The sequence below is a fragment of the Lissotriton vulgaris genome, chromosome 11 (genome assembly GCF_964263255.1).
Source record: "Lissotriton vulgaris chromosome 11, aLisVul1.2, whole genome shotgun sequence".
Lineage (NCBI taxonomy): Eukaryota > Metazoa > Chordata > Amphibia > Caudata > Salamandridae > Lissotriton > Lissotriton vulgaris.
Window position 1 is genome coordinate 1,095,586,826 of NC_141699.1, and position 72,089 is coordinate 1,095,658,914.

Sequence of the window (72,089 nt, forward strand, 5' to 3'; positions counted from 1 at the left end):
GTTTTTTGATCTTTAACTTCTGTCGTGGCTTGGGGGGAAATCAAAAGACACAATTGATGGACGGAATGCAGAACATTCAACCCCAGTAAAGGGATCTGGGTTAAATCCATCATACTTTTGCTCACCATGCCACTGCAGTTTAGACCTGACCATATGCAAATCAGTCTTGACCCTGTGCCTCATGGGAACAGTCCAGCCCTAACTGCCAAGCCAGGTCCTCCCTGGACCGGAAACAAGCATCCTTGGTGGCCAGCAGCTGGAACACGGAATTATTATTTTGGATCTAGAGTTTCTGTCTAGTGTTCGACATGGACATTGGTCAGTCCGAATGGTCAACAGCAGTTGCCTCAGTTAAAGTTTGTTGGGTTTCATAGGTAAACTTACGTAGTCACCAAAACATAACTTACATCAGATTATATTGAATGAAAATCATTTTTTGCTAGACTAATACAAACGTATTCGTTGTAAAACGAGACTAGCACATTCGCCCTGAGGCTGATCCTGTGCCCTAAAGCAGATTTCCTTCTGGATATCTTTGCTCTAGACAGAGGTCATCTAAGTATCTAATGTGATTCAGCCCCATGGATGCTTATTTGATAGTAGTGCTCTTGTTTTACATCCAACATGGGATTGAGCTCAGGAGCACAATATGCCCGCCTTCAGATTTTTTGAACACCCCTAAAGATTTTTTTCCATGAAAAACAGACAATCGTTTTCCACATACGCAAATCTGATTAACAGATTGTCTGGATTTAGCAGTATGTGCTGTAAAGAGGTCATAATGCTGGTGGCTTACTCATTCCGGTCAATTACAGAATACTGAAGTGATGGAAAACTGAGGAGGTATTACATATGCTCATCTTCAAATCACACGCACAGGCACTCACGCGTCAGTCACTCGAACGGTCTATTCTGCCTAGCCACACACCAAATCTGAATGTTAAGAATTAGAAAGCAGGTTTGGTTTCCATAATTTTATTCTTGCACAGCTATAGTTTACAATGCATTAATGCAGTTCAGACACAGCCCAAACCCTGTCTCCCGAGAAATCATTACACAAGCAGGATGTAGCATGTTGAAGACCCTCCCAAAAAAATCCTTCTGAAAGAGCATTTACTTGGTGATGAGCGTGTTTGCCGTTGCTAGGCAGAGTGGGGCGTACATTTCTGAACTTCAACGAAGAAGGCACCGTGAGGACTCATTTTACATATGTACAAACTAGAACAAAAAGTACACGTTTGTTTCCGCAGTTGTTTTTGACATTTTAATACACACTGTAAATTGTAAACCTCCACTTGCAAAAAAATACAAATACATTGATGCGTTTAGACAAAATATTTTCTGACTTACAGATGCAATACTTTAAAATATTTCGTAAGTGCTCTATCACAAATCAAGACTGTATTCTGCCAGCAGATACAATCTAGCCTTTAATGTACTTTATATATTTATTTAATGTTCATAATATGCATATTTATATATCTATTTATATATCTATATATATACAGCTCTGCCATATATTCCTTTGCTGTACCTTTGGTTAAAAAAAATAAACCCTCTCATAACAGTTATCTGTGCCTTTCTTAAGAGTGCAGTTTGCATACCATTCGTACGTCCCCTTAAAGTGTATATTTTAAGAATTACCTTTTGTGGAGTGCATGGGTGCTTTCTGCTGAGCAAACAATTGCACAGCAAGTTCCCACCCCAAACGTCTCAGTACCATTTCCTACAATGTGTTAGGATTTGCTGGGGGACAAGGCGGTAAAGTGCTATTTGCTGGACTCGTACCTATGAGGTTCCATTGAAATTCACAAGGAACCTTAAGTGAATACGTTGGGAAATGCCCTGCATACTCCACAAATTGTATGTTTTCAAACACAAAGCAGATTTCATTGGCTCTTCTGGGCAATAATCTCTTTGGAAAGCTTATGATGGGCACCATGACTCCATAAATTCGACTACCATCCCTCCTAACCCTCTATTGAGGCTCAGGAGCTGGCACATTCACGGCGTTGGCCTAAACTGCAGTCAGCAAAGGTAGGCTGGTTCACTCTCCATTCTATCCAGAACGGAGAAGACATAACAAGGTGTCAGTCTTTTGCCCCATCGTCTCCATTGTGAAAGCAGATCAGTCCTCATAAAACAGTGCTCCGCAGGCAAGCTAGTGTTCATGTGTTCCAGTTTGGCAAAAGGACGCCGTTGAACCTTTAAACCTAGACGGTCAGAGTGGGCGGAGACCATTCTGGACACTTGACCAGGCCTCCTAGAATTCAGGTTTCCCTTCCAGAAATAAAATCCAAGACTTTGATGCAAATTGATGACATTTCAGGCTCCTCGGCAATATGAAGACTGTGCAGTTTAGTTCCAAAGCGTATGGACACTCCACCACGTTGACATTTAGAAGGAATTATATACAAGCCACTGACTCAGTTTCACATCCAGAAGAAAAAAATCCCATCTTTGCAACCAGGTCAGCACGAGGCACTCCATCGTCATCACCAAGTGACGTGATTTAAAATGTTAATTTGTCCTTCTTGGGATGCTGCCCTGCAGCAGCCCCATTCAGCACACCCTGGGCAAGTCTGGTGGCTGCTCGCTAGGAGACACTCGGTACTGGACCTTTGTGTTGGTGATGGCACCATGTTTCTGCCGCAGGTGAAGCCTCAGTTGACTTTTGTGGCGGAAATGCAAATTACACTTTTCACACTAAAAATAAGAAAAGAAAACATTCATTTTAGTGTCTACATATTGCCTTAACCCAGACTATCAAATCCATACATTCATGATCATGGCTTCTGGTTCTGCCTCATCACTGCCTTACTCCTCATTCCTAGACTGATGCAAAAGCACTTTGCAACAGTTCTATGCATTCTGCAACAAATGTACATACAGCTAAAATTCAGAAGTCTAAATCTGATCTTGCACTACTTTCTAATAGGATCCCAAAAGTAGCAGTGAATATAGAAATATAATTTGATGCTTCATTCCTAGATACCGCTTAACTTATCTGAGATTTTAATAATTTTTATGAGGAACTAAAGAGTCTAAAAGCAACTATTGTGTGTGAAGAAATGGGTAGCCCAGAGTTTTGGTAGGAAGAGGTATGTGAAATTGCATTTCAAATGGAATGGGCCTTAAGAAAAGTGCTATCCAGTGGTTTATTTGCAGTCGCCGAAATATACCTACATTCTGACCCAATTTTCTCACTTTAAAAAAAATGGTGTGATACTGGGCTTAAAGACTTCTGTCCAGTACTCAACTGGAAAACGTGTGAGCTCTTGGAACAAGCAGAACCCTGGCATTAAGTAACGCAAATTAAAGAAATAAAACATTAGAGAACCATCTGGGAATGCTACATCTGATACCTAGGTAATCAACTTGGTTCAACTGGTTTTAAGAGGCGTTTTTGCAGAGATGCCTTCTGATCTTCTACCTTAAACTTAAAACTGGACTCCAGCATGGATTGGCATTGGCTTACAGAAGATAGGATAGGTTGAGGACTTACATGATAAGGTTTCTCCCCTGTGTGGATCCGCAGGTGACTTTTAAGCGTTTGCAGGTGCCTGAAGCGGGTGCCACAGATTTCGCAGGGATACGGTTTTTCACCTGTGTGGATCAGTACATGTGCTCGTAGATGAGCAACCTGTGAGAAGGACAAGATGTTGCACATGAAATACAATTCAGAAAATTGCACATGCATTTTTATCGCTATTATTCTATTGTGCACTTTCAGTTAACCTGTCGGATTTAACTTAGCTTGCTTACATCGGAAAAAAACTAAAGACCGCTATAAGAGGTCTGGAAATTATACGGTGGGTTAAACCTAGATATGAGAGTTTGCATGATTTTGTGCAGGTCATTCAAGATAATCTACAACCCTGTATATTACAAAAACATTTTAAGTCATTTGTTGATAGCCTATGTAGTTGTATCTTAGAAGGGCATCTCAGAACAAGGTGGGGGCAGTTATACTTAAGTGAGGTGGAAAACCAGTCTATTTTCTGTACTCTGTATGCTTTGCGTCTTCACGTCGTTTTTGCACTGAGACCGTCATACTAGTCAGATTCAGGGTACAGTGTCCATTTTCAGAGTTCTTAAAATCTCCTACCTCATTAAAATTCGTGAAGCAGGAGTGTTTGTGACTCTGGGAATAGCAGCAGGTTTCAGAAGCAACTGTCCCCTCGCCCTGTACCTGCTCTCCTCAATGCTAACAGCCACAACTCACCATTACTTTTAACATGTTACAACCACCTTTCAGATCAATTGTCTGCAGTCGCAAATCTAACCACTTCACGTGAAGCAGAAAGAGTGCAATCTCCATTAGAACGCCATGTCTTTGGCGAGTCTGTATGAGTTGCAAAATCTACTTCACTAGTTGGAAACAGATTACACTTTTGCATTGCGACACACTGTTTTATGGTAACAAAGTCTGTGATTTTGTGAACAGACGGCTTTGCAATCCTAAGATAGTGGACTTTTGGATTTCAGTAAATTTGTGGGTGGCTGGAACAAGTTGGCAAGACAACATTCCAAGCAGAGGTACGGTATAAGGCAGCCTAACTACACAGGCTCTTCAGATACCATGGCCTCCTGAGAAAACTACCAATATCCGTACAAGAAAGTCTACCACTAGCCACGCTTTGGACGGATGATGGGCTACAATTGAAGCAGCTGCCATTTTAAAGGGAAAAGTAAACGAACGTGTTCAAGATCCAACGAAGACTGGGGAAAAAGGACCCCCCCTGCATGTTGTACATGTATACAAACTAATTAGTATTACTGTAAAGTGAGTTAATTTCATGGAATCTTTGTAAACAAACCTGCACAAATCGTGCTCCACAGGTTTCGCACTTGTACGGCTTCTCGCCAGAATGAATCCTCGTGTGGGTTTTCAGGTTTGCCGGTCGGTTGAACTGGGCCCCGCAGATGTTGCAACGATAGGGTTTCTCCCCTTTTGTAGAAAAAAAGGAAAGGAAATCTTAAAATGCGGTTTGCCTAGTACTGTTCATTTTCAAAATCAGTGATAAATAGGAACTACTACACAAGACTTATGCACTGAAGCCCTGAACATATCACGACTGTTAGCTCATAGGTAGTTCTGTCACAACTGAAGATGAAAAATCTCCCACTTGATCATTTCCTGGGGCAAGCAACCAATCAAAGGAAAAAAAAACTTGTCAAATGATGTAAACAAAGATTTAGATTCGGTCCTTAATGTAATGAGATTTGTTTGTTTTTAGCAAAAGGGGCTATTTATCTTTGCTATTTCAATCAGACACCTCAGTAATTATAGGAACATGGTGACTTCCATCACATCTTAATTTCAGTGTTACATGAAGGTACTTGCATTGCTAGTCTAGTTCATTATTGATACCAAGATTAAGAATGCAGCTCACGCTACCAACAAAAAGACAATGATGCGTTTCACAAAACCAGTGCTGGGAATAAGAATGGCAGAGTAAACCCAGATGTACAAAATGTGGTTATTCGCACTGCTGACAGAGGGGATGGATTTACCTACTCCTTCAACGTTATTGTGGACTGCAAGGGACTGATTGTCTAGGAGTATTTTTGCCTATTTGAACATTTTCTTTTACAAAATCGCCTCAAGGGAGTAGCTTTTCTTTTTTCTGGGTGTATGGCCTTCCCGTAGGAAGTTGCATTAGTCAACCTCCAATTCCCTGGATGTAAACTGTCCAAAGAAATGGAAATCTTTACACGTCGGATTTGGGGTACTGGGCCTCTGTAAAGCTGCAATTTCCAAAGACCTCAATGTTCCTCCTTCCTGAAAGACACCGCTTCCCCTCCATCATCACCATTACCCAAGCAGAATGAGCGGACACTAGCCCAAACTGGAGCCAGGATCCGTTCAGGCACGGAGTATGCCACAGGGATACTACAACGTGCCACCAGCAGGGCCTTCCACACATCCATTCAGATGCAGGGGTCTAGGAAAGGAACCCCGGTAACATACCTGTATGAACCGTTTTGTGGCTGGCTAGGTTTCCCTTGTAGCGGAAGGAGGCCTGGCAACGGTCACACTTGTAGGGTTTGTCACTGTGCATCTGCAGGTTATGTCGCTTCAGAGAGCCTTCCTCCGAGAACCTGGAGTCGCATTCATTGCAGAAGAAGGTACCATTCTCTGCAGGGAACAAGTGCGAGAAATAACTCAGCATGCCATTCTTACTAATAAAGATGTTCAGAAAAAAAAGCTATTTATAGCATGTATATCTATCTGCACTACATGCGTATGTCCCCAAGAGTGAAATTCAAGGGCCGTAACATCAGGGCCCGGTTGGATTCTGAAATCAGAAATCTGAAAATCTAGACAAAGATGTAATGCTAGACTATCAAGGTAATGAGACTACATCAAGCGGGTGCAAATAAGAGAAATAGAGATGGAATTGAAGGTGTTTTTCTGTGGAGTGTGAGCTACACAGTCTTGCTCATTGAGAAAGACTCCACCTGTGCTATTGCATGGAGCCTATATTCCTGGAGCTCAAACTCGCATTGCTATCTAAGAACGAAGAAATAGAATTGACCAGGGCTACTAATTTTAAACCTACTTTACAGTGACTGTCCACTTGTAGCTTCAAGTCATGCTGAGACTAAGAGGAACTGACAGCCACCAAGCCACACTCACTCACCCATTAATTCTGAATGTTTTTCTGGAATCGTATTCTGACTACTTGGACTAGAAAGGAGACTATCCTACAGCAGCCTTGGTATTCTCAAGTGCAACAAATTACACTTTGGTACAAGAATCGGCTAAGGCCTTCTGACAGATCAGGCTTTGGTAAGAGCCGTACGTGCACATTGTTCATCATCTCCCTGTAGATCCATGCTTGAGTCTTCTGCAACAAGGCCGCAAGCCTTCCAGAGTTCTAGTTCTGATTTGGTGAGCCTGAGCGGACCATTTAATAATCCTTAACACCTTCAGCGCAGCGCGAATTCTCACGCTGTGCTGAAGGTTCTAATGAGCCAACGGGCTCATGACGGAACCGTTCCATCATGAGCATCGAAGGGGTTAAGGATGTAATAAGGCTTTTGATAACATGTATAATACCAGAAAGGCATCTAAAGAATTGATGTTTGCATGCACAAACCAAAGTACCAGTCGTCCCTCAGCCTGGATGCAGGGTACTAAATGTCCGTATGATTTTGGAGTAATGGTTATATTCAATTCTAGTATTTCTTAACATAACAGTGACTGAGATAGATGCACACCACAACCCTAGTCCCCACAGTACAAACCAACAACATTTGAGAAGTACCAAAATCCATCCAGTCCTGTTGTAAACAGATCGGTCCTAGATACGATCCTGGTGGTCCTTTAAATCTGTGCATTATTTAGCATGGTAGAACACCTTTAAATACTACATTAATTCTTGAATGTTACCAAGCATTCATACGGATGCAAACAAGATTGCTTCATAAAATTCTCATTTTGCATATTGTAATTCACACAAGCCAGCAGAGCCTTTATAAGATTAGTTCTCATTTTAAGGCTAATGGATTGTAAAAGTGAAAATTTAGAGGCAACACATCCTGGTCACTGATGTTTATGGACCAATCGATGCAATTTATACTAAGCCACTGGAATTATGCGTATACGTAACCATGGTGTTTTCCCCATATTTATGGATTTGCTGTGCCTGCCGCATAATCCATCAACTGCAGATTTTTACAAAAAAGTTTTAATTTCTAAAGGATCAAAAGTTACTAAATACACTATGTGTTGGCAGTCCCGTTACAAATGTCATCTGGCCATCTTTCAGGTTGGCGATTGTTGTGGTACACAGATCAGGATGTGAACCATTTGCCAGGACAGTGTTCATGCATATAAAAAAAATTCAATAATGAAGTAATACCGCCACAGAATCAGACTTGGTACGCTGCATAGTTTGCCTTTTCTTGCTGCATAATTTAGTCAGACATACTGCATAATTTGGTCCTCTCATACGATATAATTCCAATGGCCGTCATGTAATAATTCAGCAAGTTTACAAATATTTGTCATGCAGGGTAATGCGTTAAAAGTTGTAACAGAGAGGTGCACTGGGTGTGGTCTTCAGTAACTTTAAAGAGACTGACAGGATGCGGTGTTCACAGTATGCTCTACCTGTTTGCTGTTATTGTGATGCTTTCTTTCCTGAGAAAAAGCCTTGTGGTATAATAAACAAGCATTGGCAACGTAATTAGTGCTTCCCTAAATGAGAGCTATTGGCTTGGTCAATGTGTTTTAGCCATGTTGTACAGCAGCGCCAGTGGTGTACAAATACAGGTCAACATTTTAGAAGAGGAAAGTGGGAGATTTTAGAAAAATAACTGGGAGATTGTTTTGCTCCTATTGACTTCTGTTGAGGCCTGAATCGGGTCTATTATCTTGCAAGAGACTTGCAAGCGTACTGCTGCAGAATTGGATATCAGAATTGCAGATACACATTTTTTTCCCCCCTTACCTGGCAGGGGCACTGAGAAATCGCTGTGACCGGGAGAGTGCATGAAATTTTTTTTATCCCCCAGCCTGCAGGCGCAGGTTACTGGCAGCAAATACTAAGAGTCTCACTAGACCAGTCACAGATGAAACCCATTGAGGAATCAGTTTTTGGATGCTGGAATCAGGAGACAAGACTTGAGATCTATAGTTTCCGGTCTAAATCGGAAGGGTTGGCATGTATGGCTGTGCATCATGGCTAAAATGAAAGTTAAAAAAGCACTAGTGTATCGTCCTTACTCATATGTGGGCCTAAGGCCCTGGACACTACAGAGTGGACGACACAGCGTTTAACCAATTTGTACTCTGTCCGTGCTCCACACAAAGAACAGACCGTAATAAGTCACGCGCAATGCCAAATGAGAATGCCTCCACAAAGAGTAATGATGCCAACAAAAGGTAAGTAATGGGCGAGCTTAAAGCCCCATTAGATTTTTTTCTTTTAACACGAGATGTGTCGCAGTAGTGACCGCGCATGCGTGCTGCCTGCAGGCGAGACCAAAAAGGGGTTACAGTTCAGAGTTAACAGACTCAGAAACATGAGCCTGAAGAGTCTGTTTAGTTCAGTCACCATAGAAGAGCGCCACCTCTGCTGTTTCTAAGAACTGCGTGCAATTTTCTAGAAATTTCAGAGACATGGGTTTTGGGACTCCGTAAAACATTGCAGATTATTTTTGGAGAACGAAATGTGTTGGCTGTGTTACATTTACTCTATAAATTCACTGCAACCGGAGGAATATAAAAGAAAAAAAAAAAGACAAAATTGTTGGCATCATTACGGATGAACACTAGCAAAGGTGTGCATTACTAATAGTGTGTGACCTGAAAAATGATACTGTTTCTATCATGACAGACCTACAACACTGACATACTCCCGGAATCTGGACAGGAGAACCTAGCAGTCCGATGAACAGAGAAGGGTGGCTTTCAGCGCTCCACCTTGGCAGGATCCGCTTACAGCACCGCTAATCCCACCTGCACAAGGTCTGGGGAACTTGCACAAGGCAGCTTGTAATACAACCTGTAGTGCCGTCAATACGGCACCTAGAAGCTGACACAAATAAATAAAAAACGACACGACTTGCACATTGTATACACCTGTAAATTAAGCTGCTTAGTCTTCACCAATGCCTTCATCTTCCCTCTTTCACTTAAATTATTGGATACTCCAGATTCGATAACTAAAAAACCTAAACTACATGGATCCCCATGCATGGCTACTCAGTGTAATAATATTCTACCTACCACAACTAGAGTCGGAGTATTCAGACTGTGTCTCCGTCATCTCCTCGCCGAAGGTGGATCCTGGAGTATGTGGGCAGATCTCAGAGTGTGGCGGAGACCGAGATTCACAGGAGCTGTATTTTGGGGTGTGCACATACAGAGGTGAGCTGACTTCAGAGCTTTGAGGGGACACCGCTGGGGACCTTGAGGGAGACAATACATTGAAGTGCATAAGAGAAACGTTTGGCAGAAAGACATTTTTTAATTCAAAAACCATTTGAAATTGAAAACGCGCGTATTGTGGCATTCTGTTTTTAGGTAAAACTTATAGCATCATGCAAACCATGGATTTTACGGCACTTTTGAATATTTCTCAGAAAAAGAAGATGCCAAGTATGCTTAACAGATAATAGCCTAGCTTTCCATGCAGTCCTTACAAGGTTTCTGCCCCAAAAGACCAAAGAACCCTCCTGCGATATTTGACAGATGCCATTCTTAAATGGAATGTCTGTAAGTGCACAACATATGCTTTTAATAAAGAGATGTCACAACTTTGGTAGACAAGCATTTCAAGCAAGCAAGGCTGGAAGCCCCAATCAATCTCAGGAGCATTGGCGGATATTAGAATTTGGGGAGGACGGCCATGGGGTCTTCTGTACAACAATATCAAGCCCTTTGGAATGAAGGGCTTGTGCTATCAACAGCCACCAGTATATTTCAGCAGGATGTTCAGAACCTGCTGTAGTGATCCAACCATCCTCAATCACCTCATTATCTTCTCATATTTTAGATCTAACAGAAGAATAAGTGTCCTTCAAACTACAGTTCGATTTTCTAGATTTGGTTAGGTGAGCTATGTGATTACTAGCCATTACACCGGGAAACATTACATAAAAGACTGAAGAAAATGTAGCGTCATCCTTTAACAGATTCTGTACAGACCACCTTTAATAGCTCCTTTAGTGAACTGCCATATCCCCTACCTATCTAATGCACATGTGCTCCAGCCAAACACAAAAAACAGCCACCTTTTCACTTAGTACAAATGTAATACCTGTATATATATGGACAACCTTTTTTAAATCTCGTAACTAGTAATCTTCAGCACTTGTGCGGTCATAAAGGACTTATGTTTATACTTTATATGTTGATTCTAGTTTGCTTTAATTACTACAAATGCCGAGTGGGAGCTTTAAGGAGTTTTATTCACTTATGTGAAGCACTCTAAATTGGAAGCATCTTTTTGCACTTCCTATATTTGCCATCCATCTGCATTTGTTACAATGCTATGGGTCGATTATGTCCTTATTGCTCACTGTACACGGATTTAGGCCCAGAGCTTAAGAGTGCCTGGTGGCGACCTCGGATTCGATTTGATTTGATGCTGGGTGGTGTTTTTACAAGGCGTTGGACCGATGATTAGATAGTTGCATTACTAGTGTTTGCATACAGAAACGAAATCCACGGATGTTCTTTCATTCAAACCTTTGTCTATAACGTTTTAGTGCAAGGTTATCATATAGCAAAGCTGGTTGATACGGTGGATATGCAGCAGCTGTGAAAGGCTGCCACTTAATTATTGTCTTTACCTGTTACTGGTGTTCAACCGGCTTTGTTGAGGTACTGTGGAGTCTTCGCCAATATTCATCTTTTCTGATGTGGCATCCAGATGTTGAGGCTCACTGGGTGGTTGGCATGCAGGCGTGGAACTGTACGACTGAGGGGAAAGAGTGTCTGCCTCATTCTGGTTAGTGCCTTTGTCCGTTGTACTCTGGTTGAGAGAGTTGAGGACAATATACTTATATTTTTTCCAGTTGCAGGCTTTAGGATCAGTGGGACTTTTGGACACTGGCGAGTTGGTGCCTTGATTGATGCATGCATTTTTGCTACTGCTGGACTCGGTCGGTGAATTTGGTTGGCAATCTGATTTTTGAGGACTTTGAGGGCTCACCAGGCCCTTGCGATTTGCAGGCGAATTGGATGGCTTAAAGTGAAGACTTATTTCATCCTCTGAAGAAGTCCTGTCCTCCTCATTTGCAGCCTTGTTGCAAATGAAGTATGGATTGTTCCTCACTGAAGAAACTGCAGTCTTGGGACCTGAAGCCACACTGTAGTGAGAGTCCCTTCTGATGTCGTCCTTCGCAGCTTCCTTTGGGGAGTAGCTGGCGTTCTGGCACACATTGCCAGAGACATCCGAGACAGCCCTACTATAATCCGTTACAAGTGTCCTAGAGCTGTTACAAGGCAAAACGCTTTCCTTCGGAAAACTTCTGCCTCTGGGGGCTTCTGGTGCAGCCATTCTCCCATCTCGGACATCGTCTTCTGGGAAGAGGAAACCATGTACTGGGATGTGACTGTACAAGGGGTAAGAGGAGGGGGAACCGGGCATACCATTGTACAGGCCTGGGACAAAAGGTCTTCCATCACAGACACCATTGTTCCGAAGTGCTCCGTTGTTTTCACTCAGATCTCGATTCCTATAGGGTATTACATCTTGGGGCAACATCAATCTTCCACCCATGATGTCTTCTCGGAGAGGCTTCACTGAAGGTACAATCTCTTCACTGAAAGATACCAACAATAGACAATCAACATTAAGTACGATTTATTAGAATGTGGTGAGACAGTTTCTTTCAATAGAGGATACTAAAAATTATAGTTTTATAAATGTGCACTCAACCAAGACTACTTTACAAACCCATGCAGACAACGGTGTAAATGCTACTCTGTTTAACAGACTGCAAAGACATGAGCTGAATGCTAAACTCGAAGTTATGCAACACTAAACGAGGTCTGTGAAAGGGTCTGTGAAAAGGCTGCAAACAGCAAACTGCCTGGAGGCGCGTAGCATAGGAGTAGGAATGAGAACGTCAGGGCAAACAGTGTATGTAGTGGAGTAAACTGGTCAGTCTTGCAAAGTTTTATTTGTATTTACCGAGATGCACTCAAAGGCTGCTTGCACTGACTGGCATCTAACTAGCAATTCTAACCTATCAGCTGCCAAGAAAAGCTGAAAATAATCTGGTTCTCTTCAATGCTACCTGTAGAAAAGTTAGTCGAGTAGCAGATTGAACTGCTAAAGCTAGGCCTGACACACGAGCTCGGTTTTAATGAGGCCTGAAGTCAATGGCAGTGATGCAGGTGCGTTGAGAAAGAAAGCAGCAGTACCTTTGGCATGCCTCAGATAGACAACATAGATCTATATTTATCTTGGTCTTGCCTCAAACTTGGTAGGGAAACCGTTGGACTAGCTGGGCATCGACTCCATTATCAAGTAATTTATATCTTAGTAACATCCAGTTTGCCACACAATGCTTTTAAGATGGATGGCAGAGGATTAAAGTAAAGCTATCAGCCTTCAGGTGTGTTCTTACATACACTCAGCTTTCATATGACTTCCACAAACTGCATGCTTAATCTCACCTGGACTTAATGAACTTCCGGCAGGTGTCTGCGACATGTTCCATCTGCAGGTAGAGCGCAGTGCCCATGACCGCCAAGATGCTGCTGTCCCTCAGGTTGAGTCGTGAAGAGTACATGAATTCCAGCAGGACCCGGAACCCCTCTGGACTGATCTCTGGGTCCAAGTTGATTATGTTCAGGTTGGATTTAGTCTGGTCAGTAAAGATAGTGTAGAACAGACCACTGTTGGGAAGAGGATGTATGTCACATGTTTAGACTGATTTCTGTCAGACATCCAACAGCACAAGTTCAATCAACAGCACGCATTCATGTAGATCTAGCTATAAGGAGTTCAGCATAGTAGCCTATTTCGAAAAAGTGACTACCTAGTCTCCATTGTCAAAGCCCTGGATCGAATGTTACCCTCTAAAGAGTTGTATTTAATTCAAAGCGGGTTATGGCGGTTTGCAGTGTGTTTCTTTGTAGAGGGCATCGACATGGACATGTTAAAAAATACTCAGAAAAGAATGAACAGTTGAAACACTAGTGCTAGGCAAATAGCTACTATGCAAAGTCTTGTTGGGAAATGCAAAACACGCAAAGATTTAAATGGTGTGGTCTTAATCATGCAATTCTGCAAGAGGGTCAAAAGGTTTGGTATGTGAATTTAAGACCAAAACATAACGGTGGCACTAAGGTTACTGTGGAAAAAATTCTCAGTACAAGTGCCAGTCTAAACTTTGCTGATGTAGTCACCAGAAAACAGCAATCGTTGGCACTCTAGCTCCCACTTCAGTCAAACCCCTCACACAAGTGTGAGTGTGTATGTGTGTGCGCACGCTTAACAACGGTAAGCGTTCTAAGCACTGATGATCAGCAACACAAGAGAGGAAAAGTGGACTGTGATTTCGATGCCATCACAATGAAGAACGTCTAAAGCAATTCGATCAGACAAAGCTTCAGGTCTGCTCGGACAGGTAGAAGCAGAATGGTTTCACTATCATCCATACAAAGGAACCAAGGAGGAGAAGCGAACTGCCATAGTCAGTTAACAGTAGTCTAAGGGACACCAAATCTGTTATGTGGGTGTGTGCAAGGCACCTCACTGGATCGCTTACCTGCAGGCCATAAGGACAGTCTTGTGGGCTCGAAAATGCTCCCGGTTAACCACAATAATGACATCTGTGAGTATGTCCCTGCTTCGAAGTCGGTTGAGATTCAGAAGGACATCGTTGGCATGGCGAGTGAACTGAATACAGCTATCCGAAGGGGACGCCATCATTACTGGGAGGGAAAGAAAAAGAAACAATGTAATTTAAAAATCAATTGGTTGAGTTTTAGGTTGGCAGCATCCAGTGGCAACAGTGGGCAAACATGGTAACCTATGATTATAAGGCGCATTTAGTTTTTTTTTTTTTAACATAGTGGCAGTGGGAAAACGTTCAAAGTTGGGGGACCACTGATGCTAGCTCCACACAACCAGTTTAAGAATTCTATCAGGCGGGGATGCTAAAGGTATTTGGTCTTACTTCAAGTTGCAGAGCACTATGGGTAAAGTCAAAGTTTCAGAGAAATGATAGGCACACAATCACTTTCAATTTGGCAGTGTTAAGATTTTGAGTGACTTACCTGGTGGCGCGTTTCACAATCTCCAAATAAATTCAAAACCTGAAAAAACAAAACAAAACGTTAATTAGTAGGTACGCGCAGTAAATCTCCAGAAAATATTCATATTTTATCAAAATGTTGCAAGGTGTAGAATTGCGATGGCAGGACACCGAAGATGCATTGTTTTGGGTCAAGGACAACAAATGTTCATTTTTATTTTGTCCAATGGACAAGAGGTCCCCACTTCCTCAAACGGAAATACCTTGGCTGCTACTGTGCCACAGTATAGATCTGTGAAAGAACAGCCTGCCAATAAGGCAGGGTGTGCATCCTCATGTAGGATTTGGTCAAACACATATGATTCATTAACTTAAACATTTACTAATAGGGCGAGCATTCCAAGGAAATGCAAGAAGCTCCGCTTACATTACAGATTAAAATTCTCTACACATCTTCAAAATGTAACAATTTGAGACTACACCGCACCATGGGAGAATGCACCTACATGTAATGGGATCTTAAACTATCTGATACAAGGGTGCCTCTCGTGGACAAGGGCGCGTCTCGTGGACAGTGAGATGTAAATAAGCAGACCGTGCAGTTATTATGGGATCAAACATCCCTACTTGTACAAAGTCTGACCTTTTAGTCAAAAAGAACAGCATGTGGGCTAAAAAGGACTTGGGACAAAGGTCCCTCATATCAATATCGAGAAACCGAGATGAAGCATTGGGACAAAAAATGTAAATTTGCGGACTACTCTGCCATAGTGGAGCATATATGTTTCAAATACACATTAGGATGTACCTAGTTACGTTTCTGCAATTTGGAATGTTAGACGGATGTTCCTGTACTTGTTCGATTGTTTTCAGTTCTGTACATCTATAAACTGTCCGGGAAACCTGGTGTGTGCCTCGCAACATTGCTAGTCAGCCTGGTTGCTTGTTTAGAGAGCTCTATCAGTTTTCATTGAATGAGTTCAACGCATTAACTCCCGTCTCCTGCCTAGTTCTTACCTAGATCTTAGGAGGAGCCTTTTCTATTCATAGTGCTTTCCTCTGAAAAAGTGGAGTTTTCCAGAATGTGTGTTTCTGTAGTCAGTCTGGAGCCAGGAAATAATAAGGATGGTGGCAGCCTAGTCTTTTTATGCAGACACCACTTCAGGTGGAGGAGACCTGCTCCCCACGGGTTCCCTTGCAGTCTGACTTCCTCTTTCCACTTCACTGGGTAGGATAGAAAGGGGGGTGGGGGCGTGTATAACCTCCTTGGATGCCAACAAAGCCTTGATTATCAGAGGCAGAGTACATTCATAGAGCACCTTAAACCTATAGCTGTCAAGGTTCTAGAGACATTCCTACTTTTCTTTCTGTATCACAGAAACAAACGCAGGATCATCATAGTGGCTACCTTGCTTTCTGACCTTTGTCAAAGTCAAGAGGTCTGACTTTCATGTGCAACCACCATGCATGCATCATAAGATGAAAAATCAGACCCATTAGCTTTGCCCCTCACTCCTATTAGACAATGGCTCCATGTACATTATATATGTCCAGAGTTATTCGCTTCATTTCGACCCAAGATATGAATGTTTATTTTAGTACTTAAAGCCTAAAGGGTTCATATGATGAGGTTTTGTTCTAGTAATGTAACTCCACTCAGATAACGACTTTCCTGTGTGTACAGGCCAGGGGTGCTAGACTATGACCGGAAAGTGGCTCCCCTCAGGTCCGGACACAAATGGCTTGAGTAGAACAAGACCCACTTAAAAAATAAATAAAATGTGCTAATCTCCAATGTTGTGGTTTTTACATGGCGTGTAGCGCCCACTGACTTCTTTGAAAAGTTACTCGTTACTTTGACCAACCTATTTGAAATGAGCCGAGCAGGCAGCTTGTTATATGCCGTCACAGTGGAAACGGAATGCCACCTAGCCCAGACAGTGAAAAGTGCTGTGTGCAGTGCCCTCCCACGCGTGCATTCCTCGACTCTTACTAGAGGACAACCACCGGGGGCCGAAGAGTGCTGTGTGCAGAGCCCTCCTGCGCATGCGTTCCTCGACTCTCCGTAGAGGTCAACCTCAGGGGCCAAAGAGTGAAGTGCCCTCCCGCGTGTGCGTTCCTCGATTCATCCTAGAGGAAAACCACCGGGGGCCCCAAGTGCGAAGAGTGCTGTGTGCAGAGCCCTCCTGCGCATGCGTTCCTCGACTCTCCGTAGAGGTCAACCTCAGGGGCCAAAGAGTGAAGTGCCTTTCCTCCCGCGCGTTCCTCTATTCATCTTAGAAGACAACCACCGGGGGCCCAAGAGCGAAGAGTGCTGTGTGCAGAGCCCTCCCGCATGTGCGTTCCTCTATTCATCCTAGAGGACAACCACCAGGGCCCCAAGAGCGAAGAGTGCTGTGTGCAGAGCCCTCCCGCGTGTGTGTTCCTCAACTCCTCCAAGAGTAGAACCACCGGGGGGCCCCCCAAGAGCGAGAGTGGTGTGCAGAGCTCTCCTGCGTGTGCGTTCGATTCATCCTAGAGGACAACCACCGGGGGCCCCAAGAGCGAGAGTGGTGTGCAGAGCCCTCCCACGTGTGTGTTCCTCTATTCATCCTAGAGGACAATCACCGGGGGCCCAAGAGCGAAGAGTGCTGTGTGCAGAGCCCTTCCGCGTGTGCATTCCTCGACTCCAAAAGGACAACCCCCGGAGGCCCAAGAGCGAAGAGTGCCGTATGCAGAGCCCTTCCGCGTGTGCATTCCTCTATTCATCCTAGAGGACAACCACCGGGGGCCCAAGAGCGAAGAGTGCTGTGTGCAGAGCCCTTCCGCGTGTGCATTCCTCTATTCATCCTAGAGGACAACCACCGGGGGCCCAAGAGCGAAGAGTGCTGTGTGCAGAGCTCTCCTGCGTGTGCGTTCGATTCATCCTAGAGGACAACCACCGGGGGCCCCAAGAGCGAGAGTGGTGTGCAGAGCCCTCCCACGTGTGTGTTCCTCTATTCATCCTAGAGGACAATCACCGGGGGCCCAAGAGCGAAGAGTGCTGTGTGCAGAGCTCTCCTGCGTGTGCATTCCTCGACTCCAAAAGGACAACCCCCGGAGGCCCAAGAGCGAAGAGTGCCGTATGCAGAGCCCTTCCGCGTGTGCATTCCTCGACTCCAAAAGGACAACCCCCGGAGGCCCAAGAGCGAAGAGTGCCGTATGCAGAGCCCTTCCGCGTGTGCATTCCTCGACTCCAAAAGGACAACCACCAGGGCCCCAAGAGCGAAGAGTGCTGTGTGCAGAGCCCTCCCGCGTGTGTGTTCCTCGACTTCTCCAAGAGTAGAACCACCGGGGGGCCCCCCCAAGAGCGAGAGTGGTGTGCAGAGCTCTCCTGCGTGTGCGTTCGATTCATCCTAGAGGACAACCACCGGGGGCCCCGAGAGTGGTGTGCAGAGCTCTCCTGCGTGTCTCGATTCATCCTAGAGCTCTACCACCGGGGGCCCCAAGAGCGAAGAGTGCCGTATGCAGAGTCCTCCCATGTCTACCACCCACTACTCCTCTAGAGGTCATCTACCGGGGCCCCAGTTCCTTTGCTAGAAATCTGCTGCAAACACAAGTGGTTTCCTGCCTGGGTTCACTCTGCGCCTCTGTTTTACACACCAGCCTTTGACCACTTCTAATTTGTTGCTGCACATGCCTCTTGTGCTGGCAAACCAATGCCCTCCTAGTTGGATTAACAGAATAACACCGCTGCTACATCGACCGCTCCTTTCCGTGCAACAAAAGACATTATGGAAGAGTACACCTTAACCTCGCTTCTGCCTGTTAGAGCGGAGCAGCATTAAGAGTACCAGGTCAACAAATGGCCTGGAGATCATATGCTGGTGGGGCGGCTAAAATCTCCATTCCTTAGAGGAGCAACCTGAAAGCAGTGTTGTTGAATATCCCATCCTAATATCCACACCACCATTACTGACCTTGGAGAAGGTCCTTAACGGTAGTGGTGTGTCTTATTATCTGGGCTGAGCTTATATAACTATGGGGTATGGTTATTGAGCTGCGATATTTATCTATGGTCGCCTGGTATTTCCCTACAACAATAGGAGCAGTACGAGTGTTCTCAGAAATTCGTAGGAGAACTGGTCCATTTTACACTTAGACTTAGGTGTGACATTGCTGTAAAGAAATACATAAACCCTGATGAGTCCTTTCGGAAGGCTAAACTCCTTGGCCGGGCTGTTTTGTTGATGTATTGAAGAATAATAAAGAGAATTGTGTTGAGACTTTATACCACGGCTCCCATGTTATTTTGATATTGGAGAAGAGTACATTAATATTGAATTGTGTGCTTCATGAAAGGAGGAGACACAAGATGAAGAACAAACTCTGCAATACAATTATTGGATTCATGAGGCTCTTCCTTTTGTATCTCTGTTTCTGTTTTAATGTATTTATGGTTTTAGAGTAGTTTGACCATTAGGGTGTGAGTACGAACCACTGTTACTTTGTGGAACTAGCACCTGTCTTTTACCAAAACTACTCTTGCTTTGGGATGATCAATAATCTGTGATTTCGATATGATGGGAGAAAGATGTGCATGCTGTGCTCCAGCATTATCACAAATGATTACGGACACGAGTAATAAATATTTTAATATTCACTGAAAAAAAAAAGAAACGTATTTCTTCACTTTGTCTGAAAGTGGATACTTGCAACACCAAATAAATGCAGATTAAGGTTCACACCGTGGAAATTTCGTGCAGTCAGTGAAATTGAATTTGTGACATACACAGAAGCAGGAGTGATGTAGTTGCTCATGTAGAGGTGCTCCTATTGGAGAAAGAGTATGGAAGGGTTAGCAAAGTTGGCTTCAGAGGATGGCAGTAGCAGGTTTGGGCGTCCCAAGGACTAACGGCTCTAGCTAAAGTGCTGGACAGCACTTTAGCCAGCAAGTGCAGATATCAGTTTATAGGAGGTGTACAGACAGATGCAGATTATCAGAAGGCATGAGTGGATGATGCTAGACAAACCTGATAGTCTTCCAAACATAATGCCTTTGCAGTTAACTGGTTACAAGTTGGCACCGCTCATCTGATGGTGGATTTTACATGAATGAGAGGTCCTGGTGGGTGAAGAGGAGACTGTACAGGGCATTCTTGGTATCGGAGTTTGAAAGAGAATTTAACAGAAAATACTGTAGGATAAGCATTACGAATGGAGGTCAATGCTTCAAACGGGTCATTCCCATTGGAAGCCACCCCTGTAGTTTAAAACTGCTTTTTCAGGCACATAGCGGTACAAAAGGGGGTGGTGATGGACGAAGCATCTGAATCAATCAAACACTCACACCCAATCAAAAGATCTGGGTTCAATCCATCACTGTTCTTTAGCCCACTCTGCCACCCCAGTTCAGACATGGCCATATGCAAATCTGTCTGACCCTGTGCCTCATGGGAACAGTCCAGCCCGAACTGCCAAGTCATGTCTTCCCTGGACCGGAAACAAGCTTCCGAGGACCGGTTTCTGGCATTCCAGCCGTCTTCAGCCCGGCTTGCTTGAATCCAGTGGCAAAGTGAGCAAGGGACTCACGTCTGAGCATACCCTGCCACACTTATGGCGGCCAAAGCCGGGCTGAAGACGGTTGGAAGGCCAGAAACCGGTCCTCGTAACTTGTTTCCGGGCCAGGGAAGACATGGCTTGGCAGTTTGAGCTGGACTGTTCCCATGAGGCACAGGGTCAGACTGATTTGCATATAGCCATGTCTGCCATTCCTCACATATGTTCTGTACGCATGGGTCCCCGCCTGCCCACTTCCAGGCTTCCTCTCGTGCACATGCAGTGCTGTGTCACCCATGCTGAAGGAATGGCTCCAAACTGGGCCTATGTGGACCCTGGCCTGAGCAGAACTTTGCACATGACTCCTGGAACAATGAATTACTTCGAAATGTGTCATTCTCGTGCGGGAGAATGGGTATCCCATGGTGGCGTGAAAGCCATGTATACCTCCAAGAGGCATACTGGAGCAGCACTGTGTGTCCGAGCAGTAAGAGTGGCCTCAATTGCCGTCTGATTTCCAGGTTTTCGCAGACCGTACACAGGGTTCGATGCATCCTGTAAGCAGCACAGCCCGGGAGAGGCGGCGCGGGAGTTAAACGTGCCACCAAGGGCTTCCAAGGAGCCTCGAAAGGGCGTGCATTCTGCAGTATGGCAGCAGGGGCGTGGAGCTGACCTCACATGCACTCACTACCTCCCTCTGCCTCTCTTCCGGCTTTGCTGCAGGATGGAACTGAAGTCCTCCGCTGCGAGTATTCACTCCCACCCCATTTCCAATTGTTGCTTTAATGGTGAACGAAGCCCGTGACTCTGAGGTGTGTGCTCTGCTGTCAGAAGGTAACGAATTCGAGCGGCAATGCTGGTTAGAAGTTTGTTTCATATAAACGCGGGGGTGGGGCGGGGAGGGAAGCCAAGAGCGCGGTGGCCAGCAGAGGGCGCGCCAACACCGGCTGCGCCATGGCGCACTGCCCTGGCTGGGCTGCACACAGCGTACAGGTGCGCCAGACCTCAGATGAACCTGCCCGGACTGACTGCAGCCTGGCCAGCTCCCGGGGTGGTGCCGCCTGGGCTCTCAGTAGTTTTGCATCCAGGAGACGGGATACACAGTGGCAAACACGCGACCGCTGAGAAAATGTAAGCAAAAGCATTTCTGGTTTCACCAACTTCCAGGGATGACCGGTCTAGAGGAGAGCCTGCGAGAAATGGCTTCAGGGAAACACTCGATGTTTCGGATATTTTTATTTTGAAAGTTTTATATAGCGCGGACAAGATATTTGCAGATATCAGAGCGCTTTACAAAAACAGGGGGTAAAGAAACAAGGGGGTGATTAACAGACTTATGAGCAAAGAGTAGTTGTAGGTACAAGATGGGTAGCAATATAGGGAAGGTACAGGGGGGGGGGGGCATAATCACAAAACCGATGATACAAATCGACAATCGAACAAAACAGGCTTAAACACTGCCCATGGGCGCGCTTTTGCACCGTGCTTTTCAGGCCTTGTCTAGAACTCCAGGGAGGGAAGGGGCCTCAGAATAGGTTCATAAGGCGCCGCTTCCTGGGTTGGCCGCATGGGGCTGGCGGTGCTTGAAGTGCGCGTCTGCACTGAACTGGCTGCCGACTGGACAGGCCCTGGAATTGGTGTTTCTGGGAGACGCAGCCCAGTCTTCAAACACTCTCACGAGGGCAGACAAACCAGGCCATCACAAGTAGTGTGTGAAGTGCAGGGACGGGAATCCTTACCATGGGTGTCTGTCCTGTACACGTCCAGCTATAGATCAGATGTGTGACCAGCCCACATCGATGCGCACGTAGCAGAGTTATTTGATCAAGGCTAGATCTTAGAGCCCGGTTCTCTCATCTGCCGAATCTTAGTAACAGTCCTGCTCTCGCCAAACGTTATGTAAAGTACCAGGCAGCCTTAGTCAGTCCTAACATGCTTATGTGGAGAACACAGCCCGGAGCCTAAGAAGAGAACTATAGCCAGCGTCACGCAAACCCCCCTCTGCATAAAGCGGAGGTGAGGCTTAAGCACGAGCTACAAGTGTTTGCGCACAGCACTTAGTGTGGGAGCGCAAAGAATAGGTGGACTTCATACACACTTCAGTGCTTGCGGGGGTGGGCGGAACACAGTTTTACTCTGCAGAATTCCATATTTACAGAAAAACTTACATTCCACAGAGTTCCTCGAGCGGCGGAATTTCATCAAGCCACGCTGCTTGCACTGTTTAGCACCAGGAACTTGTCCCGTGCTGTCAAGTCAGCGTGAACGGCACCACGCGCCATGCCAGAGGGTGCCATTTCTTTCTGTACTCAAGTAGATTTTCTAGCCAAGTGGCAGCATTCTCAACGCAAACGATGGCAACAGGCTGCAACCGCCTACAATCACACCGAGATTCAACCCAGCGCTCAATTTGTCTTGCATCAGGCTTGCCAACATTAAGTTGGCGACCAGCATTCACAAAAAACTGCCACATGGAGTTTCCGGAACCCCGCACTGCAGACATAGCACGGAGTGGGCAAAACTGCCACCAGAGAGGAGTTTACTGCCCACCCTAGTTTGTAGTCTATCAGCTTGTGAAACCAGAAATGTTACGCGAGCTGCATGCATGTTCGTGCCCTCTGATTAACATTAGAATATATTGCCTGAAATAGCATATCTTGTGTTTGATTGTTCTTGCCCTCTTAAAGATAGCCAGCTGTCCTGACGTTGTATAGTTAGGAATATCTTCCTATCAAGGCGGAATTTAAATTGAGCAAACACCAGGAGATGGACGGAGTGCTGAAACTTTTCAGACAGACAATCACCCCCCCCCCCCCCCCCCTTCGTGTTCAGCCTTGCTTTTGCTACTTTAAGCTAATCTATTGATTCAGTTGAACTCGACATTTTTTAAAACGTAGTGTTGGCCTTCTGCCTCCCATGTAATCCAAGCCGTATGTCTCAGGACATTTTTAAACCATAGTCGCAGGATTGCTCTAGAGCGCACAGTTCGCCAACAGCCGCGTCCGAAGCCTGCCTTCGGAGTTTAGCCACTTTCAACTCCAGTTGCAGGCTTGAGCTGTTGTAAAGGGTGTGCTAGAGATGGCCCCTTTTAAATACGTTTAAACACAGACATTCAACCAGCAACCGCGAGGCCCTGTCCTCTTGGCACCCCAGAGGCAAACTCTAGTGCCAGTATGAACCCCAGCCGCAAGGCCACTTCCATTGGAAGCATTCTTGTATCGCCTGAATATATAAAGCCACATTAAGTAAGTGGTGAAACCCTTTCCATGCAGTCTGAAAGGGTGATGCGAGATCCTTCTGTGGCAGGGGAGAACATGTGCAGAGGCTGTAAATCACGGTGACGGGCGCCTGTCAGCCGAGGCCGCAGAGTTATTTAAATACCCAGTATGGGACAGCAGCGCAGCCTTCTACACTGCAAGGGCATGCCTGACACCCCAGGTTAGTGCGCTAAGGCCGGCATGTTGCAAAACGAAACCATTAGAATCTCAAAATTACGGTCTGGAAGTCCTTAGTTTATTTTTTTTATTTTAACTTTAGAAGCGTGTAATGCGGTATAATTGCGTAGTCGCCTGCAGGAATACATCGCTTTGTTTAAAAAACAAAACACAACGAGTGGGACTGTCTTCTCCACTTATGGCCTTCCCAAAAATCACCGAGGGTCGGGTGGTAGAGACAGCCGGGAGCTCGCAGCGCAGAGAGGATGGGGTCCTGGCACACGGACCGAGCGGAAAATTCTGAATGGGACCGAAGGAAAAAAATACAAGTGTGGCCGCTTGGTGGCGCCCTTGGGCCACGGGAAAAGCGCCGTCCTCATTACAGCACTTTGATGCTGCAGAAGGACTTGTTGCCAATGACAGCTGATTTTTTTCAACCTATTCACAAAAACAGGTTTGACCGACGTCACTTTCCAACAAGCTCGATGTTTTGCTGCATTTTCTTGTCTGTGGCGGAGTTGAAAGCTGCGCACGCACCTTGGTAGTTGTAAGAGGCGGACACCATTCGAAACCTTCCTTAATTTACATTTATTAGAATAATAAGTAAATCGGTTTCAGTCTGCCATTTCATTTGAGTCTTTGAAACGTACTTTAAACAACGTGACATGGCAATTTTGCCGACTTTTTTGGGCCGATTATAACCCTCGTTTCATCGCACGCAGAAGGTTGATTTTCTAAGCCAGCTAGGGTTGATTCTAAGGGGTGATCGCAGAAATATCCGAAGCCGCCCCCCCCCCCCCCCCAGTGGGCTATCCTGTGGACACATTAGGTGCCCTCACCAATGCGTGCCAGGGATACTGGGGGCGAGTTAGTCAGCAGCAGTGGTCTGCAGGACAGTAGGTGTTCACGCATCACTAGCACCTGGTGCTGCTCCCACCATCAGGAGCCTCTAGTAAGGGTGGTGTGAGCGCAGCCAGCAGGCTGCCACTCCTCGGAGTGGAAGCACCTGCCCACGAGCAAGCTTTGCGCTATGTTGTAATCTATACTGGACTACAAGTGTGATCCAGGGCAAGCCTCCCAAGGCTGGCCTGATCAGCAGACCCCGGAGGCTTCACAGCAGGATAGGAACCATTAAGGCCTGCAAAACTAAACATTCACACCTGGACACAACAAAACAAGTCTCCTATTCTCCTACAACTGTGAGGTCCTAGCCGTATATAAGGTGCGGCAGTAGATGCCATCTTGACAGTGGACGGGGGAGAAGTGTCCAGGAGCCTGCGTAGTGCCAGTCACTGTGGGAAAGCGCACTCCTGGCCCTATCCACCGTCCCGCCGTCGGCTGGCTCAGATTCCCGAACATTTCTCGCATTCTCGTCTCCCCCGCCCCCACCTGGCTCCTCTGCTACCAGGAGGGGGCGCTGTCGTCCGGCCAGAAACGTCTCAGCATATGTTGTTCCTCCTTGGGAAATACTTGCGTTATCTGCCGACTCTGCAGCTGGAAACGTTTTCCACTCAGGGGAGGGGACATAATAGAGGCGCATCTTTGCCACGGGGTGAGAGGGAAGGCGACCACCACTTCCATTGGCACAGCAATCTCGATTCGTAAGAGGCAGCCAGTCTGGCAACCCCGGTTCACGGGAAGGAACACGGACGTCAGTTACATCAAGTTGTAAAGTGTATATGTAAAGAGTTTCAAGTGCATTATTAGATCCACCGCCCTTCCTTCCAGAAGCAGGAAAAAGAATGAAAACGCAAATATAACATTTTAACACTTTCCCGAACTGCAGTAAAGGATGGACAGTCCCCCTTCTGTGTGACGATGTTATTTAAATGAAAAACACCCGCAAGTTTGTTCTGGTTTTCTTATGGGCGTCATTCGTCAGCCTCCTCTTTGGGGAGTCTGGCGCAGCCCCGACCCACTCCCTCTCTGCAGAGCCCCCACCAGGAATAGCGTGTGGCCGGGGTCCAGGGAAGCCGCAGATTTACGAGCGAGCCGCTGTAACAAGGCCAGGCCTCGCGCTCGTAAATACTGGAGGGAGGGGCGGCGGGGCAGTTGGAGACCCACGGGAACATCCTGCACCGACACTGGACGCGCCCCAGCTCCCTCCTTTCACCTGGCGGTCAGCTAGTTCTCATCACTCACTCCAGGGTTGTTAGGAAACTACTTGAGAACTCACTCCCACCCCGGCGCCCGGCTGAGGCTCCCGCACCCCGCCTTATTTATCCAACACCCCCGCCAAGGACGTCGAGCCCGGGTGAACAGACACGTTTAGAGCAGACATCGGGCAAGGATGACACGAACACGTGCTACCAGGCTCTTTAAAAAACACTTTACCGTGTTATTCCCAGAACACTTCGTACAGACTGCAAGAGCTGCGCGCGAGTGACGTGTGACCCTCAGTTACTGTCATTTCAGAGGTGATTCACTGACGCTTTCATGGGCGAGATGGCGCTTTCACAAGGAATGTATATATATATATATAAATAATCCAAATGCCAAGGGGTCGGAGGGAGGTACAGTTCACCATAATCTTGGGACAGGTTTCCGAATTGTAGAGTTCTGCCTAGCCCATCGCCAGCAGCCTATAAACACATCAAAGACCCCCCCCCCCCCTCCGATATATGTGTGCTTTTAAGAGAAGGCTTGCGTCTGCAGGTTTTAACCCCTCCCCTCCCCCCCCCCCCCCCCCCCCCCCCCCCCCCCCCCCGCGCGCTAACCAAAATGTCTATCATGCCTGCAAAAGGTTTGCGGGAAGGTCCCACAGCAAGTAATATCGGTCCCAAATTTATTACACGAATGCAAGTTGGAAATAAAAACAGACACGTAATGTGCATACAGGTAAATCACATGTCATCAACCATTGTTGTGCATCAGGAATCACCATACACTTTGCATTATATAAACTGTTTATGTAAATTGCCCCTGGAGGCGATATGCCCCTCTCCAAGGTTGCATGCCAGATGGAGCGGGGGCAAGACCGCCTAGGAGGGAACCCAGGGCACACGTTTGGGCAGCGGGTCGATCTCAGAGCTGAAAGCCAGCCTGCCCCTCGGTCAGAAGCTGTGCTTAGAAGTGGCCACTGCAACCTGGCATGTCCCAGACAACAACCACTGCTGAGCCCGGTTAACACAGACAACACCAAAACAAGTCAACTGGTCCCCCAGCTGCATTCAAGTGCCCAAGTCCCGAGAATACGCTGCTACGTAGAACCTGGTGCCCTGCTAAGGCGGCACACTCGGGCTGCTCTGGGACAGCGCTCTTAACGCAGGAGAGCGCTGCTGGGGCATAGCAACCGGGCCGGCTAGTCTGCTTACAAGTGCCCCAGCAGACGAGGCGCAGACTGGCACCGCATCCGGGCCGAGAGACATCACCGGGGTCAAGCACCCTACCCCCCTCGGTAACACCAGATTAAACCCCCTAGCCGTGTGGCACCGGCGGCATGAGCATCCTTCGCCCGGGGTTAGCCAACACAGAACCGCCATCAAGAGTCCAAATACTGCGGGACTGAGCTGGTCAGGAAGATTGGCAATACCCCCTACTGCCGGAGCGAGAAAAGAACTAGAAGCAAGCCCCAGACACCGGGGCAGGAGCGGTCTGCGCAGCACAGACACGAACCGCGGCAACAGCAGCCTCCCCCCTGGTGGAATCAAGAACCAGACCGCAGCACCGAGGGGCAAAGCAGCAGCAGAGACCCGCTGGGACAGAAGCAAGCCGCAGACACCGGCAGCAAAACCCCGAACTTTACACACCCGGCACAAGCAGCCACAGCTGCAGCCACCGGTAACAACCGAGAAAACCCCCGCGGGACAGAGGCCGTGACAAAACCCCCTCCTGTCAGATCACATGCAGCAGGCATAGGGGAAGAAAACCCCCAGCATAGACTGAGCCCTAGCACAGGCAGCAGGAAGACCCTTTGCCTGTCAGTTCACATGCACCGAGGAAGAAAACCCCCAGCATAGACAGAGCCCTGGCGGCAGCAACAAGCGCCTGAAGCACCAGGCATAGGAATAAAGAACCACAAGCAGCGAAACATCCCCTGTCTGTCAGATCATATGCACCAGCAACAAACCCCCTCCTGTCAGATCACATGCAGCAGGCATAGGGGAAGAGAACCCCCAGCATAGACTGAGCCCTGGCGGCAGCAACAAGCGCCCGTCAGATCGCATACACCAGGCATAGGAATAAAGAACCACAAGCAGCGAAACATCCCCTGCCTGTCAGATCACACTCGAGTAAGGGAGAGGGGACCCCCCAGCATGGACCGAGCCCTAGCACAAGCAGCAGCAACAAGCTCCTAAAAGATCACATGTAGTAAGCATGGGAAAAAGAACTCCCAGCATGGCCCGAGCCCTATCACAGGCAGCGACAAATCCCCTGCCTGTCAGATCACATGCTCGAAGTATGGGAGAGAGAACCCCCAGCATGGCCCGAGCCCTGTCAGATCGGACACAATCCAGGAACAAGATCATGTCAGATCGCATGGCCCGAGCCCTGGCGGACACAAGCCCACCACTGGCAGGAACAAGAGCCTGTCAGATCACAGGCACTAAGCATGGGAGCCCCAGCCCAGGCAGCAGCAACAAGCTCCTGTGAGATCGGACACAATCCCTGGCACTGGCAGGAACTAGCTCATGTCAGATCGCATGCCCTGAGCATGAACACAGTACCCCTAGCATGGCCCTAGCAGCGCAACAAGCCCCCTGCCTCTCAGATGACATGCACCAGGTATAGGAGAGAGAACCCCCAGCATGACCCGAGCCCTGGCGGATACAAGCCCCACCACTGGCAGGAACAAGAGCCTTTCTGATCACAGGCACCTAGAATGAGACACCGAGCCCCAGCACAGGCAGCGAGGAGCCTGTCGGATCGAACATAAGCCTGCTCTGCTCTCAGAGTCATGAAAACAGTCAGAGGCAGGGAGACGGGAGCAGGCAGGGAGCAGACAGACCGGGAGAAGGCAGGGCTCAGCACACACAGGCACCCCCTCCCGCCGCCGGGACCCGCACAGACACACAGGCACCGGGGCTTCCAGGGGCGGCTGCGCCCCGGGATCCCGGGCAGCCGCCCCTCTGCGTCACACCCGCCGCCCGGGCGGCCCGCCGGGGTGCCAGCCCCACGCAGCCCGGGCAGGCGCGCACACACACACAGCAGCCTTCGCGCCAAAACATCGCAATCAGGAGTTCTGATGAAAAAAACTCCAGAATGTATAAAAGGCTGAAGAATCACCTGCTCGGCTTTCCTAGAATTCCTGCATCACCACTTCTAAGAACCCCAGTTCTAAGAATCACCTCGCCAAATTCTCGGAATTTGAGCTCCGGGCCCTACCACCCTGAGCGGGTGGGGGAGGCCCGCCTGTCAGCGGCCGGGCCTCCGCCGCCTGCCCGGGCCCGGCTGACCCTCCCGCACCCATGGTCCCGGTGGGCCACGACCACCGCCGCACCGTGAGATCGGTGAATCTCTTAGAAATCTATTATATTTACTATAAAAACAGATATTATGGGGCCCTTCTCCAGCAGTCTCCCCTACACAGTTGGTACTGCCCGGCTCTGCTGGTCACGTGGGAGGGCGGATTGTGACGTGGACCTGCGCTTGGAATGCCAGCCCCGAAATTCTGAGAACTCATTAGTTATGCGGTGACGTTGGCAGCTGCAGGGGAGGCGGGGCTGGAGCCTGTTCTAGCTGATGATGCACAGGCCGCGCTGACCAATGGGGATGGAGGGAAGAGCCTGCGCAGGAAGAAAAGATCCTGCACATGGAGGGCAGAGTCTGCGCATGGAGGGTGGAACAGGGCCAGCTCCTGGGGAGGCCCTGGTGTGCGGGTGAGCGGCCAAAGGGGCGAGTTTGAAACAGAAAATCTGTGGAATGTATTTTACAAACCATGGGTTTATATTGAAGCAGAGGCAATGTTAGGCTAGAGACACATAAAGCCATTATTTGCATCAACAATCTGGAGTCTTCCACCTGAATCAGGTCTATTGACAATACATGTATCAAAACACACATCCTGCGGTGCTGAGCCTGTGCACTGGGACGCATGAGGAGCAGAGCCCTCAATAGAGCATCAGAGGTCACAGACACCTACAGGGTTGCGAGCCCTTCCACATAGGTGCTTGAATTAAGGGTGGAAGGTGCTGCAACACCCCCAGAATAACCATGCTGGAGTTCAGAACGTGAAAGAGCGCCAAAGATGTCTTTACAATTTCTTTCTAGCTTCCCATATTTGTAATGGCAAATTGCTGCTTATACTTTTAGAATGTTGGTTCCCTGGCTGCAAAGTGAGAGGATTCTGTAAAGTGAACTATGTGACAGTCATGCTGGGGTACTGGGGAGTATGTAGGTATGTATGGGATTTTATAATTACCCCTGTAGGGGTATCTCCACGCTGCCAGAAAGAGAGGGTACAGGACAAGCACAAATCAGTCCCAGAATAGTTCAGTCTTCAAAAGTTTCCTGAAACGAAGCCGAGTGGGGCATTTGCGCAGGGCCTCTGGCAGAGTGTTCCAATATTTCGGGGCAAGGTATGCATCAGTTCTGCCACCAGGCCCGGATTTGCCGGTGCGGGCACCGGGCAATCCCCCGGTGTGCCGCAAGGGTGTGGGCAGGTTTTGGGCCCAGGGGGCCGTTTTTGTTACAGGGCCATAGCTGCAAAAGCGGCCCTGTAACAAAATCGACCGAAAACTGGCCCGACAAAGAGCTCGGTCGCACCCACAGAAGGCTGGCCGAGCACTTTGCCAGGGCCAGTTTTGGTTCTCAGTTCGGCCCTGTCTGCCACCTGTACGTAATTTCCTGTAGCGGGGGACCACAAGCAGCCCTTTCCCTTCAGATCCAAGCAGTCCGCTTGGAGTGAAAAGAAAAGCAATAGGATGCCATTTTTCCTAGCATACCACAACATTTAAATGGCTATAAATAACCTGTATAGATATTTCCAAATATATCCGCAGCAAGGAAAGCCCGAATGTGGCATATTTCTAATTCTGAAATATAATGAAAATACATATTTTAAAACAGGATCAAAACAAATCAAGACACTTAGTGATGCGTAAATGATAAATATGTACACACATTTTCTACACTTTATCATTTGTGTGCTGGATAATTTTATCAGTAAAATCAAAGGTCTGTGAAAATCTAGTGGCCATTTCAATGAAAAATGTGCTGTCAATGACAATGGAAGGCTAATATTTGCCAGTCAATGGCAATGGCAACCACACCATGCTTTGCTAATATATTTGCGACAGATGGCTCCACGATGCACCACATAACACGTACTCCATCGTTATCATTCTACTGCTGAACGGGCGTGGCTCATTTCCTACACTTGTTCTTTGAGCGAGGCTTCCGTTTTTCATTATCCCTATGACTTCTCTGAGATCAATGACAGTCCTCCATTCTGAAAATTGTTCCAGCACCACTACTCTCTCATTTGAATTCAGAGGCAGGACATAGGATACATGCCACATGGGAGTAACATGCACACCCCATGGACCAGAATCTGGGCGTGATGGCGCAAGGGGAATAAAGCCCTCAAATGAAACGACACAACCTGCACACAAGACATCAGGACCTGTGCATGGGGTTCACAGGCTGAACATGGGGTACATCGCCATTCATAAAACGACAAAGCCTGCACGTGGGGGACATAATGCGTAGCAGAAAAACAGACAAGGTAGGGAACAGACACTGTGCATGCCACATGGGTGTCAGAGTCCTCAAATGGAACTACAGAGCTTGCACATGCGAGATCACGGTATATATGTGTGTGGAGTTCAGAACCTGCTCATGGAGAACATGACATATGGGAGCACTACACAGTAGAGGCCATGCATTGTGGCAAAAGGATGACCAGAGCCCTCAAATGGAACAACGAGTAGGGCCCCGAGATATCAGGACATGTGCATGGGGTTCAGAGCCTAAACATGCGGTTAATAACCGCTCATATGAAAACAGCGTCTGCACGTGAGCTGCACATGACATGGAAGCAGTATCTGTGTATGCTGGCATATGGGGCTTAGAGCATGTATGGCTCTGCTCCTCACATGTGCCTGCCCACGGGGGGCAGAGCCTACTTATTTGATGCAAGCCTCATATATGGAGCAATATAGAAACATAGGGAAGAGAATCCTGACGTATGGGACAGCAGGATCTGCTTACGAGGAGCATGAATCACATATGGAGCAAACCATGGAGGGAACAGTGTGCAAAGGCATCTGCCTTTAGGTCTACAGATAGGGACTAAAGGCCACAAGAAGGAGAGCAGAGCCCACACCCACGGCAGTAGGGCATACAGAGGGTGAGGAACAAAATGTCATGTGGGTGCCACAGACCACGATTGGGAGAGCAGGGCCCGCAAACAGGGAGTCACAAGCTTCATTTAGGAAGCAGAGCCTGCACTCAGGGAAGAGACCCTCCATATTAGGCAGCAGAGCCTGCACACAGGGAATGGACCATGCACACTGGGCAGCAGAGCCTCTACCCAGGGAATGTACCCTGCACATTGGGCAGCAGAGCCTGAAACCAGGGAAGAAACCCTCCATATTGGGCAGCAGAGCCTCTACCCAGGGAATGGACCCTGCACATTGGGCAGCAGAGCCTGAAACAGGGAAGAAACCCTCCATATTGGGCAGCAGAGCCTCTCCCCAGGGAATGTACCCTGCACATTGGGCAGCAGAGCCTGAAACCAGGGAAGAAACCCTCCATATTGGGCAGCAGAGCCTCTACCCAGGGAATGTACCCTGCACATTGGGCAGCAGAGCCTGAAACAGGGAAGAAACCCTCCATATTGGGCAGCAGAGCCTCTCCCCAGGGAATGTACCCTGCACATTGGGCAGCAGAGCCTGAAACCAGGGAAGAAACCCTCCATATTGGGCAGCAGAGCCTCTACCCAGGGAATGTACCCTGCACATTGGGCAGCAGAGCCTGAAACCAGGGAAGAAACCCTCCATATTGGGCAGCAGAGCCTCTACCCAGGGAATGTACCCTGCACATTGGGCAGCAGAGCCTGAAACAGGGAAGAAACCCTCCATATTGGGCAGCAGAGCCTCTCCCCAGGGAATGTACCCTGCACATTGGGCAGCAGAGCCTGAAACCAGGGAAGAAACCCTCCATATTGGGCAGCAGAGCCTCTCCCCAGGGAATGTACCCTGCACATTGGGCAGCAGAGCCTGAAACCAGGGAAGAAACCCTCCATATTGGGCAGTAGAGCCTCTACCCAGGGAATGTACCCTGCACATTGGGCAGCAGAGCCTGAAACCAGGGAAGAAACCCTCCATATTGGGCAGCAGAGCCTCTACCCAGGGAATGTACCCTGCACATTGGGCAGCAGAGCCTGCACACAGGGAAGAAACCCTCCATATTGGGCAGCAGAGCCTCTACCCAGGGAATGTACCCTGCACATTGGGCAGCAGAGCCTGAAACAGGGAAGAAACCCTCCATATTGGGCAGCAGAGCCTCTCCCCAGGGAATGTACCCTGCACATTGGGCAGCAGAGCCTGAAACCAGGGAAGAAACCCTCCATATTGGGCAGCAGAGCCTCTCCCCAGGGAATGTACCCTGCACATTGGGCAGCAGAGCCTGAAACCAGGGAAGAAACCCTCCATATTGGGCAGCAGAGCCTCTACCCAGGGAATGTACCCTGCACATTGGGCAGCAGAGCCTGAAACCAGGGAAGAAACCCTCCATATTGGGCAGTAGAGCATGCACCCAGGGAATGGACCCTACACATTGGGCAGCAGAGCCTGAAACCAGGGAAGAAACTCTCCATATTGGGCAGCAGAGCCTCTCCCCAGGGAATGTACCCTGCACATTGGGCAGCAGAGCCTGAAACCAGGGAAGAAACCCTCCATATTGGGCAGCAGAGCCTCTACCCAGGGAATGTACCCTGCACATTGGGCAGCAGAGCCTGAAACAGGGAAGAAACCCTCCATATTGGGCAGCAGAGCCTCTCCCCAGGGAATGTACCCTGCACATTGGGCAGCAGAGCCTGAAACCAGGGAAGAAACCCTCCATATTGGGCAGCAGAGCCTCTACCCAGGGAATGTACCCTGCACATTGGGAAGCAGAGCCTGAAACCAGGGAAGAAACCCTCCATATTGGGCATGAGCCTCTACCCAGGGAATGTACCCTGCACATTGGGCAGCAGAGCCTGAAACCAGGGAAGAAACCCTCCATATTGGGCAGTAGAGCCTCTACCCAGGGAATGTACCCTGCACATTGGGCAGCAGAGCCTGCACACAGGGAAGAAACCCTCCATATTGGGCAGCAGAGCCTCTACCCAGGGAATGTACCCTGCACATTGGGCAGCAGAGCCTGCACACAGGGAAGAAACCCTCCATATTGGGCAGCAGAGCCTCTACCCAGGGAATGTACCCTGCACATTGGGCAGCAGAGCCTGAAACCAGGGAAGAAACCCTCCATATTGGGCAGTAGAGCATGCACCCAGGGAATGGACCCTACACATTGGGCAGCAGAGCCTGAAACCAGGGAAGAAACCCTCCATATTGGGCAGCAGAGCCTCTCCCCAGGGAATGTACCCTGCACATTGGGCAGCAGAGCCTGAAACCAGGGAAGAAACCCTCCATATTGGGCAGCAGAGCCTCTACCCAGGGAATGTACCCTGCACATTGGGCAGCAGAGCCTGAAACCAGGGAAGAAACCCTCCATATTGGGCAGCAGAGCCTCTACCCAGGGAATGTACCCTGCACATTGGGAAGCAGAGCCTGAAACCAGGGAAGAAACCCTCCATATTGGGCATGAGCCTCTACCCAGGGAATGTACCCTGCACATTGGGCAGCAGAGCCTGAAACCAGGGAAGAAACCCTCCATATTGGGCAGTAGAGCCTCTACCCAGGGAATGTACCCTGCACATTGGGCAGCAGAGCCTGAAACCAGGGAAGAAACCCTCCATATTGGGCAGCAGAGCCTCTACCCAGGGAATGTACCCTGCACATTGGGCAGCAGAGCCTGCACACAGGGAAGAAACCCTCCATATCGGGCAGCAGAGCCTGCTCCCAGGGAATGTACCCTGCACATTGGGCAGCAGAGCCTGAAACCAGGGAAGAAACCCTCCATATCGGGCAGCAGAGCCTGCTCCCAGGGAATGGAACCTACACATTAAGCAGCAGAGCCTGCACACAGGGAATGGACCCTCCACATTGGGCAGCAGAGCCTGTACCCAGGGAATTGACTGCACATTGGGCAGCAGAGCCTGCTCCCATGGAATGGACCCTCCACATTGGGCAGTAGAGCCTGTACCCAGGGAATTGACTGCTCATTTGCTCCCAGGGAATGGGCCCTGCACATTGGGCAGTAGAGCCTGTACCCAGGGAATTGACTTACATTGGGCAGCAGAGCCTGCACACAGGAAATAGAAGCTGCACATTGGGAAGCAGAGCCTGCACCCAGGGAATGGACTCTGCACACTGGGCAGTAGAGCGAATACCCAGGGAATTGACTGCACATTGACAGCAGAGCCTGCACCCAGGGAAAAGACGCTGCACATTGGGCAGTAAAGCCTGCACACAGGGAATGGACCCTGCACATTGGATAGCAGAGAATCCAGGGAACAGTCTGCACATTGAAAGCAGAGTCTGCACCTAGGGATCAGAGTCTGCACATTGAGAGCAGAGCCTGCACATAGGGGTCAGAGCCTTCATGTTGGAAGCAGAGCCTGTATATAGGGGTCAGAGCCTGCACATTGAAAACAGAGCCTGCACATTGTGAGCAGAGCCTGCACATTGGGAGCATAGTGTGCACAAGGAGGCAGAGCCTGCACACTGAGACCAGCGCCTGCATATTAAGAACATGAGCAGAGTTTGCACAGAGGAGGCACTGCCTACACCCAGGAAACAGAGCCTGCACATTGACAGTAGAGCCTGCACCTGGGGAACAGAGCCTGCACATTGAGAGCAGAGTGTGCACATAGGAGTCAAAGCCTGCACAAGTGGATCAAGCCTTCACATAGGGGACATAGCCTGCACATTGAGAGCAAAGCCTGCACACAGGGGACGGAGCCTGCGCATTGAGAGCAGAGCCTGCACTTAGGTAGAAGAGCCTGTACATTGAGAGCAGAGCCTTCACATTGAGAACAGAGTGTGCACATAGGTAGAAGAGCCTGCACATTGAGAGCAGAGCCTGAACCTAGGTAGAAGAGCCTGCACAAGGGGACGGAGCCTGCACCTAGGTAGAAGAGCCTGCACATTGAGAGCAGAGCCTGCACATTGAGAGCAGAGCCTGAACCTAGGTAGAAGAGCCTGCACAAGGGGACGGAGCCTGCACCTAGGTAGAAGAGCCTGCACATTGAGAGCAGAGCCTGCACATTGAGAACAGAGCCTGTACCTAGGTAGAAGAGCCTGCACATTGAGAGCAGAGCCTTCACATTGAGAACAGTGTGTGCACATAGGTAGAAGAGCCTGCACATTGAGAGCAGAGCCTGCACCTAGGTAGAAGAGCCTGCACATTGAGAGCAGAGCCTTCACATTGAGAACAGAGTGTGCACATAGGAGTCAAAGCCTGCATAAGTGGATCAAGCCTTCACATAGGAGACATAGCCTGCACATTGAGAGCAAGGCCTGCACACAGGGGACGTAGAAGAGCCTGCACATTGAGAGCAGAGCCTTCACATTGAGAACAGAGTGTGCACATAGGAGTCAAAGCCTGCATAAGTGGATCAAGCCTTCACATAGGAGACATAGCCTGCACATTGAGAGCAAAGCCTGGAGCCTGCACCTAGGTAGAAGAGCCTTCACATTGAGAACAGAGTGTGCACATAGGGGTCGGAGACTACTTATTGAGAGAGCACTTGCGGAGCAGAGCCTGCTTATTGAGATCAGTGCTTGCACATTGAAAGCAGAGCCGGCACATAGGGGCCAGAGCATGCACTTCGGAAGCAGAGCCTGCACTCGGGAAGCAGAGCAGGCACATGGGAGAGCACCATTGGGGAGCAGAGGCAGGACACGGGGAGCAGACCCTATACACGTGGGGACCTGAGCCTGTGCAGTGAGTGTAAAGCCTGCGCACTAGTGGCAGAGCTGCACATTGGAAGCAGAACCTGCATCTAGGGAACAGAGCGTGCACATTAAAAGCAGAACCTCCACCTAGGGAACCAAGCCTGCACATTGAGAGCAGAGCCTTCACATTGGAAACAGAGGCTCACATTGAGAGTACAGCATGCACATAGGGACCAGAGTCTGCACATTGCGAGCAGAGCCTGCATCTAGGAAATAGAGTCTGCACATTGAGAGCAGAGCATGCACATTTGGGTCAGAGTCTGCACACTGAAAGGAGAGCCTGCACAAGGGGGCATAGCCTGCACATATGGGACGTGCCTGCACATTGAGAGCAAAGCCTGCACATAGGGGAGAGAGCCTGCCCATTGAGAGAAGAGCCTGCACATTGAGAGAAGAGCCTGCACATTGAGAGCAGAGCCTGCACATAGGGGCCAGGGCCTGCACACAGGGGCCAGAGCCTGCACATTGAGAGCAGAGCCTGCACATGAGGGCCAGATCCTGCACATAGGGGCCAGGGCCTGCATATTGAGAGCAGAGCCTGCACATAGGGGCCAGGACCTGCACATTGAGACCAGAGCCTGCACATAAGGGCCAGAGCCTGCACATAGGGGCCAGGGCCTGCACATAGGGACCAGGACCTGCACATTGAGAGCAGAGCCTGCACATAGGGGGCAGGGCCTGCACATAGGGGCCAGGACCTGCACATTGAGAGAAGAGCCTGCACATTGAGAGCAGAGCCTGCACATAGGGGCCAGGGCCTGCACATTGAGAGCAGAGCCTTCACATAGGGGCCAGAGCCTGCACATAGGGGCCAGAGCCTGCACATTAAGAGCAGAGCCTGCAATTGGGGAGCAGGGCTGTTACATGGCAGAGCACCGTTGGGGAGCAGAGGCAGCACGTGGGGAGCCAATACTCGTGGGGTAATGAGCCTGTACACGTGGGGAGCAGAGCAGGTACAGGGGTGGCGGAGACAACTGATAGAGAAGACCCTGCCCATCTATGCTTCATCTGGGAGCAGCTCAAGAGACAATAGAACCCGTAAACAGGGTAACAGGGACAACAAGCATGTGCAATGCAATAGGTCTCGCAGTTGTGAGCGTTTCAGCTATTGGCATTGAAAATCACAAGGCATTTTATGTATGTTTTTTTAAAGGAACACATATATAAATGACATTGTTGTTTTTCTCAAACTCTCGCAAATGCGAGACCACTATAATGATGGCCACACCCCTTTTTTGAGAAGCTGCTCACATATTCAGGTTACCGTGAGCAGCGTCTAAACAAAGGGGCATGGCTAGCATTAAACTGAAAGCCGCATGGCACTTTCACTCAAAGCTAAAAAAATGAATAATTTCAAAAGGTTCTGTATCCCGGCCGCTAAGGTGAAAGCGGCCCGCGCTGGTATGTAAATAAGCACGGCCGCTAAAGTGTATGCAACAATGTGCTGATGGTTACTAAAAATTAAATAGGCGCAGCCGCTAAAGTGAAAGCAGACCGCGCCATATATTAAATAATTAAATAAGATTATTTTGAATACAAATACATTACTATTAAACTAAAAGCGGGCGGGTGCTGCGATGTCGTGGGTGGAATAGGGGAAGAGCATTAAAGAAAATAGTGATCACCACTTATAAAGCAGACCGTGTAACAACCGAAGTAAAAGGGCCCGTTCTCATGGGCGGTTAGAAATGAAGACAAGATGGCACAAAGGAGGGACTACCAAGCCTATGTAGGAATCAGAAGCCAGCATTTATGAAGGACAATGACATAGGCCAATGACAAATATGAGCGGAGAGTGGGCAGGGCTTCAATTGAATACTCCAATACAGAATGGCTCGCAGTGCAGCACATGTGCTGCCCAGGCCGAACCTAAAAACAGTAATCGTGGGGACATTTGCTGCAAATGGAGAGCAGAGGCAGCAGGTACAAACTGTAAGTGCTCTGCTCTTGAAGTTGGTGATGTACTGACATGTGGAAAGTATTGGCTCTGTCGGGTACAGAATGTATTCTAAGTCTACTGAATAATAACAAATAGAAAACAGTGCTCAAACTTTTCAGTAATAATAAATCAAAAGGTAAGAGAAGGAAAGTCATTCCGCTGCAATAGATGTCCGTCGTAAACAAACTCAATGATAATGCAATATCTCTGGCTTGCGAGTGTCAGGGAAGTCAACAATGGGGCACATCCTGAAAACCGACTGAGAGGGCATACCCAGCGCGCTGGACTTATGCAATTGTGCAGCTGCAACAGTCCATCTTCTGCTCCATAGTCTGCATATTTTAACAACAACAACAACACATTCTAGCTCAAACGGAACACACGTTACTGACAATGCACTGCCGCACAGTGGAAGGCCCTTTGCAAAGTTGGGCTGGTCACCTTTCTGTTCATTTTTGCTATGTTTGGGTGTTAAACTGGCACTACTGAGGGGCAACCAATGCCCAGACAGTGTCAACACGTGTAAAAATGGTATTACACTTTAGGATTTGTCTTTTCTTGCTGCATAATTTAGTCACTCCTGCCGCATAATTCCGGTGGTCCGGTGCATACCCAACCAATTAAAAGGGAAAGGGTGGTGGCAGGTCCTCTGGGCGGCTGAACACCAAAGGCCAGAGCTGCTGACTTTGGACCTGGGTCAGCGGTTTGAGGGTCACATCCTGTGATCCTGGGCAGATCACTTCATCTCCCTGACCCTGCCTGAAAAGAAAAATCTGTCCTTGTGTAATGTGACTGACGCTTCTGTAAAGCGCTCTAATGCCCTGGGCCAGGCTCGCACTACATCAAACAGCGAAAAATTAAAAAATAAATGAATGGGAACCGGGGGAGAGGGTCTGATTCCCACTCCGGGAGCAGACCCCGCCCCTCCCACGCCACCGAGGCTGGGAATGCCGTGCCGGGAGCAGGGAGGCAGCGGCGGCAGGAAGAAGGGCGGGCCCGCACGGGAGGCAGGCAGGCCTTCCCTGCTCATCCTGGTGTTTTTTCCTCGCGTGAAAGCGGCCTCGGAGGCCACTTTTGGACACTTTGGAAGCACTTGGTGCCCTGGCGCGGGGCCCCTGGTGGGGAGGCCTGATTCCCAGCAGCACTTTCCCTTTCTGTTCACAGGCGTCCACCCACCCCCCACCGCCCCTCCTTCCACTGCCTTCCAGGAATCGGCATACATGGAGCCGGTGCTCCCGAGCTTCAGCCTGCATCCTTGCGGCCCTCCTTGTGGTGGGGGCGCCGGACGGCCGCCCGCCTGCACCCTCTGTCCTTCCCGGGAGGGGACAGGGGGCTTCCCCCCGTGGCTCGCTCCCTTTCCTGCCTTTCCTAGAAGGAGCCCTCCCGGCAGCCACCAGCCAGCACCCCACCGATGGATCCACGCAGGACAGTTAGGGCCGGTGCCCGGATCCCGGCGTTGGCACACTGCCAGCCCGTGACCCCCGGCAGAACAGGATGGAGCTCGGAGTCGTGGTCAGAGGATGGGGGTGCCGTGCTACCCTGGCCGGGGGACGGAGGCCGGGGGCCGGGGCTCTCGGTTATATTGCATTTCATTTGTTTTGCCCTTGAGCTAAGGCTGCTCTCTCCTCCCAAATGACCCCACGGTCGGACTCGACGACCATCCCAGGGGGTCGTCAGGTCCCAGGACTCATAAGTGTGGGATTTCGACCAAGAAGGTAACGTTTCAACGGAAAAGATTGATTGGTGTGTGTGTGCCTGGCTTTGTTAAATGACGATGGCCAATGGAGAGCCGTACTTGAAGCAGTGAGGCTCGCGTCGGACGAGGCTATAGTCCCTGCAGGAGACGCCGATCTAACCAGTGGGTATTATAAGCGTGACACTCACGCTTGATGAGTGTATGAGCGCTGGAGCACGAGATTCGGACCTGATGGGTCAGTCAATGCTCCGGTGTGCGAGACCTGCGTCCAATGACCGTGTTACTGTATGTGCTGCAAGGTGTGAGACTCGCATACGATGACCTTGTCAGTTTCCGTTCTACAAGGGGTGTCTCCAATTTGATGGATGTATCAGTTCTCCACTGTGTGAGACTGGGGTCTAATGAGTGTGTCACTGTCAGTGCTCCAATGTGTGAGACCTGATCCATTGTATGTATCAGTGTTTCAGCGTGTGAGGCTTATGCCTGGTGAGTGTGTCACTGTCAGTGCTCCAATGTGTGAGACCTGATCCATTGTATGTATCAGTGTTTCAGCGTGTGAGGCTTATGCCTGGTGAGTGTAAACTGTCAGAGCTCCGATGTGTGAGACCTGATCCATTGTATGTATCAGTGTTTCAGCGTGTGCCTGGTGAGTGTAAACTGTCAGAGCTCCGATGTGTGAGATTTCATCCGATGTATGTGTCTGTGCTCCAGGTATGAGACTCGATCCAGTGTATGTCTGTGCTTCAGTGTGTGAGACTCGCATCAGATCAACGTGCCTGTTGTACAAGGAGTGAGACTCGGACCGGATGGACATGTCAGTGCTCCAACCTGTGAGACTTACACCTGATGAATGTGTGACTGTCATTGTTTGAATGTGTGAGACTCGATCCAATGTATGTGTCTGTGTTACAAGGTGTGAGACTCGCACACGATGACCTTGTCAGTTTCTGTTCTACAAGGGGTGTCTCCAATGTGATGGCCTTGATCAGTTCTCCACTGTCTGAGACTGGCGTCTAATGAGTGTGTCACTGCCAGTGCTCCAATGTGTGAGAACTGATCCATTGTATGTGTCTGTGCTTCAGTGTGTGAGAATCGCATCTGATGAAAGTGTCTGTGTTACAAGGTGTAAGACATCGACTTGATGGATGGATCAGTGTTTCAACGTATGAGACTTATGCCTGGTGAGTGTGAAACTGTCAGAGCTCCGATGTGTGAGATTCGATCCGATGTAGGTGTCTGTGCTCCAGTGTGAGACTCGATACGATGTATATGTCTGTGCTCCAGTGTGTGAGACTCGATCCGATGTATGTGTCTGTGCTCCATTGTGTGAGACTCGATCCGATGTATGTCTGTGCTCCAGTGTGTGAGACTCGATCCGATGTATGTGTCTGTGCTCCAGTGTGTGAGACTCGATACGATGTATGCGTCTGTGCTCCAGTGTGTGAGACTCGATCCGATGTATGTGTCTGTGCTCCAGTGTTTGAGACTCGATCCGATGTTTGTGTCTGTGCTCCAGTGTTTGAGACTCGATCCGATGTTTGTGTCTGTGCTCCAGTGTGTGAGACTCGATCCGATGTATGTGTCTGTGCTCCAGTGTGTGAGACTCGCTCCGATGTATGTGTCTGTGCTCCAGTGTGTGAGACTCGATCCGATGTATGTGTCTGTGCTCCAGTGTGTGAGACTCGATCCGATGTCTGTGTCTGTGCTCCACTGTGTCTGGTGAGTGTGACACCACCAAAGCTCCAATGAGTGCGACTCGGACCGGATGGACATGTCAGTGTTCCAACCTGTGAGACTTACGTCTGATGAGTGTGTCTGTGTTTCAATGTGTGAGACTCGACCCGATGTATGTGTCCGGGTTACAAGGTGTGAGACTCCGACCTGATGGATGTATCAGTGCTTCAATGTGTGGGACTTGTGTCTGGTGAATGTGTCACTGTCAGCGCTTCAATGTGTGAGACCTGATCCATTGTATGTGTCTGTGCTTCAGTGTGTGAGATTCGCATCTGATGAAAGTGTCTGTGTTACAAGGTGTGAGACATCGACTTGATGGATGTATCAGTTTTTCAGCGTGTGAGACTTATGCCTGGTGAGTGTGAAACTGTCAGAGCTCCGATGTGTGAGATTCGATCCGATGTTTGTGTCTGTGCTCCAATGTGTGAGACTCGCATCTGATCAACGTGTCTGTGAACACGGTGTGATTCTCGGCCCTGATGGATGTCGGTGTTTCAGTGTGCGAGACAACAAGTCTGGTTAGTTTGTCTGTCAGTGCTCCAATGTGTGAGACCAGCATCTGATGAGCGAGTCTGTGTCACAAGGTGTGAGACTCGGACCGGATGGCTGTGACTGCCCTCTGGTGATCGAGACGTGACCGAACCCGTGCTCTCGTGTTCGAGACCGCCTCAAGCTACCAGAGTGACTTTCACACATTTCAGAGTGAGGCAAGCTGTGCTTTCACAACCACACACCACCAGTCCGGCCACTGCGTAGGGCTCCCTCAGTGTGTTCAGAGTCCTTCTCAGTGAGTGGGACCGAAGCTTATGAGAGTGAAGCCCGAAGTGTGCCCTGCGCCCTCGTGTTGTATGTTATGAGCACGCTCGCGTCATGCCTTATCCTGTGTGAACATGGTCGTGTGAAGGCCATAGGGCGGGGGGATGTTTACTGCAGGGCATGGGGTACGCAGCGTTTGGAACATCCTCGAAAGCATGGCAGACAGCGCCCGTGCCAGGCTGGGTGCCAGCCTGGGGTGGACCTCACCCCGCCCGTGCTACCGATGCCGGCGGAGGGCACAGGGTGCTGGAGGGCCAGCGAGGGGAGGGGTTCATGGGCTCACCGCCCCCCACAAGACGCAATGCAGCGAAGATGCAGGAGCTTGTCCTGAAAGGACCCCTCAGCTCAGGGGAGGGGGCGGGCGGGGGAGACAGACAGCTCCCCCGCTTCGCTGTCTGGACACTTTGTTACAGCGACTTTCAGTGACGGTGTCAAACACGCTGCTGCTCTTGGGGCCTCGAGCTGGACGCTGCCCCGGGCCAGGGTCTGAATATCCTTATAATGATACTTTAGTCTTTATTCAACCTTCTTTCCACGGGGTTCTGTTAGTCGTCGGTGCCTGCTACCCTACATTTCAGGGGTTTGCAGGTTTCGGTATTTGTAGGTGCGACATGTTTATGCGTTTGGCCAAAAAATTAATGTAAAGATGGTGTGAAAAAAAAGTGTAAGAGCGTTGTGTGATGTGAAGCACGTCAGTGTTCTAGTATGGTGTAAGCACGGGTCCTGTGGGGTACTGTAGTCCACGGGGTGTGAAGCAGGTGCACTGCCGTGCAGTTCACCGTTGGTGCGGGGCACTGATGGTGGGTGCATATATGGACTGGTGCTCTTCAAAGATGGAGTCATGTACTTCTGAGGCAGGGCAGTGATGGTGGTGTTCAGCATGGGGGTGCAGTGATGGTGGTGTTCAGCATGGGGGTGCAGTTCACCGTTGGTGCGGGGCACTGATGGTGGGTGCATATATGGACTGGTGCTGTTCAAAGATGGAGTCATGTACTTCTGAGGCAGGGCAGTGATGGTGGTGTTCAGCATGGGGGTGCAGTTCACCGTTGGTGCGGGGCACTGATGGTGGGTGCATATATGGACTGGTGCTCTTCAAAGATGGAGTCATGTACTTCTGAGGCAGGGCAGTGATGGTGGTGTTCAGCATGGGGGTGCAGTGATGGTGGTGTTCAGCATGGGGGTGCAGTGATGGTGGTGTTCAGCATGGGGGTGCAGTTCACCGTTGGTGCGGGGCACTGATGGTGGGTGCATATATGGACTGGTGCTCTTCAAAGATGGAGTCATGTACTTCTGAGGCAGGGCAGTGATGGTGGTGTTCAGCATGGGGGTGCAGTTCACCGTTGGTGCGGGGCACTGATGGTGGGTGCATATATGGACTGGTGCTGTTCAAAGATGGAGTCATGTACTTCTGAGGCAGGGCAGTGATGGTGGTGTTCAGCATGGGGGTGCAGTTCACCGTTGGTGCGGGGCACTGATGGTGGGTGCATATATGGACTGGTGCTCTTCAAAGATGGAGTCATGTACTTCTGAGGCAGGGCAGTGATGGTGGTGTTCAGCATGGGGGTGCAGTTCACCGTTGGTGCGGGGCACTGATGGTGGGTGCATATATGGACTGGTGCTCTTCAAAGATGGAGTCATGTACTTCTGAGGCAGGGCAGTGATGGTGGTGTTCAGCATGGGGGTGCAGTTCACCGTTGGTGCGGGGCACTGATGGTGGGTGCATATATGGACTGGTGCTCTTCAAAGATGGAGTCATGTACTTCTGAGGCAGGGCAGTGATGGTGGTGTTCAGCATGGGGGTGCAGTTCACCGTTGGTGCGGGGCACTGATGGTGGGTGCATATATGGACTGGTGCTGTTCAAAGATGGAGTCATGTACTTCTGAGGCAGGGCAGTGATGGTGGTGTTCAGCATGGGGGTGCAGTTCACCGTTGGTGCGGGCACTGATGGTGGTGTTCAGCATGATGGTGCAGTTCACCGTTGGTGCGAGCACTGATGGTGGGTGCATATATGGAGTGGTGCTGTTGAAAGATGGAGTCATGTACTTCTGAGGCAGGGCAGTGATGGTGGTGTTCAGCATGGGGGTGCAGTGATGGTGGTGTTCAGCATGGGGGTGCAGTTCACCGTTGGTGCGGGGCACTGATGGTGAGTGCATATATGGACTGGTGCTGTTCAAAGATGGAGTCATGTACTTCTGAGGCAGGGCAGTGATGGTGGTGTTCAGCATGGGGGTGCAGTTCACCGTTGGTGCGGGGCACTGATGGTGGGTGCATATATGGACTAGTGCTGTTCAAAGATGGAGTCATGTACTTCTGAGGCAGGGCAGTGATGGTGGTGTTCAGCATGGGGGTGCAGTGATGGTGGTGTTCAGCATGGGGGTGCAGTGATGGTGGTGTTCAGCATGGGGGTGCAGTTCACCGTTGGTGCGGGGCACTGATGGTGGGTGCATATATGGACTGGTGCTCTTCAAAGATGGAGTCATGTACTTCTGAGGCAGGGCAGTGATGGTGGTGTTCAGCATGGGGGTGCAGTTCACCGTTGGTGCGGGGCACTGATGGTGGGTGCATATATGGACTGGTGCTGTTCAAAGATGGAGTCATGTACTTCTGAGGCAGGGCAGTGATGGTGGTGTTCAGCATGGGGGTGCAGTTCACCGTTGGTGCGGGGCACTGATGGTGGGTGCATATATGGACTGGTGCTCTTCAAAGATGGAGTCATGTACTTCTGAGGCAGGGCAGTGATGGTGGTGTTCAGCATGGGGGTGCAGTTCACCGTTGGTGCGGGGCACTGATGGTGGGTGCATATATGGACTGGTGCTCTTCAAAGATGGAGTCATGTACTTCTGAGGCAGGGCAGTGATGGTGGTGTTCAGCATGGGGGTGCAGTTCACCGTTGGTGCGGGGCACTGATGGTGGGTGCATATATGGACTGGTGCTCTTCAAAGATGGAGTCATGTACTTCTGAGGCAGGGCAGTGATGGTGGTGTTCAGCTTGGGGGGTGCAGTTCACCGTTGGTGCGGGGCACTGATGGTGGGTGCATATATGGACTGGTGCTGTTCAAAGATGGAGTCATGTACTTCTGAGGCAGGGCAGTGATGGTGGTGTTCAGCATGGGGGTGCAGTTCACCGTTGGTGCGGGGCACTGATGGTGGGTGCATATATGGACTGGTGCTGTTCAAAGATGGAGTCATGTACTTCTGAGGCAGGGCAGTGATGGTGGTGTTCAGCATGGGGGTGCAGTTCACCGTTGGTGCGGGCACTGATGGTGGTGTTCAGCATGATGGTGCAGTTCACCGTTGGTGCGAGCACTGATGGTGGGTGCATATATGGAGTGGTGCTGTTGAAAGATGGAGTCATGTACTTCTGAGGCAGGGCAGTGATGGTGGTGTTCAGCATGGGGCTGCAGTGATGGTGGTGTTCAGCATGGGGGTGCAGTTCACCGTTGGTGCGGGGCACTGATGGTGAGTGCATATATGGACTGGTGCTGTTCAAAGATGGAGTCATGTACTTCTGAGGCAGGGCAGTGATGGTGGTGTTCAGCATGGGGGTGCAGTTCACCGTTGGTGCGGGGCACTGATGGTGGGTGCATATATGGACTGGTGCTGTTCAAAGATGGAGTCATGTACTTCTGAGGCAGGGCAGTGATGGTGGTGTTCAGCATGGGGGTGCAGTGATGGTGGTGTTCAGCATGGGGGTGCAGTTCACCGTTGGTGCGGGGCACTGATGGTGGGTGCATATATGGACTGGTGCTGTTCAAAGATGGAGTCATGTACTTCTGAGGCAGGGCAGTGATGGTGGTGTTCAGCATGGGGGTGCAGTTCACCGTTGGTGCGGGGCACTGATGGTGGGTGCATATATGGACTGGTGCTCTTCAAAGATGGAGTCATGTACTTCTGAGGCAGGGCAGTGATGGTGGTGTTCAGCATGGGGGTGCAGTGATGGTGGTGTTCAGCATGGGGGTGCAGTGATGGTGGTGTTCAGCATGGGGGTGCAGTTCACCGTTGGTGCGGGGCACTGATGGTGGGTGCATATATGGACTGGTGCTCTTCAAAGATGGAGTCATGTACTTCTGAGGCAGGGCAGTGATGGTGGTGTTCAGCATGGGGGTGCAGTTCACCGTTGGTGCGGGGCACTGATGGTGGGTGCATATATGGACTGGTGCTGTTCAAAGATGGAGTCATGTACTTCTGAGGCAGGGCAGTGATGGTGGTGTTCAGCATGGGGGTGCAGTTCACCGTTGGTGCGGGGCACTGATGGTGGGTGCATATATGGACTGGTGCTGTTCAAAGATGGAGTCATGTACTTCTGAGGCAGGGCAGTGATGGTGGTGTTCAGCATGGGGGTGCAGTTCACCGTTGGTGCGGGGCACTGATGGTGGGTGCATATATGGACTGGTGCTCTTCAAAGATGGAGTCATGTACTTCTGAGGCAGGGCAGTGATGGTGGTGTTCAGCATGGGGGTGCAGTTCACCGTTGGTGCGGGGCACTGATGGTGGGTGCATATATGGACTGGTGCTCTTCAAAGATGGAGTCATGTACTTCTGAGGCAGGGCAGTGATGGTGGTGTTCAGCATGGGGGTGCAGTTCACCGTTGGTGCGGGGCACTGATGGTGGGTGCATATATGGACTGGTGCTCTTCAAAGATGGAGTCATGTACTTCTGAGGCAGGGCAGTGATGGTGGTGTTCAGCATGGGGGTGCAGTTCACCGTTGGTGCGGGGCACTGATGGTGGGTGCATATATGGACTGGTGCTGTTCAAAGATGGAGTCATGTACTTCTGAGGCAGGGCAGTGATGGTGGTGTTCAGCATGGGGGTGCAGTTCACCGTTGGTGCGGGCACTGATGGTGGTGTTCAGCATGATGGTGCAGTTCACCGTTGGTGCGAGCACTGATGGTGGGTGCATATATGGAGTGGTGCTGTTGAAAGATGGAGTCATGTACTTCTGAGGCAGGGCAGTGATGGTGGTGTTCAGCATGGGGGTGCAGTGATGGTGGTGTTCAGCATGGGGGTGCAGTTCACCGTTGGTGCGGGGCACTGATGGTGAGTGCATATATGGACTGGTGCTGTTCAAAGATGGAGTCATGTACTTCTGAGGCAGGGCAGTGATGGTGGTGTTCAGCATGGGGGTGCAGTTCACCGTTGGTGCGGGGCACTGATGGTGGGTGCATATATGGACTAGTGCTGTTCAAAGATGGAGTCATGTACTTCTGAGGCAGGGCAGTGATGGTGGTGTTCAGCATGGGGGTGCAGTGATGGTGGTGTTCAGCATGGGGGTGCAGTGATGGTGGTGTTCAGCATGGGGGTGCAGTTCACCGTTGGTGCGGGGCACTGATGGTGGGTGCATATATGGACTGGTGCTCTTCAAAGATGGAGTCATGTACTTCTGAGGCAGGGCAGTGATGGTGGTGTTCAGCATGGGGGTGCAGTTCACCGTTGGTGCGGGGCACTGATGGTGGGTGCATATATGGACTGGTGCTGTTCAAAGATGGAGTCATGTACTTCTGAGGCAGGGCAGTGATGGTGGTGTTCAGCATGGGGGTGCAGTTCACCGTTGGTGCGGGGCACTGATGGTGGGTGCATATATGGACTGGTGCTCTTCAAAGATGGAGTCATGTACTTCTGAGGCAGGGCAGTGATGGTGGTGTTCAGCATGGGGGTGCAGTTCACCGTTGGTGCGGGGCACTGATGGTGGGTGCATATATGGACTGGTGCTCTTCAAAGATGGAGTCATGTACTTCTGAGGCAGGGCAGTGATGGTGGTGTTCAGCATGGGGGTGCAGTTCACCGTTGGTGCGGGGCACTGATGGTGGGTGCATATATGGACTGGTGCTCTTCAAAGATGGAGTCATGTACTTCTGAGGCAGGGCAGTGATGGTGGTGTTCAGCATGGGGGGTGCAGTTCACCGTTGGTGCGGGGCACTGATGGTGGGTGCATATATGGACTGGTGCTGTTCAAAGATGGAGTCATGTACTTCTGAGGCAGGGCAGTGATGGTGGTGTTCAGCATGGGGGTGCAGTTCACCGTTGGTGCGGGGCACTGATGGTGGGTGCATATATGGACTGGTGCTGTTCAAAGATGGAGTCATGTACTTCTGAGGCAGGGCAGTGATGGTGGTGTTCAGCATGGGGGTGCAGTTCACCGTTGGTGCGGGCACTGATGGTGGTGTTCAGCATGATGGTGCAGTTCACCGTTGGTGCGAGCACTGATGGTGGGTGCATATATGGAGTGGTGCTGTTGAAAGATGGAGTCATGTACTTCTGAGGCAGGGCAGTGATGGTGGTGTTCAGCATGGGGGTGCCGTGATGGTGGTGTTCAGCATGGGGGTGCAGTTCACCGTTGGTGCGGGGCACTGATGGTGAGTGCATATATGGACTGGTGCTGTTCAAAGATGGAGTCATGTACTTCTGAGGCAGGGCAGTGATGGTGGTGTTCAGCATGGGGGTGCAGTTCACCGTTGGTGCGGGGCACTGATGGTGGGTGCATATATGGACTGGTGCTGTTCAAAGATGGAGTCATGTACTTCTGAGGCAGGGCAGTGATGGTGGTGTTCAGCATGGGGGTGCAGTGATGGTGGTGTTCAGCATGGGGGTGCAGTTCACCGTTGGTGCGGGGCACTGATGGTGGGTGCATATATGGACTGGTGCTGTTCAAAGATGGAGTCATGTACTTCTGAGGCAGGGCAGTGATGGTGGTGTTCAGCATGGGGGTGCAGTTCACCGTTGGTGCGGGGCACTGATGGTGGGTGCATATATGGACTGGTGCTCTTCAAAGATGGAGTCATGTACTTCTGAGGCAGGGCAGTGATGGTGGTGTTCAGCATGGGGGTGCAGTGATGGTGGTGTTCAGCATGGGGGTGCAGTGATGGTGGTGTTCAGCATGGGGGTGCAGTTCACCGTTGGTGCGGGGCACTGATGGTGGGTGCATATATGGACTGGTGCTCTTCAAAGATGGAGTCATGTACTTCTGAGGCAGGGCAGTGATGGTGGTGTTCAGCATGGGGGTGCAGTTCACCGTTGGTGCGGGGCACTGATGGTGGGTGCATATATGGACTGGTGCTGTTCAAAGATGGAGTCATGTACTTCTGAGGCAGGGCAGTGATGGTGGTGTTCAGCATGGGGGTGCAGTTCACCGTTGGTGCGGGGCACTGATGGTGGGTGCATATATGGACTGGTGCTCTTCAAAGATGGAGTCATGTACTTCTGAGGCAGGGCAGTGATGGTGGTGTTCAGCATGGGGGTGCAGTTCACCGTTGGTGCGGGGCACTGATGGTGGGTGCATATATGGACTGGTGCTCTTCAAAGATGGAGTCATGTACTTCTGAGGCAGGGCAGTGATGGTGGTGTTCAGCATGGGGGTGCAGTTCACCGTTGGTGCGGGGCACTGATGGTGGGTGCATATATGGACTGGTGCTGTTCAAAGATGGAGTCATGTACTTCTGAGGCAGGGCAGTGATGGTGGTGTTCAGCATGGGGGTGCAGTTCACCGTTGGTGCGGGCACTGATGGTGGTGTTCAGAATGATGGTGCAGTACACCGTTGGTGCGAGCACTGATGGTGGGTGCATATATGGAGTGGTGCTGTTGAAAGATGGAGTCATGTACTTCTGAGGCAGGGCAGTGATGGTGGTGTTCAGCATGGGGGTGCAGTGATGGTGGTGTTCAGCATGGGGGTGCAGTTCACCGTTGGTGCGGGGCACTGATGGTGAGTGCATATATGGACTGGTGCTGTTCAAAGATGGAGTCATGTACTTCTGAGGCAGGGCAGTGATGGTGGTGTTCAGCATGGGGGTGCAGTTCACCGTTGGTGCGGGGCACTGATGGTGGGTGCATATATGGACTGGTGCTGTTCAAAGATGGAGTCATGTACTTCTGAGGCAGGGCAGTGATGGTGGTGTTCAGCATGGGGGTGCAGTGATGGTGGTGTTCAGCATGGGGGTGCAGTGATGGTGGTGTTCAGCATGGGGGTGCAGTTCACCGTTGGTGCGGGGCACTGATGGTGGGTGCATATATGGACTGGTGCTCTTCAAAGATGGAGTCATGTACTTCTGAGGCAGGGCAGTGATGGTGGTGTTCAGCATGGGGGTGCAGTTCACCGTTGGTGCGGGGCACTGATGGTGGGTGCATATATGGACTGGTGCTGTTCAAAGATGGAGTCATGTACTTCTGAGGCAGGGCAGTGATGGTGGTGTTCAGCATGGGGGTGCAGTTCACCGTTGGTGCGGGGCACTGATGGTGGGTGCATATATGGACTGGTGCTCTTCAAAGATGGAGTCATGTACTTCTGAGGCAGGGCAGTGATGGTGGTGTTCAGCATGGGGGTGCAGTTCACCGTTGGTGCGGGGCACTGATGGTGGGTGCATATATGGACTGGTGCTCTTCAAAGATGGAGTCATGTACTTCTGAGGCAGGGCAGTGATGGTGGTGTTCAGCATGGGGGTGCAGTTCACCGTTGGTGCGGGGCACTGATGGTGGGTGCATATATGGACTGGTGCTCTTCAAAGATGGAGTCATGTACTTCTGAGGCAGGGCAGTGATGGTGGTGTTCAGCATGGGGGTGCAGTTCACCGTTGGTGCGGGGCACTGATGGTGGGTGCATATATGGACTGGTGCTGTTCAAAGATGGAGTCATGTACTTCTGAGGCAGGGCAGTGATGGTGGTGTTCAGCATGGGGGTGCAGTTCACCGTTGGTGCGGGGCACTGATGGTGGGTGCATATATGGACTGGTGCTGTTCAAAGATGGAGTCATGTACTTCTGAGGCAGGGCAGTGATGGTGGTGTTCAGCATGGGGGTGCAGTTCACCGTTGGTGCGGGCACTGATGGTGGTGTTCAGCATGATGGTGCAGTTCACCGTTGGTGCGAGCACTGATGGTGGGTGCATATATGGAGTGGTGCTGTTGAAAGATGGAGTCATGTACTTCTGAGGCAGGGCAGTGATGGTGGTGTTCAGCATGGGGGTGCAGTGATGGTGGTGTTCAGCATGGGGGTGCAGTTCACCGTTGGTGCGGGGCACTGATGGTGAGTGCATATATGGACTGGTGCTGTTCAAAGATGGAGTCATGTACTTCTGAGGCAGGGCAGTGATGGTGGTGTTCAGCATGGGGGTGCAGTTCACCGTTGGTGCGGGGCACTGATGGTGGGTGCATATATGGACTGGTGCTGTTCAAAGATGGAGTCATGTACTTCTGAGGCAGGGCAGTGATGGTGGTGTTCAGCATGGGGGTGCAGTTCACCGTTGGTGCGGGGCACTGATGGTGGGTGCATATATGGACTGGTGCAGTTCAAAGATGGAGTCATGTACTTCTGAGGCAGGGCAGTGATGGTGGTGTTCAGCATGGGGGTGCAGTTCACCGTTGGTGCGGGCACTGATGGTGGGTGCATATATGGACTGGTGCAGTTCAAAGATGGAGTCATGTACTTCTGAGGCAGGGCAGTGATGGTGGTGTTCAGCATGGGGGTGCAGTTCACTGTTGGTGCGGGCACTGATGGTGGATTGGTGCTGTTCAAAGATGGAGTCATGTACTTCGGAGGCAGGGCAGTGATGGTGGTGTTCAGCATGGGGGTGCAGTGATGGTGGTGTTCAGCATGGGGGTGCAGTGATGGTGGTGTTCAGCATGGGGGTGCAGTGAGGATGGTGTTCAGCATGGGGGTGCAGTTCACCGTTGGTGCGGGCACTGATGGTGAGTGTATATATGGACTGGTGCTGTTCAAAGATGGAGTCATGTACTTCTGAGGCAGGGCAGTGATGGTGGTGTTCAGCATGGGGGTGCAGTGATGGTGGTGTTCAGCATGGGGGTGCAGTGATGGTGGTGTTCAGCATGGGGGTGCAGTTCACCGTTGGTGTGGGCACTGATGGTGAGTGTATATATGGACTGGTGCTGTTCAAAGATGGAGTCATGTACTTCTGAGGCAGGGCAGTGATGGTGGTGTTCAGCATGGGGGTGCAGTGATGGTGGTGTTCAGCATGGGGGTGCAGTGATGGTGGTGTTCAGCATGGGGGTGCAGTTCACCGTTGGTGCGGGCACTGATGGTGAGTGCATATATGGACTGGTGCTCTTCAAAGAGGGAGTCATGTACTTCTGAGGCACGGCAGTGATGGTGGTGTTCAGCATGGGGGTGCAGTTCACCGTTGGTGCGGGCACTGATGGTGAGTGCATATATGGACTGGTGCTCTTCAAAGAGGGAGTCATGTACTTCTGAGGCAGGGCAGTGATGGTGGTGTTCAGGATGGGGGTGCAGTGAGGGTGGTGTTCAGCATGGGGGTGCAGTTCACCGTTGGTGCAGGCACTGATGGTGAGTGCATATATGGACTGGTGCTCTTCAAAGAGGGAGTCATGTACTTCTGAGGCAGGGCTGTGATGGTGGTGTTCAGCATGGGGGTGCAGTGATGGTGGTGTTCAGCATGGGGGTGCAGTGATGGTGGTGTTCAGCATGGGGGTGCAGTGATGGTGGTGTTCAGCATGGGGGTGCAGTTCACCGTGGGGGCACTGATGGTGAGTGCATATATCGACTGGTTCTGTTCAAAGATGGAGTCATGTACTTCTGAGGCAGGGCAGTGATGGTGGTGTTCAGCATGGGGGTGCAGTTCACCGTTGGTGCGGGCACTGATGGTGAGTGCATATATGGACTGGTGCTGTTCAAAGATGGAGTCATGTACTTCTGAGGCAGGGCAGTGATGGTGGTGTTCAGCATGGGGGTGCAGTTCACCGTTGGTGCGGGCACTGATGGTGAGTGCATATATGGACTGGTGCTGTTCAAAGATGGAGTCATGTACTTCTGAGGCAGAGCAGTGATGGTGGTGTTCAGCATGGGGGTGCAGTGATGGTGGTGTTCAGCATGGGGGTGCAGTGATGGTGGTGTTCAGCATGGGGGTGCAGTGATGGTGGTGTTCAGCATGGGGGTGCAGTGATGGTGGTGTTCAGCATGGGGGTGCAGTTCACCGTTGGTGCGGGCACTGATGGTGAGTGCATATATGGACTGGTGCTCTTCAAAGAGGGAGTCATGTACTTCTGAGGCAGGGCAGTGATGGTGGTGTTCAGCATGGGGGTGCAGTGATGGTGGTGTTCAGCATGGGGGTGCAGTGATGGTGGTGTTCAGCATGGGGGTGCAGTTCACCGTTGGTGCAGGCACTGATGGTGAGTGCATATATGGACTGGTACCGTTCAAAGATGGAGTCATGTACTTCTGAGGCAGGGCAGTGATGGTGGTGTTCAGCATGGGGGTGCAGTGATGGTGGTGTTCAGCATGGGGGTGCAGTGATGGTGGTGTTCAGCATGGGGGTGCAGTTCACCGTTGGTGCGGGCACTGATGGTGAGTGCATATATGGACTGGTGCTCTTCAAAGAGGGAGTCATGTACTTCTGAGGCAGGGCAGTGATGGTGGTGTTCAGCATGGGGGTGCAGTGATGGTGGTGTTCAGCATGGGGGTGCAGTGATGGTGGTGTTCAGCATGGGGGTGCAGTTCACCGTTGGTGCAGGCACTGATGGTGAGTGCATATATGGACTGGTGCTCTTCAAAGAGGGAGTCATGTACTTCTGAGGCAGGGCTGTGATGGTGGTGTTCAGGATGGGGGTGCAGCGATGGTGGTGTTCAGCATGGGGGTGCAGTTCACAGTTGGTGCGGGCACTGATGGTGGTGTTCAGCATGGGGGTGCAGTTCACCGTGGGGGCACTGATGGTGAGTGCATATATCGACTGGTTCTGTTCAAAGATGGAGTCATGTACTTCTGAGGCAGGGCAGTGATGGTGGTGTTCAGCATGGGGGTACAGTTCACCGTTGGTGCGGGGCACTGATGGTGGGTGCATATATGGACTGGTGCTGTTCAAAGATGGAGTCATGTACTTCTGAGGCAGAGCAGTGATGGTGGTGTTCAGCATGGGGGTGCAGTGATGGTGGCGTTCAGCATGGGGGTGCAGTGATGGTGGTGTTCAGCATGGGGGTGCAGTGATGGTGGTGTTCAGCATGGGGGTGCAGTGAGGATGGTGTTCAGCATGGGGGTGCAGTTCACCGTTGGTGCGGGCACTGATGGGGAGTGCATATATGGTCTAGTGCTGTTCAAACATGGAGTCATGTACTTCTGAGGCAGGGCAGTGATGGTGGTGTTCCGCATGGGGGTGCAGTTCACTGTTGGTGCGGGGGGCACTGATGGTGGTGTTCAGCCTGAGGGTGCACTGATGGTGGTGTTCAGCATGGGGGTGCAGTTCACCATTGGTGCGGGCACTGATGGTGAGTGCATATATGGAGTGGTGCTGTTCAAAGATGGAGTCATGTACTTCTGAGGCAGGGCAGTGATTGTGGTGTTCAGCATGGGGGTGCAGTGATGGTGGTGTTCAGCATGGGGGTGCAGTGATGGTGGTGTTCAGCATGGGGGTGCAGTGATGGTGGTGTTCAGCATGGGGGTGCAGTTCACCATTGTTGGGGCACTGATGGTGGGTGCATATATGGACTGGTGCTCTTCAAAGATGGAGTCATGTACTTCTGAGGAAGGGCAGTGATGGTGGTGTTCAACATGGGGGTGCAGTTCAACGTTGGTGCGGGCACTGATGTTGAGTGCATATATGGACTGGTGCTGTTCAAAGATGGGGTCATGTACTTCTGAGGCAGGGCAGTGATGGTGGTGTTCAGCATGGGGGTGCAGTGAGGATGGTGTTCAGCATGGGGGTGCTTTTCACTGTTGGTGCGGGCACTGATGGTGAGTGCATATATGGTTTGTACTGTTCAAAGATGGAGTCATGTACTTCTGAGGCAGGGCTGTGATGGTGGTGTTCAGCATGGGGGTGCAGTGAGGATGGTGTTCAGCATGGGAGTGCAGTTCACCGTTGGTGCGGGCACTGCTTGTGGGTGCATGTATGGACTGGTGCTGTTCAAAGATGGAGTCATGTACTTCTGAGGCAGGGCAGTGATTGTGGTGTTCAGCATGGGGGTGCAGTGATGGTGGTGTCCAGCATGGGGGTGCAGTGATGGTGGTGTTCAGCATGGGGGTGCAGTGATGGTGGTGTTCAGCATGGGGGTGCAGTGATGGTGGTGTTCAGCATGAGGGTGCAGATCACCGTTGGTGCAGGCACTGATGGTGAGTGCATATGTGGACTGGTGCTGTTCAAAGATGGAGTCATGTACTTCTGAGGCAGGGCAGTGATGGTGGTGTTCAGCATGGGGGTGCAGTTCACCGTTGGTGCGGGCACTGATGGTGGGTGCATATATGGACTGGTGCTGTTCAAAGATGTAGTCATGTACTTCTGAGGCAGGGCAGTGATGGTGGTGTTCAGCATGGGGGTGCAGTTCAACGTTGATGCGGGCACTGATGTTGAGTACATATATGGACTGGTGCTGTTGAAAGATGGAGTCATGTACTTCTGAGGCAGGGCAGTGATGGTTCAGTTCAGCATGGGGGTGCAGTGATGGTGGTGTTCAGCATGGGGGTGCAGTGATGGTGGTGTTCAGCATGGGGGTGCAGTTCACTGTTGGTGCGGGCACTGATGGTGAGTGCATATATGGACTGGTGCTGTTCAAAGATGGAGTCATGTACTTCTGAGGCAGGGCAGTGATGGTGGTGTTCAGCATGGGGATGCAGTGATGGTGGTGTTCAGCATGGGGGTGAAGTTCACCCTTGGTGCGGGCACTGATGGTGAGTGCATATATGGACTGGTGCTGTTCAACGATGGAGTCTTGTACTTCTGAGGCAGGGCAGTGATGGTGGTGTTCAGCCTGGGGGTGCAGTGAGGATGGTGTTCAGCATGGGAGTGCAGTTCACCGTTGGTGCGGGCACTGATGGTGAGTGCATATATGGACTGGTGCTGTTGAAAGATGGAGTCATGTACTTCTGAGGCAGGGCAGTGATGGTGGTGTTCAGCCTGGGGGTGCAGTGAGGATGGTGTTCAGCATGGGAGTGCAGTTCACCGTTGGTGCGGGCACTGATGGTGAGTGCATATATGGACTGGTGCTCTTCAAAGATGGAGTTATGTACTACTGAGGCGGGGCAGTGATGGTGGTATTCAGCCTGGAGGTGCAGTGCTGGTGGTGTTCAGCATGGGGGTGCAGTTCACCGTTGGTGCGGGGCACTGATGGTGGTGTTCAGCATGGGGGTGCAGTGATGGTGGTGTTCAGCATGGGGGTGCAGTTCACTGTTGGTGCGGGCACTGATGGTGATGTGCATATATGGACTGGTGCTGTTCAAAGATATAGTCATGTACTTCGGAGGCAGGGCACTGATGGTGGTGTTCGGCATGGGGGTGCAGTGATGGTGGTGTTCAGCATGGGGGCGCAGTGATGGTGGTGTTCAGCATGGGGGTGCAGTTCACCGTTGGTGCGGACACTGATGGTGAGTGCATATATGGACTGGTGCCGTTCAAAGATGGAGTCATGTACTTCTGAGGCAGGGCAGTGATGGTGGTGTTCAGCATGGGGATGCAGTGATGGTGGTGTTCAGCATGGGGGTGAAGTTCACCCTTGGTGCGGGCACTGATGGTGAGTGCATATATGGACTGGTGCTGTTGAAAGATGGAGTCATGTACTTCTGAGGCAGGGCAGTGATGGTGGTGTTCAGCATGGGGGTGCAGTGATGGTGGTGTTCAGCATGGGGGTGCAGTTCACCGATGGTGCGGGCACTGCTTGTGGGTGCATGTATGGACTGGTGCTGTTCAAAGATGGAGTCATGTACTTCTGAGGCAGGGCAGTGATGGTGGTGTTCAGCATGGGGGTGCAGTTCACCGATGGTGCGGGGCACTGATGGTGAGTGCATATGTGGACTGGTGCTGTTCAAAGACGGAGTCATGTACTTCTGAGGCAGGGCAGTGATGGTGGTGTTCAGCATGGGGGTGCAGTTCACCGTTGGTGCGGGGCACTGATGGTGGGTGCATATATGGACTGGTGCCGTTCAAAGATGGAGTCATGTACTTCTGAGGCAGGGCAGTGATGGTGGTGTTCAGCATGGGGGTGCAATGATTGTGGTGTTCAGCATGGGGGTGCAGTGATTGTGGTGTTCAGCATGGGGGTGCAGTGATTGTGGTGTTCAGCATGGGGGTGCAGTAATGGTGGTGTTCAGCATGGGGGTGCAGTGATTGTGGTGTTCAGCATGGGGGTGCAGTTCACTGTTGGTGCGGGCACTGATGGTGAGTGCATATATGGACTGGTGCTCTTCAAAGATGGAGTCATGTACTTCTGAGGCAGAGCAGTGATGGTGGTGTTCAGCATGGGGGTGCAGTGATGGTGGTGTTCAGCATGGGGGTGCAGTTCACCGTTGGTGCGGGCACTGGTAGTGAGTGCATAGATGGACTGGTGCTGTTGAAAGATGGAGTCATGTACTTGTGAGGCAGGGCAGTGATGGTGGTGTTCAGCATGGGGGTGCAGTGATGGTGGTGTTCAGCATGGGGGTGCAGTTCACCGTTGGTGCGGGCACTGATGTTGAGTGCATATATGGACCGGTGCTCTTCAAAGATGGAGTCATGTACTTCTGAGGCAGGGCAGTGATGGTGGTGTTCAGCATGGGGGTGCAAGAAGAACTGCCGAGCCCTCGAGAAAGTCTGGAGAAGGGAACCGACACCGGACAACAGGACCTCCTTCAAACATGCCACCCGGAAACACCACCAGCTGATCCGCGCCGCCAAGAAAACAGCATTCAAGGACCGGTTGGACAACAACGCACACAACTGCAAGGAACTCTTCAACATCGTGAAAGAGCTTTCCAACCCCAGCGCAGGAAACAACGACATCACCCCATCGCAAGACCTCTGCAACTCCCTCGCTTCATACTTCCACAACAAGATCGCGGACATACACAACAGCTTCAACAACCAACCAACGCACACCATGACCGAACAACCACCCCCCACCACCACCCTCCACGCCTGGACCCCAATCAGCACCGAAGACACCATCCGCACGATGAACTCCATCCACTCCGGATCACCGACCGACCCCTGCCCTCACCACGTCTTCAACAAGGCCGACGCTGTCATCGCACCCCACCTGCGAGACATCATCAACACATCCTTCGACACCACCATCTTCCCTGAGAGCTGGAAACACGCCGAACTCAGCGCTCTACTCAAGAAACCAACAGCGGACCCCACCGACCTCAAGAATTACCGCCCCATCTCGCTCCTCCCGTTTCCAGCCAAAGTCATTGAGAAGACCGTCAACAAGCAGATGGCCGCCTTCCTCGAGACGAACGGATCCCTCGACCCCTCACAGTCCGGCTTCCGAGCCAATCACTGCACCGAGACCGCCCTCATCGCCGCCACCGATGACATCCGAGCCCTGATGGACAATGGAGAAACAGCGGCCCTCATCCTCCTAGACCTCTCCGCGGCATTCGACAAGGTCTGCCACCGCACCCTAGTACGGCGCCTCAGCAACATCGGAATCCAGGACAAGGCGCTGGAATGGATCATCTCCTTCCTCGACGGAAGAACACAGAGAGTCCGCCTACCACCGTACAAGTCAGAGGCCTCCGAAGTCATCTGCGGCGTCCCCCAAGGATCATTTCTGAGCCCCACCCTCTTCAACGTCTACATGAGCCCCCTCGCGGCCATCGTACGCAAACACAACCTCAGCATAATCTCCTACGCCGACGACACCCAGCTGATCCTCTCCCTGACCAACGACCCCGCCGCCGCCAGAGCCAACCTGCACGAAGGGATGAAAGAGGTAGCCGAGTGGATGACGACCAGCCGCCTGAAACTGAACTCGGACAAGACGGAGGTCCTCATCCTGGGCTCCTCACCCTCCGCCTGGGACGACTCCTGGTGGCCTCCCGCCCTGGGCACCGCACCCAAACCGACAGACCATGCACGCAACCTGGGCTTCATCCTGGACTCCTCCCTCTCCATGACCAGGCAAGTCAACAACGTCTCCTCGGCGTGCTTCAACATCCTACGCATGCTACGGAAGATCTTCTGGTGGATCCTCACCGAGACCAGGAAGACCGTCACCCAGGCCCTCGTCACCAGCCGACTGGACTATGGCAACGCCCTCTACGCCGGTACCACCGCCAAGCTCCAGAAGAGACTCCAGCGGATCCAGAACGCCTCAGCCAGACTCATCCTCGACATCCCACGAACCAGCCACATCTCCGGACATCTGAGAGACCTTCACTGGCTCCCCGTCAACAAAAGAATCACCTTCCGCCTCCTCACCCACGCACACAAAGCCCTACACGACCAAGGCCCGAGCTACCTCAACAGCCGAGTCAACTTCTACGCTCCCAAACGCCACCTCCGATCAGCCAACCACGCCCTCGCCGCCGTCCCCCACATCCGAAGAGCGACTACAGGAGGAAGGTCCTTCTCCTACCTGGCCGCCAAGACCTGGAACTCCCTCCCTCCCTCCCGACCTGCGCCTGACCCAAGACCACCTCTCCTTCAGGAAGAAGCTGAAGACCTGGCTGTTCGAGCAGTAGCGGCACCCCCCCCCCCCCCCCCCCCAGCGCCTTGAGACCCTACGGGTATGTAGCGCGCTTTATAAGTGTCACTGATTGATTGATTGATTGCAGTGATGGTGGTGTTCAGAATGGGGGTGCAGTTCACCGTTGGTGCGGGCACTGATGTTGAGTGCATATATGGACTGGTGCTCTTCAAAGATGGAGTCATGTACTTCTGAGGCAGGGCAGTGATGGTGGTGTTCAGCATTCGGGTGCAGTGATGGTGGTGTTCAGCATGGGGGTGCAGTTCACCGTTGGTGCGGGCACTGATGGTGGGTGCATATATGGACTGGTGCTGTTCAAAGGTTGGAGTCATGTACTTCTGAGGCAGGGCAGTGATGGTGGTGTTCAGCATGGGGGTGCAGTGATGGTGGTGTTCAGCATGGGGGTGCAGTGAGGATGGTGTTCAGCATGGGGGTGCAGTTCACCGTTGGTGCGGGCACTGATGGTGAGTGCATATATGGACTGGTGCTGTTCAAAGATGGAGTCATGTACTTCTGAGGCAGGGCAGTGATGGTGGTGTTCAGCATGGGGGTGCAGTGATTGTGGTGTTCAGCATGGGGGTGCAGTGATTCTGGTGTTCAGCATGGGGGTGCAGTTCACCGTTGGTGCGGGCACTGATGGTGGGTGCATATATGGACTGGTGCTCTTCAAAGATGGAGTCATGTACTTCTGAGGCAGGGCAGTGGTGGTGGTGTTCAGCCTGGGGGTGCAGTGAGGATGGTGTTCAGCATGGGAGTGCAGTTCACCGTTGGTGCGGGCACTGATGGTGAGTGCATATATGGACTGGTGCTCTTCAAAGATGGAGTTATGTACTACTGAGGCAGGGCAGTGATGGTGGTGTTCAGGATGGGGGTGCAGTGCTGGTGGTTTTCAGCATGGGGGTGCAGTTTACCGTTGGTGCGGGGCACTGATGGTGGTGTTCAGCATGGGGGTGCAGTGATGGTGGTGTTCAGCATGGGGGTGCAGTTCACTGTTGGTGCGGGCACTGATGGTGAGTGCATATATGGACTGGTGCTGTTCAAAGATATAATCATGTACTTCTGAGGCAGTGCACTGATGGTGGTGTTCAGCATGGGGGTGCAGTGATGGTGGTGTTCAGCATGGGGGTGCAGTTCACCGTTGGTGCGGGCACTGATGGTGAGTGCATATATTGACTGGTGCTGTTCAAAGATATAATCATGTACTTCTGAGGCAGGGCAGTGATGGTGGTGTTCAGCATGGAGGTGCAGTGATTGTGGTGTTCAGCATGGGGGTGCAGTGATTGTGGTGTTCAGCATGGGGGTGCAGTTCACCGTTGGTGCGGGCACTGATGGTGGGTGCATATATGGACTGGTGCTCTTCAAAGATGGAGTCATGTACTTCTGAGGCAGGGCAGTGGTGGTGGTGTTCAGCCTGGGGGTGCAGTGAGGATGGTGTTCAGCATGGGAGTGCAGTTCACCGTTGGTGCGGGCACTGATGGTGAGTGCATATATGGACTGGTGCTCTTCAAAGATGGAGTTATGTACTACTGAGGCAGGGCAGTGATGGTGGTGTTCAGGATGGGGGTGCAGTGCTGGTGGTTTTCAGCATGGGGGTGCAGTTTACCGTTGGTGCGGGGCACTGATGGTGGTGTTCAGCATGGGGGTGCAGTGATGGTGGTGTTCAGCATGGGGGTGCAGTTCACTGTTGGTGCGGGCACTGATGGTGAGTGCATATATGGACTGGTGCTGTTCAAAGATATAATCATGTACTTCTGAGGCAGTGCACTGATGGTGGTGTTCAGCATGGGGGTGCAGTGATGGTGGTGTTCAGCATGGGGGTGCAGTTCACCGTTGGTGCGGGCACTGATGGTGAGTGCATATATTGACTGGTGCTGTTGAAAGATGGAGTCATGTACTTCTGAGGCAGGGCAGTGATGGTGGTGTTCAGCCTGGGGGTGCAGTGAGGATGGTGTTCAGCATGGGAGTGCAGTTCACCGTTGGTGCGGGCACTGATGGTGAGTGCATATATGGACTGGTGCTCTTCAAAGATGGAGTTATGTACTACTGAGGCAGGGCAGTGATGGTGGTATTCAGGATGGGGGTGCAGTGCTGGTGGTATTCAGCATGGGGGTGCAGTTCACCATTGGTGCGGGGCACTGATGGTGGTGTTCAGCATGGGGGTGCAGTGATGGTGGTGTTCAGCATGGGGGTGCAGTGATGGTGGTGTTCAGCATGGGGGTGCAGTGATGGTGGTGTTCAGCATGGGGGTGCAGTTCACTGTTGGTGCGGGCACTGATGGTGAGTGCATATATGGACTGGTGCTGTTCAAAGATATAATCATGTACTTTTGAGGCAGGGCACTGATGGTGGTGTTCAGCACGGGGGTGCAGTGATGGTGGTGTTCAGCATGGGGGTGCAGTGATGGTGGTGTTCAGCATGGGGGTGCAGTTCACCGTTGGCGGGGCACTGATGGTGGGACTCGCTGACCGAGGCTAGTGCGAGGGTCACGTGGTGCGTGGGTGGTATAGTAAAGCCACAGTGTGGCAATGTGGCGCAGTGTCAAGATGATGGGGCACAGAGGTGGCGTGCCACAGGGATGCCATGCGTGTATGTGGCGTACATGTATGGAGGTACTAAACTCAGGGGCATGATCCAAGCGCGTGTTGCTGTAAAGGCGTCAGATCAAGCTTCAAGGCGCCTGCTGGCGCTATTTCCCTCGAGTGGGGTTGGAGGCTGAGAGGATTGCCTTTTCACCATTTTGATGGTACCAGAGACGCTGGGGCCGCGCTGGGTGCCTGGGAAGCCCTGCGGGGCGGGGGCGTACAAGTCTTTATGCACTTCCACTACCGACGGCGGGGTATATCTGTCAGCATAGGTTCACGAGACGACGGTGCGGTGCATAAGAAGTGCAGTGCGTGGAGGGTGCAGACAGTGCAAGAACAGCGGGTGCCCTGTGGCACGTGGACAGGGTCGGTGGCAGGCAGTCAGATACCTCTATGACACGGTGGCGTAGCTCAGTGGGTTGTGCACTCGCGGATGAGATCTGCAGGCCACCGTCTCAAATTAAGCGAGCCTTGCTTGTCCCTTAGAAGGCCTTGATTGCGTGAGCTCCATAACGCTGGGTTATGAATCATGTGTGAATAGAGCTTGGCAACGGCGCAAGTAGCGCTGTCCATACACAAGTGTCACGCAGCACCTATTGGCAACCGATTTTCCAAACTCTGCGTTTCTGGGTAACAGTGACTTTAAGGTCTGTACCAGCCAGCTCAAAAAAAGACGATAACTGCACAATCTGCTCACAGCAATAACATGTAGAATAATACATTTGTGCATATTGACTCTATAGAAGTGATCTTTAATTGTCAACTCGGCCGTTCTATGTTACCATGAATTCAGATGTGCAGTTGTATACATATCTGACCAGTGACACTGTGCAAGCCGCAAACCGAACGCTCTCTCGCCACTCAATGTGTGCTCTAGTTGGCCAAAGGTGTGGCGCTCATGTTTGTATTATTGGATTAGATGCTGTCACTTGCAGGTTACATACAGATCTTCATAGCAAGTGCATTAACCCACGGAGTTGTTTTACTAGACTTCTACCCTGCAGGTGACCAAGATATCTCTGCTGAAGGTGCACTAACCCTCCGAGGTGTCTAATTGAAAGTGAAACCCTGACCTTTCCGGTGCAGGTGCGGCAGCCTTCTGCACCTTCTCACTAGAGTTCTGCCCTGGAGCCTGCAGGTTACACACACACAACACGAACGGAACCGCAGCTACATGGGAAAGGACACTTATCATGGTGGCAGATACTGGGCCTGGGAATACCCATTTATACTAATGGCTGTTGCTGGACTATTAAGGATATTTAATGCCTATTAACCTGCTCTAATAAAACCCCCTCATGAAGTTCCATGAGTGTTTGTTTGGAACGAAACGCGTTGGATGGATTGCATTTATTGTAAATTAATTTGGAATAAAGAATCTCTTTATACAACATACTGGACTGGATTTGTTTTCCTGGTGCTCCTCCTTGCTCTCTACACACACATAGTGTTCTCCTTGACTGGTGCCTACTGAGCTGGTTAGAACCTGTGTGTCACCCACAGAATTCAAATCTCGGCGGCAGGTTTGTTAACCTTGTATGCTTCCTTACTAGAATTCTTGGTACTTTCACCACCTGAGATCAGCCTCTGATATATGAATCAACGCCCTTCAATTCACAACCAGCCTCTGGCACGTTAACACACTGACCTCCCTCAATTGTTTGCCTGAAGTTGAGAGTGTTCTGTGCAGCAGGTGTGTTAGCCGAGCGGCCTACCTTATCAGGCGGCATTTGTTCACCTGTGGCAATGCAGACACTTTCGGGAGTTTCTCATCGCTTGTCTCTCTCAAAGCTACAGTCCTGGTTATCCAAACAGATGTGTAAATGTCTCGAGATTATTTTTGTTGAAAATCCAGCGGGGGCCTGGACGTTGCCCACGTGAACAAAGTTGTTCAGTTGTTGTTTCAAAAATACTGCGCGTCATTTCTTTGAAGATATTCCGTTGGTGTGTCCTGAATAGCGCCTCCCAGGCTGGCCAGTCACTCCAACACAGTAATGGAAACTTTTCTGTTTTACTGATTTTAACAGGTGGACACAGAGAGTTATTCCCATGCTATGTGTTGCCTGTGTAAGGAAAAAAGTTATCAATGCTGTTATTCTGTTTATACTATTAGTAAGTAAGTAAGTAAGTAATCTTTATTTAGCATAGTTACTTAAAACCATTGCAATATAAAAATGAGTTAAGAACAGAATGGATAAAACTACAGTTTTAAAAGACTCAAAATGTAAAATTTAGAATGTTCACATTTCCTTATGACCGATGTGCTTGTATTTGGACTTGATGTTTGTAAATTGTTGTTCAGTGGCCGCATGAGCTCATAAAGTCGGTGAAACCGTCAGCGAAGTGATGTCAAGTCGGTTGAATTAGGGCAGTTACGGATTGAGTTTTTTGGCATCTTTTTTTCAACTGCCTTCAGGAATTTTACAAAGCTGCTGTTTATACTATTAGCAATAAGGAAAAGAAAAGCATATGCATTTTTGGACGCTCTGTAATACGAAAACTTTGATGATTTATTGTAGCCTGTTACATACCCGTTTCTTTTATGTTTAATAGCTCCATGCACTTTACTCATTTGTTTGAAATGTCCGCATCCTGTTAGGATTTTGCACCTTTCACTTTACTATTTATTTGATATATCTGCGCTTTGCATTTTAGGCATCCAGTCACTTGGTATATGCATTATTTTTAAAATATAATACGTTGTCATACTCAATGTTCATGAAATGTTTTAATTTTGATTGTTTAAATCTGACAACTAACTGCAATTCCCCTTGATTAGCATGCTTTTATGGTGATATAATTTCACCAAATAAAGTTGTTTTTGACTTTGTGTATTTTAAAATATGGAAAACAATGTTCAATCTGTATTTTTTTTAATTATTTTTATTGCTGGCTGTGAAGTTTGGCATGTGGGAGAGTGAAAGAATACATGGTGGTTTTTTATAAAGAAGCTTAAACACGTTTTAACATCCACGTGTGTTTGTATTACTGTGTTAATGTTTTGTTGGGAATTGTTTTAATTATATTACTGACAGCTACTTATAGTACTATAAACCATCAAACATCACAATGTGACTGTGCATGCAGTAGTTGAATAAATATTAAAAGAAACAAGTTTCAGTTTCATTTTTCTCAAAACATAAAGTAAAATAAAATGAGTACAAATGCATATGGATAAATACAGATGGAAATGTAAAAAGACATCCTGGAAAACAAGAAACGCTATTTTTATTGATAGTTTACCCCAGTAGAAACTTTCCAACATATGTTTTTCTTGTTATATGTGTATAGATGGAATTACTTTAGGTTAGTCAAGTTTCTGTGACTCAGGCTGTTTTGTTTTTAGTAATGATCCGTCTTTTGTTGTGTTATCTATGAACGGTTGTATGCCTGAATATCGGGGAAGATGTACCACTGTCCTACAAGAACAATGAAGCCAAAATATCTATCTAGGTGTGTGTGTGGGTGTTTGTGGTGTGTACATATATATATATATATATATAAGAGAGAACGTGAAAAAGGCTGCTACTGGCAGCCGGAAACACGTGGATGATCACACTCATAAAATTTCAAAAAAAGCCAGAGTGAAAACCTTTGGAGTACCGGTTCCGTCTTTTTTCAACAATTATGTGTCGTTTGATTGTGTATATATATATATATATATATATATATATAGAGAGAGAGAGAGAGAAAGATAGATATATACATACGTACATAGATACATACATACATATTTATATGAAACGAAACACCTCGTTGAAATAATAGAGATGAAACCGGCACTCCTTTGGTTCATCACTCCGGTTTTATTATCTTCAGAGTGACACAATTATCTACGCGCTTCGGCTGTCAAGCGCAGCCTTGTTCATGATGATGAGTACCATTTGTTTTCTTACTTAAATACAATCTACATGACTTAAAACATAGAAAGAGGACAATTGCTGGGTTTTTTTCATCCACACACTTTTAGGTATACAATAGCGCCATCTTGGAACATGCACACAGGCACAATCAATTACATTTGTTAACACTCAAGAATAGTTTCTTGTTAACTAAAACAAGTTGTTGCTTTCAATTGGAAAGTTCCCCTTTGTCAGACTTCGATGTTGGATTACAACTTTGATTTAAGGAAGTGCCTATTTGTCCATGGCTGCCATCTCCTAGACTACAGTGCTCTTAACCTACATCCCCTCCTATTGGGGTGTCTATAATAATTCTCAGCAATTTATTTATCTGCAAACATGTTAAAGTGCTTTGTCATTTTAAAGTGCACGTGCTAAAAAAGTGCTCTAATTTTATTAAAGTCCAAATTTTCACCCAGATTTTATCTATTCATATTTCATCCATTGGTACAAATCTATAAATATAAACGCCAGAGTGAAAATTTTTGGAGTGCCGGTTCGTCTCTTTTTCAACAATTATGAGGCATTTGATTGTATACCTGTATTGCTTTTTTACCAACTTTTTTCAAAGTTCATAAAACAAATTTTGTACCTATTTTATGTATATGTATATGTATATATATGTATATATATATATATATATATATATATATATATATATATATATATATATATATATATATATGCTTGTGTGTGCGTGTGTATATACATTTTTTTAAACCCTCACAAAGTTGTATGCAGAGTTTTACAGCTCGCCCTACGGTGTTTCCCTGGGAAATATTGTTTTCAATGCACGTGTTACAACATGTGTCATTACAACACATTTTTTACAACACAAAATCCATTACAAAGCATGTCATACCAACGTATAATACATTACAACAGATTCCCCAAAGCAGGGCCGGACTGGCCATAGCGGGCACCGGGCGTTTCCCCGGTGGGCCGCTAGGGTGAGGGCCGGTTTTGGGCCCCTGGTGGGCCGTTTTTGTTACCGGGGGTCGGCAATATTTGCCCCCAGTAACAAAATCGGCCGAAACCGGCCCTCGCAAACTGCTCGGCTGCACTCCCCCTCAACTCTGGGGGGGTCAGCGGAGCAGTTTGCCAGGGCCGGTTTCTGGTCCCAGTCCGGCCCTGCCCCAAAGTAACTTCCCAGCAAAGTTCGAATAGTAATTGTGTTGTACTGGATTATGCGTTGTAATGGCACGTGTTATAAAGCGTGCGTTGTAACATGTCCGATTCTGTTACCCTCAGTGGAGCGTTTCTGTTGGGGCAGCCATCTTTCCCCGCCACAAGGTCAGGGGCTTCATCGGACCACGAAGATTGAGAACCAGCGAGGGAGATTGCTTGAGAGTCACCTGCTAACCTTTGCATCAGAGGCCACGTGGTACAAAGCGACACAACGCATTGCATCGAGATATACTCCACATTTAAAGGCCCCTCGGGCGCAGTGCAACCCTCGGTACCTCCAGGCCTTAATGTTCAGGCTGGGATCGCCCTCGTCGGCTTCCTTTTTTCAGAGGCTTGGTCACACACCCACCCTGCCCTGCAGAGGGACTTCCAGGACAGGGGCAAAACAGAGTTGGAGAACTTTACACAAGTTTGCAGCATGTCTTATTTCAAATGTAGAAAACTAATGTTGATCCGGGGTATACTGCGGAAAGGTGTTTGGACCCGGACAAACATTAAATAACTCATTGCTGAAACATTGCTGAAGGTAGGAATTATTTTACATATAAATCATTTTGCATGGAGATTTAAAACAAAATTTTCTTTACAAGGAAGCCCTGGTCCATGAACAATTTAAAAAAAAGGGAATTTTGTTTTTTACTTGTGTCATGGCAGAAACAGGTTAAGCACAGTCTAATTAGATTTTTTTAAAAACTTTTGTAGCAAATTAACTGTGGTCTTTAAAACCACTTAAAGTGGCCCTGACTGATATCATGCGTGCTTGGTTGGAGTCCATGTGAGCGAGGACACCTCTAAACTGTACTGTACTGTACAGAATGACCGGTGTCAAGGCACTAACTGATTCATGTGCACAGTGATAAGGCTTCAGTGCTGTTCTCTCAGTCACAACAGAGAGTGATGCACCCGCCCGCCACCCCCATCAATGTTTAACTCTGCTGAGGAGCAAAGTCTGCTGGTTGAACCCAATGTGCTGGAAAGGCAAACACTCATTTACTTCCAGTGGCTTCAAAAAGGCAGCATAGCCCTAGACGTGCCTGAGAGCTGCTTGTGGAGGGGTCCTTGGCCTGCCTCGTCTGTGAGTGCATGTGGTGGGCCTCCCTGTCTGCTCTAAATGAGAATGAATGCACAGCATGTGTGTCTGTCTGTCCCTAATCTATATACATGTTCCTCGACCCCTGTGTACTCCCATGTGCTGAAAGCCTGCCACATGCCCATTGTGCCTGTGTGCTCTTGATCCCTGCGTTTGTACAACAGCCCCTCGAACTGAGGGTCCCATCACAGACCCCTTGTGCATGTCTGCTCTTAATCTCATGTCTGTGGGTACACATCTGCCCCATGTACTAGCAATCCAGTCCCAAGCCCCTTGGACATTTATAGCCCACCCATTACTCACTACTGTTTGTCTTCATTGTCAATCTTATTTTCTTTCTTTTGATTGGTGAGCGTATGCAAGGCAGCTTCACGGAGTCTCTGTTTGTTATCGTCCCTGGAGCATGGACCAAGTACTGATTGATTTTTTGGATGTGTTCTTTTGCTTTGCTATGGTGCGGATTGTGGTACCTTTTTGGGTTTGCTTGCATGACAACTTGAAACCATTGTGAATTGAAGCTCGCGTTTTCCAGTGAGTCCAAGAGCTGAATTACTATTCAGAAGGCTTCATGGCATGTGACCATTTTCTGACACAAACATTTTGGCCGCCGTCACTTTTATTGATGATTAAGTGGAGTACATACTCCCTTCATTTAAGACTGTTCTCATACAGCTTGTGTTTTTCTGATTTAACCCCTTCTATGCTAATGACGGAGCCGCCCGTCATGAGCCTCGGTTGAGCTGTGCTCATGACGAAGCGGTTCCGTCATGGCCCGCTCGGCGCGCCTGCGCGGCGCGAATTCCGCACCTGCGCTGGACGTTCCTTGGAGCGGGCGGGGCCATGACGGAACCTCTCCGTCATGAGCACAGCTCAACCGCGCTCGTGACGGAGCGGCTCCGTCACGAGCATGCGAGCGGCGCTAGGCCCCCCCGCCCCCTTAGCGCTGCGGCGGAATTCCCGCCGCAGCGAAGGGGTTAACGGTTACGCTGTGTCACATTTACTTATTTGTTGGTTACTTCGTTTTTTATTTAGAGGATGTTTTATTCATCATCAAAGATGCAGTGATTTCAAAAGGTTTTTATTTTATCTTTACTTCTATCCACCCCGAGAACTTATGATCATCCTTATTTCCCTTAACCTCTACCCATCCCTAAACCCTAAAATCAACCTTGCCTTCCTTTACCTCTGCCCACCCCAACCCATAAATTCACACTTACCTCCCTTCACCTCTACCCATCTACTCACACTAAAATCAATGTTTTCTCTCTTTATTTTTACCCCTCTGCACCCTAAAATCACCTTTATCTCCCTCCCCCTCTACTTATGTCTACCCACCCTTGAACCCTAAAATTACCCTTACCTCTTTTTATGTCTACCCACCCTTGAACCCTAAAATCACCCTTACCTCCCTTTACCTCTCTTTGGTCAGCGAGTGCTGGTGTATTTCCTCTTTGTGTGCATGACAATACACTGGAACATGACCCGAGTACTGCTACCCTTGCCCAGTGTCCTTTCACTGCTCTCCGCTTTCAGAGGTACTTTTTCCTTGCACCCCTTGCTCCCTCCCCGCTGCCACATTATTGCTTGCCCGGCCCCCACAACCCTTCCTGCGTTGCTGCTTGTTCAGTCCTCCCAATCCCTCTATGTTGCTTGCCCTGCCTGTCAAACCTTCTCCTTTTGTTGCTTGCCCCCTCCTATCCCATCAGAAAAAAATACAGAAATTATCGCTTGCAGTTTTCAAGATGCTCCGAAAATGCAGGCGGCGCAGCGCTCCCTGCTCGGCCTTTTTGGCGCTGTCTTCATATTGGGCCAACACTATGAACTTCCGTTCGGAGATGAGATCATTATTAAATGTTATGTGTTTGTAAATTTGAGTTTTCACAGCCATGCCATGATCCTCACCGCTCTTTTCAGATTCAGACCGCTTAACTAGATTGCAGCCCTCGCACCTGTTTATGGCTTGTGGACATCATTTATTTTTGTTATTATTGCTTAATTTGTGGTTTGTCCAGCGCAGGTCCTCAGCCTTGGCTCCCATTTCCTGTCCCCATTGAAATAAAGATTGATGCATAAATGCATATTTTAACGATGTCTTTATTAGCTTAAGATGACGCACCACCAACGATGCTGCCAGCCCTCAGTTCCCAGTCTACAACTGACCAACATGGAACCCTCTGACACAGAGACCCCAACGGTGCACGCATTTAAAGGGTCAAGGTAATAAACCACAGCACCCCCCCATTATCTGGGTGTGTAGTGTCCCTTCAGGTGCTGGCAGCTGGGTCTTGTTCTGCCACTGGATGTATGACGTTACAACGCATACTTTTACCACGCATACCTTTACAACGCGGTTTTTACAACGCATGCCTTTACAACGCATAGCGCTTTGGGGTGCTGGATAGTGAATAGTTTAATTTACTATTCCAACTCCAGTCCCCGTGGAGACTAGGGAAGGTGTTGGATAGTAAATTTAACTTATTCCCTATCCTAGAGCACCCCCCAGCGCAATGAGTTGTAATGGTTTGCGTTGTAATGACTGCGTTGTAATGGTAGTGCATGGTAAAAGATTTGTTGTAAAGGTTGTATACCTCTGCCACTATATGAGGACAGCTCAGAACATCTGACTTTTAGTAGTAAATAATGCTACTTTTGGATGGCCTGGACTCCTAAAATGGACCAGGAGGCTACCAGCGCTGCTCCTGCCAGCGGTCGTACAACCACCACCGGCGGATGATATGTTACCCCTTGGTGTGGTTGGTATTTATCCTTTAGCTACTTCCGTTCTTTGCCATAGTACGGTCTGCTAAGTCCAGGCCCAGTGGATTGGACTTTCTCGCACACTCAGTTGACTTGTGCATTTCAACCCATTGGAGATTGAAAAGTATAGGGTCTGCCTTGGCCTCTGTTCATCGTCTTTTGAACTTAGGGAGGCGCCCATCAAATTGAAGAAATGTTTACTTTCTGCAGATTAAGCCATAATACTGAAAACGACCCCTGCAATAATGAAGCACCTCGAAGGCTTCTCGGCGCACGTTAGCCACAGGCCTGCCTTTCCTTGCT

At 50.0% G+C, this 72,089-nt stretch overlaps 1 protein-coding gene across 2 annotated transcripts; it reads right to left on the reverse strand.

The window, feature by feature from the left end:
• Positions 1-959: 959 nt before the first annotated feature.
• On the reverse strand, positions 960-28,964 carry BCL6 (BCL6 transcription repressor). 2 transcript variants are annotated; one of them, XM_086944620.1, is made up of 10 exons: positions 28,908-28,963; positions 14,753-14,791; positions 14,242-14,407; positions 13,145-13,366; positions 11,311-12,285; positions 9,743-9,924; positions 5,975-6,142; positions 4,821-4,951; positions 3,506-3,643; positions 960-2,706 (listed from the first exon to the last, which is right to left on the reverse strand). In XM_086944620.1, exons 3-10 carry the CDS (start codon positions 14,403-14,405, stop codon positions 2,563-2,565), a joined length of 2,124 nt encoding a protein of 707 aa, XP_086800746.1. In that variant the 5' UTR covers positions 14,406-14,407; positions 14,753-14,791; positions 28,908-28,963; the 3' UTR covers positions 960-2,562. The 2 variants fall into 2 exon arrangements, with proteins under 2 accessions (XP_086800746.1, XP_086800747.1); XM_086944621.1 differs by lacking the exon at positions 5,975-6,142 and having other exon boundaries at positions 28,908-28,964.
• Between the last annotated feature and the right edge of the window lie 43,125 nt (positions 28,965-72,089).

Coding starts and splice junctions, on each gene's coding strand:
- BCL6 (XM_086944620.1), bottom strand. CDS start 14,405: ATGATGGCGTCCCCTTCGGATAGCTGTATTCAGTTCACTCGCCATGCC. Junction 4,952..5,974: donor CCACAAAACGGTTCATACAG/GTATGTTACCGG, acceptor TTTCTACAAAAG/GGGAGAAACCCTATCGTTGC. Junction 3,644..4,820: donor GTGGAGCACGATTTGTGCAG/GTTTGTTTACAA, acceptor TCCTTCTCACAG/GTTGCTCATCTACGAGCACA.